At 32.3% G+C, this 72089-nt stretch overlaps 2 protein-coding genes across 2 annotated transcripts; one reads left to right on the plus strand and one right to left on the minus strand.

Moving 5' to 3' along the window:
• Window positions 1–34183: 34183 nt before the first annotated feature.
• Window positions 34184–34788, minus strand: LOC149539826 (ethylene-response factor C3-like). Its single transcript, XM_089802623.1, has one exon. The coding sequence runs from the start codon at window positions 34766–34768 to the stop codon at window positions 34184–34186; it is 585 nt and encodes a 194-aa protein (XP_089658749.1). The 5' UTR covers window positions 34769–34788.
• A 23817-nt stretch (window positions 34789–58605) lies between these two features.
• LOC149539827 (ethylene-response factor C3-like) lies at window positions 58606–59220 on the plus strand. The gene has a single exon (XM_089802625.1). It carries the CDS (start codon window positions 58606–58608, stop codon window positions 59218–59220), a length of 615 nt encoding a protein of 204 aa, XP_089658751.1.
• Window positions 59221–72089: the final 12869 nt, after the last annotated feature.

Genomic DNA, 72089 nt, shown 5'->3' on the forward strand with positions numbered 1-72089 from the left:
GGACTTTGAAAGAGAATTCTATTGGATTATAATTGTAGTTTCATTTTCTTGGATATAAAAGCATTGAAGAAAGGATTAAGTGTCATGGTAGACATTAGAAAGATGAATAGGAGATTATCATTTTGTTATTCTTATTTCCTCAAGTCTCATATGAAGAATTTAGATGCATTTGTGTTCAATCTTGAATCATAGTGTAGATTATGTTTCTAAATGATAATGAATTTGTAGTCATGATGGAGACATCAACAATAAAATTGGATTATTTTAAGTTCTTAAAATACATGCAAAAGATTGCATTGTGTCTCATATAAGAGTATTTTTCAATTTAAGTTTGATAGTAATAGGGTAGTTGTCATGTACCAACTATAGATATCATTATATGGAATAAGCATTGAAATACATAATGCAATGTAAAAATTATATTAGCTCTAATATAAGTATCCATAGAGAAAATTATGAAGAAAACAAGGCAATAAGCTCAACTTAGAAACAAAGCGCCTATAGATGCATATTCATTATGTAGAAAATGTATGAGAAAAATCAAATAATGTCTCTTGCCAACATAGTTCAGTAAAATAATTTACCATGAATAAGATATTAATATCTTCAAAATTATAAGTTAGAAATAAATAATTTTTACAACCACTCCCCATCAATAATGTGTCAGCCTTGAGATATGATGTCCTTAAATCATGAGAGGACCTTGTACCAAAAAGATTAATAAACTAAATATGTCAAAACCTTTTTATCCTAAGAAGTCAGCTAGGAAAATGACTAGTCAATAACTCATGAGGTAATGGACTGCATTCCTTGTCAGGGCCTACTTGAGGCAACCATGCTGACTAGGTGTCAATTTCTTTTTCTTTTTTAATTAAATCTTAAATTACAAGGAAGTGTGGAGGGCGACCCCACCCAGTCCACCTTACCACCTCCTCTCTCCCCTTTGTATTGTCCAACATCAAGTCTACGCACAATTAAAGGAGTAGGTATGCCTTGAATAGGTTGCCCCACATGTTGCACATCTCCTTGTCCTTGTTCATGTGAAGTAAGGAGGGCTAGTAGCTTAGCATAGGGAAAGGTGTTAGTCTAAGGGAAAGCTAAAGACAATTAGTTGAGTATTAAATTTTTCTTGTATTGATGCATTGTTATAAAGTAAAAGGGGTTATATGGGGATTAGAGGGTTAGGAAAATTATAATGGAAAGAATTGGAATTTAAAAGTTTAAATGTTTATTTTATTAGGAGAGGGGTAGTCTAGATAGGATTTACTTTTAGGAATTCTTTTTTTTATGGAAAGTATATGTATAAGGTTAGTGCCAATTTGCATCTATATTATAAGGAAAATTAGTTAGGAAATTAGTGTTTATATGTGGGATATTAAGGTGTTAAAGGTTGGAGGTAAATTAAGTAGATTTAATATCCATACTTAGGGGATAAGTATAGGTGATTTTTAGAGTGTTGATTCAGTTGTTGTGATGTTGGTTCAGATAGGAGAATATTGTATTTGTTTGTTCCAAGGAGGGAAAATAAAAATATAGTTATATTTAAATTTGAAATCAAAAATTAGGAGTAGGAATAGTATAGAATTGAAAATTTATTTTGACGGCAGTAAGGGTTAACTTAGGAAGTAATGTATCCCTTAGAGTAATGGTGCAACTGTGGTGTTGATAAGAAAATTGTAAATTGCTAACTTTTATGGGATTCAAATTTAATCTTTAGTTAGTATATAATTAAGTAAGAACAGTTGACCGATCAAGAAACATTCACTAAAGGAATTCACGAATCCAACCTTCCATATTGGAAATTGATATATCATTAACATCAGCCAAGCACTAGACCATCTTCTAATAGACATAAATACCAATAGTTATAAGTGAAATTTGGAAGTAGTTGACACATAACATATGCTAGGTTAAGAATGACATAACTATATTTTCATAATTTGGAAATGACTTATGAAGGAGTTAATTTGGCTAATGAAGTTAAGAATATGTATCTCAGTAATCTAATCAAAACTTAGAACATCTGAGCAATGTCTGAATCTTCGTCATAACCTGTAAACTTAGAATGCAACTTTTACACATTTAGTTATGACAATTACCATTTATGAATAACCCTATCTTAATGCAAACGTTAACTTTATAAAATTAAACTTCAAATCATTCGACTAAACTGTAAAACATAAAAGTTTCCTAAGAAAAAAAAATTTACTTGTGTTTTACCTTGTAGAATATTGGGCATGACACCTAGCATTTGCTTTCTTTTCTAATGTTGAGTGAGACACACTTATCCGATGACACCATTATAAAAAGTAGAAAAAAAAGGCTAATGTTTTCTCATATAGGAGTGGACTGCAATTAATTTTTACTGATCTATGCCATTTTTACAATAACCATTATCTACAATTCTATTTTTCACATGCTCATGAATTCGTTGGTTTCAGCAAAGAGAATAAATTCCTCCTAATAATCCAATTCAAATGAATCCAAAATATCATCATCAAAGCTGTCAAAAGTAAAAATTTACAGTTGGATTTCAAATCTTTTCATCTATGGCTACTCCTCCAAAAATCCTCCTTTTCTATACAAAATATTGTGGAAATTTGCAAAATGTGTGAGAAATGGTGTTTCCTTAATCTAGGAGGTCATTTTGAGAGTAGCTCTATTGTACATCATGGTTGTCGCTTCTGTTGTAGAGAATGCTCCCAACCAAACCCTCATCCCCTGCCTTGTTGAATCCCTTATATCTACCATAAATTTCCCCCATGGACACCTCTAAACCCCTCTCCTCTGTAATGTTGCTTCTCTTTTTCTATTTGTATTTCACCTCATTTTGGCAAAATCAAAACTTTATTTTTTAGAATGTCAGAATTCACATTTAAGTGTTTAGATTGTTCAAGTAAACAATCGGTCTTTAACTTTTCCAACATAGGAACAACCATTAATTGTTCCAGATTGTTGGGTGTATGTGTAAAGCCTAACATCCACTCATTTTATTCTTTGTTTTTATTATTATTTCCTAAAAATTGTAATGACTCTTCATTCTATTTGAGTCTCTATTTATTCATATTATTAGAGGCCTATTGGAATATTTTATTCAATGAGTTGAAGCTACAATTGTGATGTGAAAACTAGATTTAAGCATTAATCAAAGATACAATGTGAGCGAAGCCATGATTTATGGTGAACCATAACAAATTTGTGTTTTTTTTTTCTCTTTTCATTTTTCTATTCTATTTATTTTCACTTCACACTTTAGCATTCTTCACAATTGATATGAGATCAATTTTGGTGCTTAAAATTCTAGAGCCGTGGAGGATTTGTGAATGTAGAAATTCTCAGGATAGAATTTTAGTTTGTGGAAAGTTCATATGTGTTCATTGTTGGTTAAGAAAGTCCGGTCACTTGTAATCGAGAGAAAAACCAAGAAATTGATTGCAATGTTAAACAAATATTGGGATAAGCTCGATGAAAAGGTGACAGTGCGAATCTTTCTTTCATTATCACAAAATATTTTGTTCAATGTATCAAATGAAGTGCAAATACAAAGGAAGTTTGGGATAAAATATAAAGAATGTATGAAATGACATATGTTGCAAATAAAAAATTTATTATGAAGAAGATCTACAAGATGGAAATGAAGGAAGGAACTGTGATAATGGAAATGAAGGGACTTTGATATCAAATCATATAAATGAGTTGAACATGTTCTTATATGGTAATCTATTACTATTCAGGGTGCATCTATTTGGTCAATCAACACAACAAGCACGGCTACATCCTGGGCAGTGTTATTGGATTCTGGTAATTTCTTAATGTTAACTAGTGCAGGCAATGAATTTAATATTGTTTGGCAGAGGTTTGACAATCTTGCAAATACCTTGTTGCCCGAAATGAGGTTTGTTGGACATCAAAAGGTAATCTCCTGGAAAATCTCAATGGATCTTGGTCCCAGACTCTTTTTCCTACAAATGGATTTGTCAGGGGCCAAACAATTTGTGCTCAAGAGGAAGAATTTTGAATAGTGTTGGACGACCAGAACTTGGGATGGCACAATTTTCAATGGAATGCAAAAAATTGCAGACAAACATATGTTCAATATTAGTGTTGAGAGAAATGGCTCTAGTTTGTATATCAGTTACATGTTGGTTCCTAACTTCAATGTTGAGTTTTAAATATCTTTGACAAGTGTCCTGTATCAAACTATTAGCAAGTTTTTGTGCATTTGTTTCAAGATATCTTCCATAATCATCCTACAAACCACTGTTATGTTGTTCTAGAAATCATAAATCATGAAATAAATACTTCAAAAATAGAGTTTAGAATAGAAACAACAATGTCAAAATGCAAAAAATGTAAAATTTAGTTATTTTGTTATCATGTCTCATGTGAGGCTTTGCATAGAGCCGCACGAATATATGTGTTGTGACGTGCAAGTATATGCATTGTTTCACGCGAGAGAATGTTCTCTCCATGCAAGAATATGCAATTCTTGTGTGAGCAAGTACACAGAATGTTGCAAGTAATCAAAATTTTCACATGAGAAAAGAACTTTTTGCGTGAGGTTTTACTGTATTGTACAAAATAAAATGTAGAATGACAAAAATGAAGATAAATGAGCCCAAAAAATTAGTTTTCTAGCCCCAAAGTGGGCGCCAAAAATGTGAGTGTTAAATATGGACCTTCAAATTAATTGCACACTTCAACATGATCATTGTTTGTTAGGTACATCTTAGAATGAACATGAGATTAATCATCTAGCATATCTGCACAAAGCAATCTATTTTCTTCTCTCTAGACAAGGTTCTACTATGCACTCTTAGAATTGAGAGTTCATTAACTAGACCAACTAGAATGAAGGATTTAATCTAGATGAATGCAAGATTAGACAAGATTAGGCCAAGATGTATGAAAATTAATCTAAGAATAAGATACACAAATTAATGTAAATGGATACATTGTAATCTATATGAGAAAGTGTGTGAAAGCAATGGAGTTGTGAATGCAAAATGCTTCAATTCTCAATCCAATAGTGATTTGATACCATCAATTGCATCCTCTGGTGGGTTGGTGGAAAAAAATTTTAGACCATCAAGCATTTGTCCCTCCCCTATTTTTGTATATTCAAAGGACGTGAAATATAGTTCACAAAAGGAGGGGATGGGAGGAAAAATGTTGAAACTAGTGAAGAAGAGGAGGGAGAAAAACATGTGGAGACTGGTGAAGAAGAGGAGGATTATGATAAAGAGGTCTCATGCTTTAATCTTTTGAGGACAATGTGAATTATGATGTGTATATTGAGCTAAACAATTCTTCTCTCAATGAGGCCCCTAAAGATTCTAAGGATAACCATCATGAAATCATAGATAGGTAGTTTCCTATTGCCAATACCATATATGTTGATAAGGTCCATGTTAGATTGTTGGAGGAAGATCTGAAAGGCATTGATATTCAACCTCCATTGGGTGTGCTCTAAATGATGAAAGCTATCTCTATGTATTCTTTTAGAATGGACAAATGGACCTTTAATTCCATTAGAAATCTCAACATCAACTATAGAGCCCTGAATTGTTCTTGGGATTAAGACCATGGAAGGAGCTATTGTTGCACATGAAACGTTGCATTCTATTAACTCTCATCAACTTCTATCATTCATTATCAAGTTGGATATGGTTAAAGCATATGACAAGGTTAATTGGAGTTTCCTGTTTAAGGTTCTTCCCAAGTTTGGTTTCTCTCCTAAGTGGTGTAAATGGGTTAAGGCCTGTATTTCTAGAGCATTTTTTTCATTAATGATTAAGGGGGTTCCTTTGAGTTCTTTTTACTCTTCCCAAGGTGTAAGATAGGATGACCCACTGTCTCCCTCAATTTTTATTATTATGCCAGAGGCCTTTAGTAGATTGGTTACCTCTAGACACATAAATGGAAGTTGGAAAGGAATTCAGTTGCCTAGATCTACTATATCCATCACACACTCTTTATTTGCAAATGATACCCTGTTATCTGGGTTTGCTTCTCTTTAGGAAGCCAGATCAATTAAGAAATTCCTTGACCTTTATACTACCATTTTAGGTCAGCAAATTACTACTCCAAAATCAAAAGTTTACATCTTCTTCACCAATGCTATCCTTTCAGACAAGATTGTTAACATTTTGGGCTTCCAGCAAGAATTGTTACCATCAACATATTTAGGAATCCCCTTTTTTATGGGAGCTAACAAGGTTGTATACTGGAAATCAATCATTGATAGAATCAAAAGAAAGGTATTAGCATGGAAAGTTAGATGGCTTTCCCTCTTGGGTAAAATTTTACTCATTAGATCTGTCCTCTCTACTATACCAAACTATTTCATCTCTGTGTTGCATGCTCCCTCTTCAATGATTAAACAAATCAAACAAATAATTACTAAATTCTTGTAGTATGGAAATATGTTTGGACATAGAAAAATCCTGTTAATTTCATTGGAGGATATGATGCATGACAAAAATTGTGGTGGAGTGGGTCTCCATAACTTGGCACTTAGAAATAAAGCTTATGGTGGAAAGCTGATTTGGTAAATGTTCCACAAACCAAATAGTTTAAGGTGCCAGATTATGAAATCAAAATATCTTGACTCCATAGATCCTCTTCGAATCTTAACTACATCAAACTTACCTTGAGGCTCTAAAATATGGATGTTTGTGACTGCATCTAAGCATGTGATACTTGACTATGTTTCTTGGGAAATTAATAATGCATGTCAAGCATTTTTTGGGAGGATTCATGGAATGGCCTACCTCCTCTGGCTACAAGACAAGAGTTTTTAGATTTCATTCAGATATTTAAAGACAATTAGGGAGACAGGATTGTGGATTATGTGTCTCAAGTGGATCCCAACTATTTAAATGCCTTCTATGTGGGCAGTTTTTTGAAGATGTTGATCATGTTTTTCTTCAATGTGCTTTTGCTCAAGATCATTGTTTGTTTCTTCTTGGAAAACTTAGTTTTTCAATGCCACTATCAAACTCCTTGTGGCATTTGTTTGAAGCCTAGCCAATGTTACATGCAAAATTTCTCCTAGCACCTATCTAGAAACGTTCCCCATCCTTGGTTGTTTGGACATTTTGGTGGGAAAGGAACAAACATATCTTCAGGCAGGAACAATCTACAATTAGTGTTTTCACTAGCATAATTGAAAAATCAATTTCTAAATTGGTTATAAATAATATTAGGAAGAGGACTTCGAAAATTGGCTTCTCTAATTGGGATAATCAAATTCTCAAAAATTGGAAGCTTATATCTATTCCAAATCTTTTAAGCCTCACAAATACATTGAAGAAAGATAGATTGAGTGTGAAATGACAACCTCCAGACCAATGTGTCATAAAGCTAAGGATGTCTGGTATAGGTTTTTGTTTACAAAATCACTTGGGCATACCTCTAATTATAAAATCTTCACCTATTCCGTGGGGCACCAAGAGTAATGTTGAGGTTTCAGCTTTGCTCCTCGGCCTTGTCACAACATCATCTATGAAGATACCTCATCTCCAAGTGGAAGGGGACTCTCTTATTATTATTCAGGCTTGTATTAATAGACAAATTCAATACAAAAGTCTAGCATAGAAGCTAAAATAGGCTTGGCACCTAATTCATGCTTTTGAAAATTGCCTCCTCACTCATACTTATCGAGAAGGTAACCAATTGGCTGAATACCTTTCAAACTTACGATGTGATGAAAAGAAACTAGATAGTTGGGATCTAACTACACTAGCAGAGCTATATCCAAGTTTATTGGATATCATTAAAAATGAAACAAGGTTGTCATGATTTATCATTTGGCACTCTCCATGTCGTCATTTAGTACCTTGCAAGAAATGATTAATTCAGGTGGATATACTAGCACTTTTGGAAATGATTACCCTTTAGATTTTTATCTGCTCGATATCTTCATTTTTTATCTGGTTATATTTGAGTTACCTTATCATGTACTTGTGGCATGTGTCTAAGGATGATGTGGCTTAATGACCTCGTGCATCCTACTTTCTTGGATTACAAATTTTGCTAGATGGTTTTTTAAGGATTAAAGTTCTCATTAACCTTACATGCTCCAACTCTACTCACCATATGGTCAAATAAATTTGTGTCTACTTTCAAAAATCATTATTACTATGAGCAATCATTCTGTAAATTTTCTTGACACTTTGTATGGAATCTCCTGGCATCTTTGTGTTGGGTGACGATTTTAGGTTTTCTTTCAAGTTCTTTCCCAAATGAACCCTTGAACTTGTTTTTAGTTTTTAATTTTAAACAATATATATAGTGGTTCCATCCCTTTCAAAAAAAAAAAACTACAAAGCCCTAAATGAAAAAATGGGGGTAGTTCAGGGTAAGCTTAATGAGAATGTAGGGAGGGGTAATGCTAGGAATGATTTAGAGGTAAGGATTCAAGGGTTCGTTGACAAATTTAAGAATTTGGAAGGAAACACCTCTACTTTGGTCAACAATTACCAAAAGTTGTTGGAGGCCGTGGTGGAAAGTATAGATAAAATTAATGGTAGTGTGTATATGCATGCAAGCAACATCATAGTGTTAGACTTGGATGATCCAAAGGGCATGAAACAGTCTCCAAGCAAGAAAAGAACTAGATCTTAAACCAAGAAGATGAAGGCTAAGACTAAAGAATAGATCAAAGAGGACATCAAAGTGGTCATAGATAAAATTAAGGAAAATAAGGAGTTTGTGTTGGAGCTAGTCTAATGTTGGGTTGGTTATTTTGTCTCCTAGTTTATATCCTTTTTATATTTTTAGCATAGTTATGTCATTTGGTTTTGGTGTTCATCCTAGTTTTTTGTTAGTCTTCTGGTCTTTTGTGGGTTGTTGGTTCTCTCTTCTAGTAAATTTTTATCTATAGAAAAAATTATTATTATTTTGTAATGACAAATGGGGTTTTAGGTTAGAAAACATGTTTTAACCCTTAATCTAAAACATTAACTTAAGATTATACATAACCCAATCAGGTTATGTAGATGTAATATTTGTAATTTAGTCAAAAATAACTTGGTAAAAGTACAAAGTTGTGTCACCTTTTAAGCTAACTTATCAGAACGAGTGAATTTTAGTATTTATATCTAAAATTTAGTTTTGTTCAAACATATGATTGTTGGTAAATAGATTTTGTCCTCTCTTGTTTCTTGTGAAGATATGACTCTTAATGCTTGAATGATGAACAATATCTATTTACAACAGTTGAAAAGCCATTCTCTGATTACTGGCTTCTCTCTAAATTGGTAGGTATAGCTCCCTGTGTGAATGATGTTCAAGGAATTATGTTTTATTCCTAAAACTAATGTGGGGTGTGCATGCTCTTAACTCGAGAGTAGAAGAGGCAAACCAAATTAAGCCTAACTAGAACTTAATTCAGGCAAGAAAGACTTCTAAATATTGAAACAGATTCACGTATCCACACCTATTATGAATCCATAAATCTATTCACATAAGACTAGAATAAGTTGAAATTCAGATCTAAACTACAACTAATGAATCGGGAAAAACTAACAGGAATCCTTTTGTCAAATGAATTATAACAATACTTATTACATTCATTTGTATTCTGGAAAATAGGGGAGATGAAACTTTGTTCTTCCTTAGTTCTATGTAAAATAGAAAGGAAATACTAACTAATCACATTACGTACTGGAATAGAAAATGATTGAAATAAAATACCATTTAATTGTCTCTATAAAAAATGGTACTTCACACCAAAATTTTGCCAACCTTTCATTAATCATTCAACTTCACACATATAGAGTTGAGAGATGACCATTACAATAAGAATTTTAATCGATTCATCTTCTGAGGATGACAAATGGCAAGATGCCAGTTTTTCGTATTACAAAATTTAAAAAATTTGCAAAATTTACATCAGAGAACAAAAAGGGAGTGTCAAATGAATTACTTAGACTTCTTTCCCTTTTCGTTTTTTGCCCTATATGTTTTGGCAGCCACTATAATTGGGATCATTTCTTCGTGACTAGGAACATGTACATTAGTGAAACTTTAGAGCCACTTTGAATGCCCCCGAGCCAAATCCTTTACTGCATTTAGCTGACTTGTCAATTTTCTAGCTGCCACATGTACGTATCCACCAAGCGTCTGCAACTCTACCACTCTATTTTGACTGCTTGAAGTCATTCCAGATAGATTACTCAAGTATGTGGAGAAGTTATTTTTCATTACTTCTACCCCAATGAGAGCTTTTCCTTGCCCACTATTTTGTGGGTTAGTGTGTAATCCTTGCATAAGTTCAAATGCTTTGTCTTTGATCTTCTTCACCTTTTCCTTTATTACTTTGAGTCCTTCTTTAGCCTCTTGAATCATCTCCTGCTTGAATTGCATGTTTTGAAGCCATTCGAATAGAGGCTTAGTCCCCTTCTTCAAAATATTCGCTTCAACTACCTCTTTTGCCTTCATTTGGATGACCATATTTAGGAGAGAAATACATTCGTCATACCTTGCCTTTTTTGCAGCCAAAGTGTTGTGATTAGAAGTGTTATTATCCTTCTCAATTTCCAATCGAAGGATAACATTTCCAATTTGATCAATCAAAACAGCTCCATCTGCATTGAGTTTCTCAATCCATTCTTTTCTAATCTGGCCAAAATGCCTATCCTTTTGAAGTTGTGAGATGAAGGCTTGGACTTCTTCTGCAATAGGGTTCTCGGTAGTAGGCACACCAGTAATGGTTTCCAATGGAACAACTAATTGCTTGATAAATCTTTTCAATTGTTCAATCTCAGCTTTCATTCTAATTTTTGACTATTTGAGGTTCTCCAACTGTTCTTCTATCACCTCGTTACTTGATCTCCATAGGCCCACCTTTGTATCATGCCTAGCCTCTTCGAGATCAATCAAATGCGGAGTGAAATCTTCAGGTGTCATGTCCTTAATTCTCCCTACTTTATTTGGATGTGCTACCTCCATTGTTAAGTGTCCTATTTCTGGATCTTGCCCAAGTATTGATAAAGTCTTCTACTTCTTAGCTTTCACTACTGTAGATCCAGGGTGAACTGCTTGAGACATAGTATCCTTTGCAGGGATACTCTTCTCTTTCCTCTTTCTCTTCCTTTCTAGAGTATCTTCTAGCTAGGATTGTGTGCTGATTATTTTAGAAGCAGCCCTAAGTGATTCTATACTGAACATCATCTTCCTCACCGGAGTCACTAGCGCTAAAGTAGCAAAAAATGGATTCTTAGGATCCTAAAATAGAAGCCTAGAAGAACTTGGGACTTTCTCTTGCTTTTGAGTTTTCCTTGCAGCTTCATTAAATTCAGTGGATTCGCTGCTACTACTCTGTTCATCCTTGATCTCTACTATCTGAATGGGGGAACCAATCGGCTTTAAAATGGGAGCGCTTGTAGATGGACTAGGGCTATGATGAGGAGACGGAGTAGTAGCCACATAAGGAGGTGAAACTGGAGCAGCCACATGAGGAGGTGAAACTAGGGCAGTAACACCATCTTTTAGCTCTTCAGTCCTTTTTTCTTCAGTGTTGGCTTGGGATCCAATAACTGGTAGAGAACCACCTTGGCAAGTTGGAGCTATTGAAATTTTTTTCTCCAAGGATTGGTCACCTCCTCTGCAGATTGAGCAGATCCTAGAGCAGCTGAAGTTGTAGCACTAGGTGTGGCACTTTGAGAAGAAGTGGGAGTAGCAGTGGCTGGTGAAGCTTGAGTAGTCTTCCTCCTACTCTGGCCCTTTTTTGTTGTCCACTCGACCCATTTCTTGGTTCTTTTGATAATTTGAGCCATCATAACATCAAGGTCTTCCTCCACATCGACATATAGCTTAAAATTGATTGGAGTATTTCTCAATTTGGTCAAATATGTATTACTATACATATTTTTCCCATCATCCTCTAGCCCTTCCACCTCTAAGTTAATGCCATATGTCTTTATTTGTTCTATTGTGAGTCTAGCAAAGGCACGATCTCGGCTCTCTAGCTCATCTTTGTAATCTGCCCAGTAATCTTCTATACTAGTTACATGTTTGATGATGCTTCCAATTTGAAGCACATCTCTAGCATACCCATTTGGATCAAACATGGGCCTTATCACTTCATACTCCTCCAGTCTGTATTTGTTCTCAAATGCTTTGAGTATGTTCTTCACATCTGATCGAGACTCACAACTATATGCTCCAACTTTTATGGGAATTCATATCCTGTTTTCTTCAAACTAGTGCTCAGCACATTTACTTGAATTGCTTGCCTGAAAACCTTGATGAGCATGATCATATCATCCAGATATCTGGGCAGCTTCAGGGGAAATCCATCAAATGTTGCAAGATGCAAATAAGAAAAATATGAGAATCGAATAAAATAACAGCCAAACTAGCTAATAACTGCCATTGCTTATGGGTTGAATCTCTGCTCCAGACACCCTTAAAGTTCCCTGCAGATTCTCATAATAAATGCATCATTAACCCAGATATACTCCACATAGCTATTTTGTAACTGCAAGCATGGATAAAACTCATAACTTTTTACATTTTCAAGAAAATTCTCTATTCTGGGGAGTCCCAGCCGCAATTGTAGGGAAGCCAACATATATATCAAGAAAGATGACATATAAAATGAATTGTAAAACTTAGTTGCACTAAGAGCCCTAGAAAGATGTTCACTAACTTCATACGCCCAGTCAACATACTGTGTGTCTGAGCAGATAATTTGCACCATAAAGAAGTATTGCTCTATAAAATTGAATGCTTCTACCTCACCTTTTAGTTGATGCAAGAGGACCAAAATATCCACAATTTTGGGCTTAAGATCCATGCCAAATAGGGTTTTAGGGACCTTACTCTTTGCCCCTCTAGGCTTTTGGAACCAGGAATTCATCTCCTTTCGCCACACCATCTTCTTCAAGGAGAATTTGGACATGGCTCCTCTAATTGTTAGCTCAGAGAACTCCTCTCATTCCAGAATCCGTAGACAATTCACCACCACTTGCCTATCAATTGAAATCAATACTGTTTGATCAAGCAATAGGATCTTCTTGGTGTCCGGGTTGTAATGATTGATACATTCCACAATTAGTTCTAGAGCTTATACTGTGACAGGAAACCCAGCTGCTTCCACCAGTCCACTTCCTTTGAGCTTCTCTGTTATAGGGTGAGTCGGCTCAGTTCTCAGCCTTCACTAAAAATCTTACATATCAAAGAAATGTAGTGAAGTATCAGAGATACTCTGCCATGTTGACTTGATTCCACCGAGCCCATCAAAATCGGAGAATCTTGATGCCATCTTTCCTGATATAGAATGATAGAAATTCAACAATTGTGATAATGTAAGAAAATGAACCCTAAACTTTGAAATTTCTTGGAAGCACTATTCAATATAACAGTATAACAGTAAAGTGGTGATTTGAAATTCTGTTATGTTCTTCTTTATATGAAAACCCTTGATCTGCCCGTTAAATTTCATAATTTGCACCACACGGGCGACTTTAAGGATAAATTTGTTGGGTTAGTAAATTTAAGGTTTCTAATAGATTTCTCCTTTTCATTTCACTATTTTCGTTGGCCCAACGGTAACTCTCCTTTATTACTGACTTACCTTTATGTTTTCACCCAGTTTCAAAAAATCAAGAACGGAGTACCCCCTAAAGAAAAATCAGCTTGGCTAGATTCTGCTCAAAATATCCTTACAAATTTCACTAATTTTCTTCCATTTTTGTCCTAGACACATCCTGTGATCTATTCAAACACTTACCATGCTTGCAGTAGCGCTTTTTCATTAGATGCAGAATATTGGTTTCGAGGGTAGAAAACCCACAATGGAGAAGGCAATTTCCATTTTTTCGTTTAAGCTTTCGCTTTACCTTTTCTGCCTTAAGCACTTTACTATAAGCCTTTGAAAAACATAAAGAAGGCTTTGCCAACAAAAAATGGGGACCACTAATAACTTTACCCTTCTATTTAGGCCTTTTTGGAAAACTTATTGGTTCGAAACCTGCCAAAGGAGAAGTTATTTCTGAGTTTTTCGACGATGCTTATTTTGATCATCCTGGTGAGTTCTAAGTGATTCCCACTATGAAAACATGATAATACTTGAATGATCCATCCCTATTATGATTCACCTTTCCTTGTTTGAGCCTTCCAATAGTATTTATGGATCTCTATGGAGTTTCACCTTCGGGGTGCAAAAACCCGCTAAGGAAAAGAAGAAACTCGATTTTCTACCAATGCCCATTGTTTTACTTTCTCTACCCTAATCACTTTACTTTAAGCCTTTGGAAAATATAAAACCGACTTTGCAAGTGAAAGGTGGGACCCACTAGCTCACTCAATTCTTTTACAAACACCTTTTCAAAAAATTGACTTCTTGGTTCGAAACCCGCAGAGGAGAAGCCATTTATGAGTTTTTCGTTGTTCCCCTTTTTAATCATCTTAGTGAATTTTGAAAGGTTTTCGTAGCAGAAACATGGCAACAATTGAACGATCTATCCATAACATAATTTTTTTCTCTTCATTTAAACTCAAGAATCGCATTTAGGAATCTCGGCGGAGTTTCACCTTCAGGGTGTGAAAACCACCAAGGAGAAGATGAAACTGGATTTTTTGCCAATCCAACTTTCTATAAGTTCAGAGCAAAATGACTTGTGAGTAAGTTCATCTGGAGTAAAATAATTTAAGAATCTCCATCGAGCAAGGTTCTAAACTACCCCAATGACTCATGATGATAAACAAAACCCACCCCGCCATACAATGTGAGAGAAGGGAAAGATGGAAACCTGATGGAGATACTTATTACTTTGAGGAAGGAAGAAACAACTGACTCGATCGATCCATACACAATACGAGTTAAATCATCCACTTTGCAAAATTGGGCTATGGTAAAAAGTGGGGCAACAATGATCTCGATAAATTCATTCTAGATAAGCTATATATCATCGCACACTTTTCTAATTGGAAATATTTATTAAATGTATGTTTTATACTAGTTTGTATCCAATTACTAAAGAAATATAATTATTTCAAAAAATTGACATTTCAATAACTCATACTATTTTTTATGATATATTTTTAAAAAATTAATAAACACCATTTTATAGATCTCAAAGTCAAGAATATTCTTATATAGAGTTTATAGAGTTTTAATTAAATATAGTATATTATAATTTAAAAATTCTACAAGCACATATTTTAACACTAAAAAAGATTTCAATTTTGAGAAAGAAAAAAATATTAAATCATATCAAAAAAAATTGACACTTATATTACATTCTAGAGGAGAGAGTTCTCTTCTAGAATGTATATTTTTTATTCTCTTGAAAATAGATTTGTTTTGAAAAATGTGGCAGAAGATGAAAACTATCATTTTTAAGTGAGTTGAAATTCAAATCATTATAAAAGAGAAAATATAGGTCTAAAGCCAATTTTTATTTTTGAATGTTCTAGATATATATGTTATCGATAACATAGTTTGAGATCAAAGGAAAAAAAGTTTATTTCTATATAGTTTTGTGGTGGGAACTAGACCCCTAATTTTTAGCATTTTTTAGGAACTAAAAATTGTCTATAAAAATTATGAAAATATATCAATTCTTATTCCAAATTATTGTTAAAAATTATAATCCTAAATTTGATCAACTTCTAGACATTTCATAGTTTGCTTTATTTTCAAACTCTAAATAGCAATACCTTTTTTATATCATTGAAAGTGAATAGTTATACTTTTTTTAGCCTTTTCTTTTACAAAAGGGTGACACCGATTGAGTTTTTTCTAGCATAAAAACCCGATCAAGCTGTGTAAACATAGAAATACAAGTTTATGCCTTAGAAACCTAATCAGGTTATTTGATAAGCTAAAACCTAATTGGGCTATGGCTTGGTAATAGCCTTGGGAATTGATCCAAAGGCTTGGAAGCTCATTTTCCCTACAATCTTTTTTCCTTTACAAGTTTTTTCATCTTCTAAGACAAATTCTCATATTTTCCCTCATTAGGTTTCCAAATGCTAAAGTGGGTATATTTAAAATCACCACCATAATCTCACATGTCTTCTTAGCTTTCTACTTTAGAATTTGACTTATATGTGCTTATGCATGGGCATTCCATTATATTAGAAATACAACTAGAGTTAATTCAATATAAAATATACAATTCTTCCAATATTTTTACAACTTAGATACACCTTGACATTATCATGATTATTCAATATACTAGAGTTTTTGCCACTGATTATTATTTTTATTTTTGCTATCATTAGAATTTTTCTATTTTTTGATAGCAAATCATATGGCTTGAAACAAAATTTATAAAGAAAATATTATTTTAAAGTATAGGGAAGTGAATCCAACATATAATAATATTCTTGTGGACGTTCTCATGAAATTCTATGTGGAAGTCCATGCATTTGATTTTCAATATATATCACTCACAAATCAACAATTTATTGTATATTTGTTATAGGCAACATACTATTGCATTCACTTTTCAAAAATTAGTACAATTATTGTACTTTTCGTAGGCTAGTACTATTCCATTTAGTTTGCACAAGTAATGTATTAGTTTATCATCTATCATCCAATCACAAGTACTTATTTTTGAATAATTCAAATACTTATAAAATTTCATTATTCATTTATAATTTTTATATTTTATACAAATTATATGATTGGCTAAATTGGTTTTGTGTTAGAGAAGCCCTTTTTTGGAGGTTTTCCATATTGCAATCTTTTCAGTGAAATTCCCATAGTTATATAGCACTTATATTGATATATCATTAATAATGAAATTATGTAAGAGGAAAATAAACACATTTTTATGTATATAAAAAGACATACAAATAAAATATAAAAGAAAAGCTTAATTTAAAAATATATATAACAAAAGTGATAAAATTAAACTACCCAAAATGCAATAAAATTAAGTTACTTAGATTTCTAGGTACATGTAGAAAATAGTGTCATCTTAGACTTTTTTGGGAAGAAGTGAAAGTCCATTAAAAAATAAATTTAAATTTAATATAAAAACATGAAATTATAATTGAAGCGTATAATATATTTTTAAAAGATTAACTATAAATAAAATATAAGAAATATATAAGAAATGGATAACATATATTAATTTTAATATTGATTACATTGTAGATTCATGGTAAAAAGAGTTGACTACATTAAAATTAAAATTAATGTAATTTTTTTTTCATTTTTTCAACAATTCTATTAATTTATTTATAACTATACATCAAAATTTATTAATTATGAATTATTTTTCACTTTTTACATAATTTTCCTAACTATAATATAAGTCTTGAGTAAAAGACCATTTGAATTAGACTAAATTAATTTTATTTAAAATATAAAAAATAACAAGTTATATTCTATAAACTTATTATAAATACAATTAAATTATTTATAAGGCAAGTACACTTGTTATATTTTGTTGTCACAACTATTTTATCACAAATTCAACATTTCTAAAGTTTTATATTTATTTATTGATTCTTTATATGATAAAATTTATTTATATCGACTGCTATTGACGAAATTGGTTTTGTGTTATAGGAGCCCCTTTTTTTGGAGGCTCCTCCATATTGCATTTTTTTTTTGCCTAAATTTGTGCTAACCATTATATGTGAATTTTTAATAGTAATATGTTTTTACTATGAAAATACAATATATAGATATATTAAATAAAATTATGTGATGATATAAATAAATCTATAAGAAATTCATATATCATAAATAAATTATATTATTATATAATTTTATATAATATAATATAATTAAATGTACATTATAATATATATTTTATTATTTAATACAATCTTATCATTTACAATACATTTTGTTTTTCTACAATATAATTTTAAACTACTAGATACTAGGTGGCAACAATATAGTTAGTATATGTGTTATTTTTTTTACTAATAATTTGACTATTATATCAACATAAAAGAAAATTATTTATGTTATGATTTTCTTAAAATGTCATAAACTAAAAGCATTATTCATCTAATACATTTGAGTATTTTCTAATCACTTTACTTTCAAAATTTAAATATATAATATAATTATTTTTAAATGTTATAATATAAAATAGTCTAATTACATTTAGACATACTTTCCATTAAATTTAATATTTCATAACATTTATTTATTTTGAAAGGCATCATGTTGGTATGAAATATAATAATTGTTTAAAATTAAAATTATATATTTAAGTAAAATTATATCTTTAAGTAAATAAAATAATTAAAATTTAAAACATTTGTACAATTTCTATTTTATTTTTTATATTAGAAAATTACTATTTATCATAAAATTTAATGAAATAAACATTACATTATAAAATTAAATAATATAAAAGGAATAAAAAAACGGAATATAGAACCAAAAAATAGGATTCAAATGATCTTCCAAAATTTGGCAACTCCAACAAAACATGACGAAAATAAATAAATAATGAGTGCAATGATTAGCCAACAAAATTTTGAGACTAATCTCAAATTAATCAACCATTTAATTTTTATTCTCATAAGATATAAGATTAGTAGTTTATGTGCATGTAATTGAATTGAATGAAAGACAATAAAGGAAAAAAAAATAGCGGAGAGGCTCTTCAGTCGAGGGAGACCTTGAATTTGTGCAACAATTTAAAATCTATGTAATTTTATATTATTTTATATTATTTTAAATTAAAAATATAACAAACTGTTTATGAAATTTTGATACGATATTTATGATTCTCATTAAGCTAAAATATTTTTTATATTGTCCATCCCATAACCATCCCCTATTCTAATTAATTGAGATCATTCAAAATTTTGTGGTATTCTTTGCTTTGGTTAGAGCCATTCAATTTCTGATTTGGGTATGAAATTTCTTTGAGTTGAGTGGAAACTCTATTTCATTTTAATCATTTTTATTTGCAACATTTTTTATTTTCCTTGTCTCTCAATGTATTTTTTTCCAGGTTATAACAGTCTAATTAGATTCCAGTTGGATGAAATCTTGTGTTGAGAATTGTGTCTCAACCTTACAAGATTTTTTTGAAAAACTCTAGTAAATTTTATCTAGAAAACTCTAGAAAAAATTTTTAAAAATTTAGAATTTGTTTGTGGTAGTTTTCCACATGTTTATGAGTTGGAAAAAGGTGTATGAGTTGTTAAAAATGTGTCTAGTGTCTAGAAAAATATAGAAGGGCTATTTTTAGAGTGTAAACAACTTATTATATGACTTTTATGGGGGTCTAAACTAGAGGACAAAATTATGGATGAAAATGGTATTCTTGGAGTTACAAATTACAAGTGGGTAACATGTGGCATGGTTGTTTTGCCCATGGTTTTATAAAACTACAAATGGTTTCCAAGTGGAAAATCACTATAAAAGGAGGGCTTGAGGAGATGTTTGAATCATTGAGTTCAATTTGCAGACTAGTGCTAGAAGGAGTCTCTCTGAGTCCAAGTCTAAGTTCAAGTTGTGGTGATGTGCTCCTATATGAAATTGCATTGCAAGTGTATTGTAATCTTCCAGATTTGAGAATACATTGTGCTGATTTTGGAGGGTGGAATTTTTCTCCCAAAAGGGTTTCCCCATGGTAATCAATGTGTTATGTGTAGACACCTAAAAACCTTTAGAAAATACAGTATTTTTATTTTCTGAAAAATTTCTGATGATATCATCATTTATTAATTAATTAATTATTTAATTTATTTATTTATTTTTATGCCATTAAATCCCTTTATCTTAATTAAAAATATTTAATTAAGGAATCCCTCCCAAAAATGTTTAAATCTTATTTAAACATTATTTCCTTATTTATTAATTATTTAATTAATAAATTGACCAAAAAAACAAAAATAAATTAAAAAAATATTTTTTGCCCAAAACTTGGCCAATTTCTTTAAGACCACTAACCTCTTCCAAAATCTTCTAATCCTTCTTTAATTTTGATTAAAGGCTAATCTCGTCATTTGCTACCCCTAATCCCATCTCAAAATATTTAATTAAGATTAAATATTAATCCTCATGTTTATTAAAAAAGTTTTAATAAATATCTCCTCAACCCAAACCCTTGAAATAAATAAAACTTTATTTATTTCCTAAAAATCTAATTTATCCTCATCCTAAGAAGTTCTAGACTCTTCTAGAAAGTCTTCATCCTCGTCCTAGGAAATTCTAGACTCTTCTAGAAAGTCTTCATCCTCATCCAAAGTCTAGACTCTTCTAGAAGATGTCTTTAAACCTAATCCTAATCCCCTCCTAACCTTGTCACATTCCCTAAACATGAGTTAAAACTTCCTAACCCAAGCCAAAGTTAAAAAATATCTCCTCCTTCACCCACCCTCATTAAATGTCATCCACTTGCCTATCCCTAAGATAATCCTAAACCATCCTAATCCATCCTCTAATCATTTGCACAATCCTAAGCAAGCTTAAAACCTTCCTAATCAAGCCCAAGTCGAAATTGCTCTCATCTCCCTCAAAATATCTCAACCATAAAACTTTATGAAGTCCACTAGGCCATAAATGACTCTTCCAAGTCCTTTTATTGCTCTTACAAGCCATTATGAGGGTCTTTATGAAGATTTTATCCCTTGAGCCTCCTTTGTTGACTCATCCTTCCCCTTTCCTCCATCCTCACCATGTGACATGTGTCACTCCTTGATTGGCTATAAGCAAGCACAATCCATGTGCTCTCCTCTCATGCAATCTGAGCCTTCCATAAGCTTTTTCCCATCCTTGCATCTTAGCCCTCAATCCCTCAAGCCTCTTGCCTATAAATTCGATCCTCTCCCAAGCCATTTTAACACAATCCATGAAGTAAAGTCATAATGCCATTTTGAGAAGCCATTTTACATCAAAACCATACACTCACACCCAAATTCCAACTCCATTTGAAGCTCTTTTTGAAGCATAAAGCTTGAGCATACATCCTATCTATTTAGACAAAGCTACTCAACAAGAGAGCTTCTCATTGAGAGAGCCCATTAATGGCTCATATTCTCAATTAAGAGCTCATCTTAGTCTATCTTGAAGTTTATGAATTTTGTTTAGTTTGTAGAAGCTTTATTTAAATTTGGTTTCTATTAGCATACTAACATTGCTCATATACATTTTGGCACGCCCGGTGGGACCCCGCATAGGTCATCTTCATTAGCTTTTTTAGTCAAGTTTTGTATGTCATTTGCTAATTTGGCTAATTTTGTTTGTTTTTGTGATTTGTAGGATTGTATAAATTGGTTTTGTAGGTCCACATGAGCATGAAAAAGACAAAGGAACTCATAGTCTATCTCATAGTATTTGCATATTTTTCAAGCTTATAGGTGGACAAAGCACTTGGAATTCTTCTTCCTCTTCTTGTCTATATTCTTCTTATTTCATCTACTTCTTCTTCTTCTTCTTGTGGGAGATCTTGGCCATTTTTTTTTAAGGAAGCAAAATCATACACACTTCTTTTTAGTGCTTAAAATGAACCCCCAAATCATACTTAAATCCATTAAAAAATTAAAAATTTGCAAAAAAGAAAAAATCTTTTAACAAGTGAAACTAAACCAATCCAATCATTTGCATCCTTGCAACATCAAAGTTTTAGATGCATTCATGCAAAGTTAGGAACACTTCATTTTTTGGAATTTAAAAAGAACTTCAAGTTTCCATTTCAAAAGGTTCAAAATCAACACTAAGTGCACACTAAAATCTAAATCAAACTCAAAGCATCAATCAAGGATAAAATGAACCTCATTTGCAAATATTTTAAAGTTCATTTAAGAATCTCATGAAAACTAAGAGTCCTAAATGGTTGCCAAAATTGTCCTAAAAAGCTTTGTTATTTGTTCCAAACAAATATCTTGTTGCAAAATCTTGAATGTTGTTTAGGTTTTTCATGCATCAAAACAACTTAGGATATCATTTTTGGGCTTAAAACATGCAAACTAGAACACAAAATCTTGAATAAAAACCAAAGTCCAAAGAGTCATTTTCACTTTTGAGTCCAAAACAATCTTGAATGATCTAAGGTTAAAACAAAGCACTTCAAAGTTCTTAAAACAACATACAAAATCTCAATCTTGAATGCTCAAAGGAAAAAACTTAAATGTTTAATCACTTGTCTTTGAATGCATGTTGCTAAAATCACTCTTGAGTGCCATGGATTAAAATCAAGTTTGTATTTTTTATGAATGCATGATTAAAACAACAAATCCAATCTTGAATGCCATAGATCAAATAATCATCTTTTGGGGCATAAAAAGAATCCACATTTTTGAAATCTTCTAATTTATAAAAACTAATAAAGACGCTTTGAGTAAATTTGTAGTTGGACTCACCCTCTTTAATCACCCATCAATTTAACCATTGGTTGCAATCTCAGCACCATCTATGGGGATGGGTCTACCTAAGAGGGTGTTAAGTGCTCCACAAAGATCAAACTCCACTCACTTGGGTCTTTAGTGGTTTTTCTAAGTTAGAAAATTCCTTGAATGCACATTAATCTTGCTCACACTTCATTTGGGCATAAAAATTGGACAAATCTTGATGTGGAGGGCCTCCGGGCGCGCGCTTGGCAATCGAGTTTCACACATCTTTGTTTTGGGCTTAAAACAAACTCACACTCAATCTTGAATGCCTAACAATCAATGAACATTGCATGGTTTGGATGCATTTTCAATGACGCTCGCATTTCTTATGTTGATGACCTCTCAACTTTCATTATGCTGATGATGCTGTCAAATTGGAATGAACATTGTATGCCATAATCACAAGTGTCTTCAATCATAGCTTACAAAATCTAAATCATCAATTGGAATAAACGCGTGTCTTTTAAAGCCCAAGATCATGTATGTGGTCTTGTTTTACACTTTTTAGGAGGCCTGGTTGGGGATTTCAACACCCCTTGGGACGACCTCAACTCCAGCGTTCCGATGGAGTATAAAAATTGAGAGGTGAATCCATAGACACCTCTCTTGGAATCAAAATTTTGTCACTCGGGCTAAGCCTCAAGAAACTTTATACCCTTGAGAAGTGAAAGAGGAGAAGTGGGTTACCGCTCCTCTTGGCTGTGTGACATCTTTTTGGTTTCATCTACGAATTTGGGCCTCACGTACCTTGTGTATATTGAGGACTCCCTAGCTATAACAAATTTCATCCTTGTAGAAAGCTTCCTAAGATGTTGGTGTGTTTGACGTGCTTGCTCCAAAATTTTGTCTGCTTGTTTGTTCATAGCTTTTGAATGAATGTTTGCCAACTTTGGTCAAAATCCCAAAAAAGTAGAAATCTCCTAGCTCAAGGCATACTTAGCATAGTCACTGCCTCATCAGAAAATCATCCAAGCTCCCCCACTGCAACTGAATCTATCTACTTCCTTGCTTTAGAACAATCTCAAATCCAAAGTCTCTCCAAATCATCCCCCCCAGCCAGCTAGCAACCCAATCCAAAATCACACCCAAGCCTTTAGAGAGTTGTTTTCATTCTGCTAGAATTTGCTATCCAATCAATCCGACCAATCCACTAGCCTCACCAAGGTTATCCCTTTGACAGAGCTTTTTCTAGGGTAATCTAGCTTTGTCACTTGTTATCCCTCATCACCTTGAGCTAAAGGTTGGGATCCACAAGTGATCAATCTTGTGTCATGCCCATAGGATCATTAGTCTATCCTTAAGTTGACACAATCTCCACCAATCCAGCACATAGGAAAGAAAAAGTATCACTTTTTAATAGCATGCCCTTGAAGTCTTCCATCCACAGGAAAGCCAAAAATCTCCATCCAATCCTCCTTAGGTCTGTCATACATCTTTGACTCTCCCTAGGAAATCCTTCATCAGCCAATCCAAAATTTGTGCTTAATCCAAATCCAACCATGAGCTTTTGTGTTCATCCATATGCAAGACCCCATCCCCATCCGACTCATCATCAAAATATGAAATCCCAAACCTATCATGATGTGTTCGGTCGTATTGTCCTTGCTCCCACCACCTCCTATTCCAATGATGATGAAAATCTTGTTGACTATGACGAGTATATTGAAAGCCTTAGAGGCCTTCCACCAACCATCCCCATAAATCCAAAAGTTATTCCAAACTATCTAGTCATGCCATCTGATATCCCAGCTTCTCCTCCATCACCCAATCAACCCAGCTTCCAATCTTCCACCCTCATCACACCAGCTATTCCTATCAATCCACCACCTCCACCTCTGACACACGAGTCTCCAAGGAATCTCCTAGAGGAAATACAAGAAAAGCTGCCTCCAAAATTTGATAAGCCATGTCATCTAATCCAACCATGTGAAGTAGTTAGTGATGAAGCTTCCCCATCTATAATATCACCTCCATCTCCCATAGCTACCATCCCCATACCATCCATCAAGTTGTTTAAAATCCTTCCACTTCCCACAAGCATTAAAATCCCACCACCCATCGAATCGCTCCAAATCCCATCCACATCTCCTCCTCCAAGCATTATCCAAAACCCATATAATGAACCTCATGCATCCACTCCCATCCATTCCTATCAAGATCTTGTCCAAAAGCATGTTGAAATATCCTCCGACAGAACAGCAGATCTTGCCATCCCACTTATTGCCCTACATGATCCACTTTTACCATCCCCTCCATATCTAAATCCTACCATCTTACTTACTCCATCTCAAGATCCCTTTCCCTCAGCCCACCCAACTCAAGATTCTATCCTCCCATCTCCTCTGCTTCATGATCATACATCTCCCATAATCCATGATGATAGATCCATCAAAAAAGAACTAATTATCATATCCGAAGCTCCAACTCCTTCAGCTAGTAATGGACTCACATCTTGTGTTCCAAATAATGAACATCATAGTGAAAAAAGAAATGAAAATGTATTTCTAGATGTTGGTATCCCTGTTATTCCTGCATGGTCCCAAGTCCTTCCATCTCCACCCCAAAGTTCCCATCCATCTTATTCCGCATCTATTTTGGGCCCTCATCCTACTCCTTATCTCTAACCCTCCATTTTGGGTCCATATATCCCTTATCTAAATCCCACACCCTTTCCATCCAGTTTGGGTCCTTACATACCTAATATGAATCCTTTATCCCCTCCATCTATTTTGGGACCTACACCTTCCCCGTTTCCATCTATTTTGGGCCCATATCCTTCCTTCCCTCCATCCATTTTGGGCAATTATATCCATCCATATCCTATGTTCCAATCTATCCTTCCATCCCCTCAAATCCACCAGCTAGATCATCAAAGGCACTCACCCTTGAATCCCTTCCAACCTTTAAACCCTATCACTCCATCAATTATCCCTCCATCTCCTCCATGCTCTTGTTCCCATCTCATGGCTAATAGAAGCATATTGGATGCCAAAATACAAAAGCATAAATCCAAAAATCCACAAAAATCCAAGTCTCAACATGTCCCTTCTAAAATACATGTTCAAAACAAGAAACATTTAATCCCAATCAAAGAAAAAGTCAAGAGGCCACAAAAGCCCAAGCTAAAAAAGTCAAAAATCATGTGGATACCCAAGATTCTCATAAAAGAAATGCATCTCAAATAAAAATCTCAATTGGCATCCATTCATGCTACTCAAAAAGCCTCATCCATCCATCCTTCATCCAAATCCCCATATAAGCATCCTTCATCCCCCTAATCCACTTTTAGTCCATATGCTTCTTATCCTAAATTTCACATCCTCCATCTTCCAACTCTACTTTTAGTCCTTATCTTTCTCTTCCTCCATTTTCTCCTCAACCTCGCTCAAAACCATCTTTACCACTACTTTATCACCTCTCAAGGTGTGTGCCAATGATGATCTTTCCATTTTCCTCATCCATTTACCCACAAGCCTTATGTCTTCGCATCCATTATCTGTCAAACTCCCACCCACCATTCCACTTGTTCAATCCAATCCTTTTTCATCCATCCTACCAACATCTATGAGCCAAAAATAGCTGAAGAAAGCCAAAATCATTCTAGCTAAGTCCAAAGTCAAAAAGTCAAAAAAAAATTAAAAGAAAAATAAAGCGTCCACTGGTGAAAACTTGGCAATTCAAGCGCCTTAGACAAGTACCATGATGAAAACTTGGCAAACAAGCATCATGCGTAATCTAGCCATCCCCAGCTTAGCCTATCATCCTCATGCTTTTGGTCACATCTTGCCATCCAACTCCATCTTCCAATCTATACACCTATCCTCCATCCTCCAGCTTCCATCTCACACCATCCACTGATCTTTTGCAGCTTCAGCCAATCATCCCAGCTATCATCCATCTCCCTAGCGCCTTCCGCTTTTCCATCCTAGCTTGAATCCTATCACATCCATCATAAGACCTCCTTCCGCATGTTATCTTCTGATTGGGGGCACTATATTCCTTGGAGATCTTGTCTTGTCCATCCTCCCTTGTCATTGGTATCTAGCTCTAGGCTATCCTCATGCAAACCCAATGTCATCTCTTTATATCCATCATAATCCTAGCTATCTACCATCCTATCCAGCCATCTCATCCTACTCCTCTAGCTATCCTTGGTCACAAAATCTCTCATCATCATTGGATGCATCCTGCCAAATCCATATCTTTCACTATCACCCCACCCTTAGCTTTCGCATCTTGCACAACATCAAACCATCCCGCTATCCTATCATCCTGAGCTTTGGCCTGCTTGTAACTATCTTGGTTAGCTTCAGCTTGTAAATATCTTGGTCCGTCAGCTTGTACATCCTCTTTAGCTTAGTACCATTGTATCTATCCAGCTTTCGTGTCAGTTCCTCCTTGATCAGCATCTTGCACACATCGCACAACCCTTGGTTAGCTATTCCAATACATCCTTTAACTAGATCTCCTGTCACCAAAGTGTTATCCTTCTTAGTTCAGCTTGCCAGATGCATCACTCATCTAGATCCATCAGCTTAGGTGCTCTCCGATAGATTCTTGCAGGATATAGCTTTCCTCATGTCTGATCTTGGTCCATTAGTACCTCGTCCTACCCATCTCATTGGCAAATGGTTCTCTTTTGGATTTTCACTTTCTTTTGATTTGGAATCTTCCCTTTTGGGTCTTGAAATATCTTTTCCAAGCAATCTCCTTGTTCCCTCCTCAAGGTTTCCATGATCTTCCATATCATGGTATACTGCGAATGGGGCAATCAGAGCGTAAGGTCTTGATCAAGTCTTTCGTTTGTTTTTCTTTTTTGCTTGTGGGTTACCCAGTGTCGGTTCCAAACTGCTTCCTCTGGGATTCATGTGTGATGCTCAGGCAACCCTTGCGTGTTTGTTTCAAGTCAGTTTGTCAGTCCTCTGGACAGTTGGCGAACAGGCCTTGATGTTCTTGGTAACCTTGGCAATTAACCAACAGTCCTATAGCAAATCTAGTGCTCAACTACATGGTGGTACTTCTCTTTGAAGTATCCCCCCGCTCAAAAAGCTTCAATGGATTCCCTTCATCTCCATTATCCCCCATCCATATCCAGCACCTATCACATCTTATGCATCAGTATCTCTTTGGATCACTCCTCATGCTTAGCTTTAGGGATCCACAATCCTAGTCTTAGGGATCCACCAATCAAATCAATCCACCAAGCCTCATCTTTCGAGATCCACAATCCTAGTCCTAGGGATCTCCGAAAACCCATCTTCCGCCAATCTGACTCTTTGAAATCCTGTTGCATTAGCTTTTTAATCCCCTCATCCATCTCCCCATCCTGAATTCCTTTTATAGTGCTCTGCTCCTTCATCCTCCCCCCAATCCCAAAAGTCTTAAGCTTGTTTCCTCTTGTGCCCCTGATTTCCCTTTATCATCCTCTCGTAGTGAGATTTTGAGCTAATTCAGCCCCTTCTCTTTGCCAAACCTGTGTCTTAGCTCATCTCAATTTCTTGTACTTTTCAAAAAATCGTCGAGCCTCGCTTTCTCTCCCCGCCACCTTCTTGAGGGGGCATCTTGCAGTCCATTCTCTCCTTTTCTGCTCTAGCCTTGGGCATCTTATTTTCTTATCTTTAATGCCATGCCACTTGCGGCATCACATCAAAGAGGGGCAAAATGTAGACAACTAAAAACCTTTAGAAAATAAAGTATTTTTATTTTCTGAAAAAAATTTGATGACATCATCATTTATTAATTAATTAATTATTTAATTAATTTATTTATTTTTATGCCATTAAATCCCTTTATCTTAATTAAAAATATTTAATTAAGGAATCCCTCCCAAAAATGTTTAAATCTTATTTAAACATTATTTCCTTATTTATTAATTATTTAATTAATAAATTGACCAAAAAACCCAAAATAAATAAAAAATTTATTTTTTGCCCAAAACTTGGCCAATTTCCTTAAGATTGCTAACCTCTTCCAAAATCTTCTAATCCTTCTTTAATTTTGATTAAAGGCTAATCCCGTCATTTGCTACCCCTAATCCCATCTCAAAATATTTAATTAAGATTAAATATTAATCCTCATGTTTATTAAAAAAGTTTTAATAAATATCTCCTCAACCCAAACCCTTGAAATAAATAAAACTTTATTTATTTCCTAAAAATCTAATTTATCCTCATCCTAAGAAGTTCTAGACTCTTCTAGAAAGTCTTCATCCTCGTCCTAGGAAATTCTAGACTCTTCTAGAAAGTCTTCATCCTCATCCAAAGTCTAGACTCTTCTAGAAGATGTCTTTAAACCTAATCCTAATCCCCTCCTAACCTTGTCACATTCCCTAAACATGAGTTAAAACTTCCTAACCCAAGCCAAAGTTAACAAATATCTCCTCCTTCACCCACCCTCATTAAATGCCATCCACTTGCCTATCCCTAAGCTAATCCTAAACCATCCTAATCCATCCTCTAATCATTTGGACAATCCTAAGCAAGCTTAAAACCTTCCTAATCAAGCCCAAGTCAAAATTGCTCTCATCTCCCTCAAAATATCTCAACAATAAAACTTTATGAAGTTTACTAGGCCATAAATGACTCTTCCAAGCCCTTTTATTGCTCTTACAAGCCATTATGAGGGTCTTTATGAAGATTTTATCCCTTGAGCCTCCTTTTTTGATTCATCCTTCCCCTTTCCTCCATCCTCTCAACATGTGACATGTGTCACTCCTTGATTGGCTATAAGGAAGCACAATTCATGTGCTCTCCTCTCATGCAATCTGAGCCCTCCATAAGCTTTTTCCCATCCTTGCATCTTAGCCCTCAATCCCTCAAGCCTCTTGCCTATAAATTTGATCCTCTCCCAAGCCATTTTAACACAATCCATGAAGTAAAGTCATAACGCCATTTTGAGAAGCCATTTTACATCAAAACCATACACTCACACCCAAATTCCAACTCCATTTGAAGCTCTTTTTGAAGCATAAAGCTTGAGCATACATCCTATCTATTTAGACAAAGCTACTCAACAAGAGAGCTTCTCATTGAGAGAGCCCATTAATGGCTCATATTCTCAATTGAGAGCTCATCTTAGTCTATCTTGAAGTTTATGAATTTTGTTTAGTTTGTAGAAGCTTTATTTAAATTTGGTTTCTATTAGCATACTAACATTGCTCATATACATTATGCATTCATTGTTATTTTTATTATGTTATTATGCATTTCTTGAGATCTCTACAATAGTTAGTTGAATTTTCATAATCGTCCCCTCAAAGATTGGTGTAGGAAGAAATTTCATGCACCTTGGCTTCCTTCCAAGTGGTATAAGAGCCTAGCTAATTTTCTTTCTATTTGTTGGGTATAGGGTTCTTTGAGCTAATCAAGGTTTGAGTGCTTGTGTAGAAGTTTTTATTTCTATGTTGTACGATTGCAAAGATGGCAAGTACATCAGGGAGGATTGATGTAGAGAATTTTTCTAGCATAAACTTTGAAATGTGGAAGCTGAAGATGGATGATGTATTGATTAATCAGGATCTATGGGATGCAGTTGATGAAAAGAAGTTGAGGCCCGTAGACCCAACTTCAGCCATAGAGTATGATGTGATAGATAGTAACGCTAAAAGTCTCATTAAATTGTGTCTTGCAGAATCTAGGAGCAAATCCCTGGCTCATGTTGTGAATGCTTTTGACGAGACAAGGAGCTCTAATTTTTCCTCAGACATGGAGGAAATCCAGACCTTAAGCTTAGAGGAGGAGGAAGAACATCATTCATCAGGGAAGAAAACTAGAGGAAGAGACAAGGATACTCATACTACAAATAAAGTTCCCTTTAGGAAAATCCCTAGGGATCATGTGCCCATTGAAATAGCTAGTTAGGGGGAAGAAGAATACAATTAGGAAGGAGAAGATATGGACACAGATGAGGAGAATAAGGGGGTGGATGTCAAGAATAGAGAGGAGTCAGCTAGTAACCCCAAAAAGAAGTAGAAGAGGAATAAAGAGAAGGACATGCCTCTAGACGGGAAAAATGATATGGCTCTAGAGATCTCTGTGCTCTCTCTCCTTCCCATTTCCCCACAAGAGAAAGAAAAGGAGAAAATGGAGGAGAGAAGTGGTGAGGTTGTTATAAAGGATAGGCATATGGCTTAGAAAAAATTTACTACCAGAACCTCAAATGGGGATTGTGAGAGAAGTTATGAATCCCCAAATCCTTGAAGAAAAAGAGGGAAAGATCCAATTGGAGGAAATAATAGAACCGTCGTTGGTGTTCATCACAGAAAATGTGAGGGAGGTGAGTATGAATTTTCTCAACAATGCAAAAAATAGCATGATTGATAACTTTCGATATATTAAATGGCTTTTTCATGAGTTGAAGGAGGTAAAAGATAGAATGGGATAGATGGAAAGCCATGGGAAGAACAATGAGCAAGGGATCCCGACAGACCAAGGGGATCGATTAAGGTTGGTTGAAAAAAGGATGCAAAATCTTGAGACTTTCAACCACAACATCGCTAATCAGATGCTTACTATCCTGAATTCTCTCAATGAAAACATTGGCAGTCTTGGTGGTATGCTGAAAGCTAGGGGGTTTGTCATGGAGAAGGATGAGAAGGACAATGATGAAGGCAGGATGGAAGAAGAAACCATAACGAACATAACCCAAAGCCACTTGGATTGGACCTGTGAGAAAAACTAGGAGCTCATGGCAGAGGAGAATTAGAGAACCTATGAAGTGGCAAAGACTATCCAGGACCTTGAAAGGAAGGCAAGGGAGTAAGTGAAGAATTTTCAAGTTCTATCTTTGGTTTCTTGAGTCTCTGTAGGTCTTTTTCATTTTGAATTTTTGCCTATTTTTTGTTTTGGTCTTTCTATTGGTCGTTGTTTTCTTGCTATGATTGTTTGTTAATTTGCAACCCTTTGTTATGTAAGAAGTTTTGGATTTCAGGATCGCTATAAAACTTGTTTTTCTTAATCAAAAACATAGGGAAATAATACTCAAGAAGATGAAGCATAACTCTTGCTAGTTGTTACATAGGATTTTATGCACTTAGGACAATGATCCAAGATATGTTCTCAATATGAAGCTAAGCCTACAAAATCTAGAAATAAAAAACAAGATTTTTCCAATACAATGTATTAGACAAATAACTATAAAAATAAAAAATAACAATTTTTTTTTTGGGTGATGTGAAATTGCCAATAGTGCAAGAATGCTCCTACATCATAAAGAAACTTACTTATGTCTACAATATGAGAGAAGATGACATTTTCCATATAAATAAAAGAAAATTTAACTCTAGGGTAAGCTCCCCATGCTCTACCTAGAGAAATTAATCCACCTCCAAAAGAACTTGTAATTTAAGAAAACATACCATGTTTCTTCCACTACAGAGAGCATTTTATGCCCTGTAATGACTCCATTTAACAAATAAATTGTATGCAGATGACATTGATTCAACCCAAGAAATTGCATCATCACCGATGATGGAAAGAAATTTTACACCAAGTTTTACTCACCAACACACTTGTTTTTGTTGAGGGATATAGTGATTTGACCTATGTTCTAGTGTTAAGACCATCTTTTCTTAATGAATGAGAAAGCACACATGAAGATTCATGGTGGAAGGGAAATAAAGGGTAGAGCACATGTAACTTAGAAACTATTTGTACACCACAATGTAAGGTTGGGAGACTCTAATACCATCACTTTTAACATTGATTGTATTAAATATTTTATAGAAATAGTGGAAAATTTAGAAATATAAAATTTGGGAAGTTTCTAATTATTAATTTTTTATCATGGAAAAGGGTATTGTAGAATCTATTTCACAAATGACATGCTTACAACCCAATTCAATAACTTTCTCCAAAATAACAAGAATTGAATGAGCTTCCATTTCATTAATGTCATCAAATCTAGAAGTTCTATAAAAAGGAACTAAGCAACAATCTAACATCTAGGAATCAACACCTTAAGGATTTTTTTTTGTTGGGTTTGGAAGTTTTAGGATTTTGTTAATTTTTACACTTGTTAAGGTCTCATCTAAATCTTTAATTAATTTGACCATTAGATACAAAAATAATCTATTATATTAATATTAAAAAAAAATTAATGAAGTAGGGTGTGCAACAAGGGGAGACCCATAGAGACTACTAAAGTACAATTTTAATAGGAAAAAAAACTCATTTACTCAACTTACACATCATAATAATATGTTTTCCCATTAGTTACCTTAGCCTATATAATCAATGAATTCTTATTATAACCAATCCTTTAATATTTATGCATACATCCTATGCATTTGCATTCTTTCATAGAATAAAAATATCATCCCATATTTGATTTGTCTTGTGGTTTGATTGGAGCTTTTAAGTCTTGAATACTTATAATTTGAAATTATATGCTAATTTCAAAGATGTTCATACAAAATGATACTAAATATTCCATTTAAATTATTTAAATTATACAAATCGAATGTCTAATTTATCATTCAAATTTTTATATAAATTAATCACTAAATTATTATTTAAAAATAACTTATATTCAATTATCTACTATCATTATACACACTAATAATTTTTTTATTAATAATTTTATTAATTTTATATTAAGTCGGTATTCTTTAACAATTGGAGTTCCAATTTTGTCATTTATGTTCTATGTTAATAGAATCCAAAGAAGGAGCAATCACTTGCAATTCATCCATGAACTACCATCAAAAGCCCAAGGCCGAGGGCTTCACCATCTTCAATTTAGCAAAACTTGATTTGATCTAGGAACTTTACAATAAGATTTGGCTAGAGGAGGTGAATTCAGCAAATTCCAGGTATGTTAAATTTTGAGAGCATGGAGCAGTGGAAGATACTGCAACACAGAGCATCGGGTGGTGTATAAAGGCTAGATGTAACTATTTTTAGTGCCATATTTTGATTGATTTCTAGGATATAAAGAAATTGAAGCTCTAGGACGATGAAAACATTGATGTTAAAGATGTTTATTGTTATCAGATTTTGAGAAGGGTTACATGAATTGCATAAAGTTGAAACAGGAAAATCTAATGGATAGATTAAATTGTCAATCTAGAAAATCTAATGACAGATTAAACTATTAATCTTTTGTTTTGCTAAATGTAAACTAATATTTTCCTACACAAGAATATCTCTTATCATCTTCCTATGTTGTGAGAGATATATTTATAAATGATTTATTGTGCTACTTACATGGTGGAGACTAATCTTTTTAAATGAACCTTTTTCATATTAGTTTGTGTTGATATATATTTAAATGATTTATTGTGCCACTTACATGGTCGAGACTAATTTTTTCGAATGAATCTTTTTTTCATATTAGCTTGCGTTAAAAAAATATTAACCAAATTTCCTAAAGTCTGCAGTTTCTATGATCTTTGTAAAAACATGATTTTATTCTTCCTTAGAAAGAAAAGTGAAATGAAAGTATATATATTGTAAAGTTCTTAATTAAAAGTACATATATAAAAAAACTAAATTTACTATCACAATGTTTTCTACTAACTTTTTCTAGATATGATACTAAATTTCATAGGTGAAAATCAAATCGCTAGGAGTTCCTCATTACATGCACAAAAGTAATTCTGCTATGAACATTTATGAAAAAAGTATGAAGATTGAATGTCTAGCTTTCTCTTAGCCATGATAAAGTGGATCGCCCTAACATCTGATTTCTTTTCCAATGCCGAGTGAGACACAGTTATCCATGTGACACCATTAGCAAAAGTTAAAGAAGGCTGATCTTTTCTCGTATACAAAAATATAGGATTTAACTGAAGTTAATTTTCACTTATCTATAGCGATTTACAATAACCATTCTCTACTATCGTGTGTTTTTATGCGCTCATGAATTCGTTGGTGTCAGAAGAGAGAAGCAATTCGTCCCAATAATCCAATTCAAACGAACCCAAAATATCATCGCCAACGCCATCAAAAGTCGAAATTTGCGGCTCGATTTTTAATCTTTTCATCTGCGGCGGCTGCTCCTCCTCCAAAAATCCTCTTTTTCTGCACAAAATATCGTGGAAATTTGCAGAATTTGTGTGAGCGACGGTGTTTCCTGAAGAGAGGTCATTTGCCAATGCCGTGGACACAATTTCAAGTGGAAAATTGAGGAAAGTGCGAGCTCCTCTCATTTTAAGAGCAGCTTTGTCGTACGCCATGGCTGCCGCCTCTGCGGTGGAGAATGTCCCCAGCCAAACCCTCGTCCCCTGCCTCGTCGAATCCCTTATTTCCGCCACGAATTTCCCCCATGGACGCCTCCGAACCCCTCTGTAATGCTTCTCTGTTTCTGCTTTTATTCCACTCCGATTCGGCAAAATCGCAGCTTTCTTTTCGAGAATGGCGGAATTTGCTTTTAAATTCTCGGATTCTTCAAGTGAAGAATTGTTCTTTACCTTTTCCACCATAGGAACAGCCATCAATTGTTCCAGATTTCCTCCTGACGGTCCTTCAAGGTAAGGGAAACTTTCACCATATTCCTCTAGTGATGACAATCCACCATAATTGAACTCCGATTGCTGCTTTAATGGGAATTCGATCTTATTTCCTTTGTTTCTTTCCATAGGGACTTCATTTTCTTTAAAATAATTGTTGATTACTTCCTCCTCTGCAACGTCTGAAGCTATGCAGGATCTTTCAGAGCCTCCGGCGAAAAACCGGATCCAAATGTTCTCCAGAAGCTCGTCTTTTGCTCCAGCTTCACAAGACGCTGATTGCATGCCTCCTAAGGCAACGCCGTCCATTGTTATCTGCTAATCTTTCTTTCTACTTTTTCCCAAACCCTAAAACTCCGATCTTGAGCCGTTTTTGAGCTAACATTTCTTGAATGAAATCAGGAAAGCACTGAAAACACAAATAACGAGCTGCTGCCATGTGAGTCCGGGCATTTTAAGGAGATGAGGAGAAGATTGGTTGCTTGTAGAACACATAAGCCTCTGACGCGGAGGAATTCCAACCGAGCGCTTGCGAGAATATATTGTGATTAAATATGATCGTTGAAGTTTGTAGAAACCCTAATTTATTATTATTATTGTGAGGATTACGATGGAAGTCGTTACTTGGAACTCTGAAGAGCCAGCTTTCCTGCATAACCTCGATTGGATGTCAAGTCAAAACCCCACTCTCCTGCAAACTTATTTTATGATCTTATTTTCACATTGTGAAAGTACAGAACCTTAAAATCTGGAACAACCCACATGCTGTTCGACATGTAACTGTCCAGACGTCACAGCTTACGTCTGTGCATAATCCTTGCAAGCCCAAACCCTTTGCATTTCCAAATTTAATAATGTGTATATGTAATCAATGTTCGTCAATATATAATATAGGTTTGAATTTCGAAGTATAGTTTCTCGGAATACGATTTGCTAAGTTTCATATTGGATTACTTAATTAATCATATAATCAACTCTGTTTATCAGATATATTAATTTCTAATGAGAATTGATTATTTATGAATTAGTTTTACCTGAATTTTATAAGACAGAAACAGAACTTTCAAATTTATTGTCATATCAGTGCTGTTTTTTATTAAGAAAGTTCTAGTTTTGTGATGCAGGGGCATCTGGTACGGCTTAAACATCACACACTACGCTTAATTCCTAGATCAAAAGTGTTAAATAGTCAAAGTTGACTTTTTTTTCACAAGCTTAATTCTTCCCTTAGTGTGTGATGTTTAAGGGTGGCCGGGCATCCCGAGACTCCGATCATTTCAATGATCCAGAATTCTACATGCATAATGAATGGTTACTTTAATCATTTGTTGGGTCTTAGTTTTAAATAGTTATTTTATTAATGTAATGGTCTGATAGAAGTAAGTATTTTAATATAATAAATGTTTTTATCATCAGCTAGAAGTAAGTATTTCCTAGTTTGTTTACTCTAATTGGTGATGACAACCGTTAGAGAAGCTGCGATATTGTAGTTTTTCGGTTATGGGAAGTTATTGGGTTTTAAGATCTTTATATATGCAATGTAGAACCCAAGAACAGAGGGGAGAGTATGGGATGGAAACATAGAGAAACAAGAACGAAACAATGTAATAGAGAAAGGAATAATGGAAAGAAAGAATCAAATTTTCTATTAAAGAACTGTATGGGACTGTTTGTGTTTGGAATCCATGATGTTTGCCGATCAAGGTATCATGTTTTAATAATATTTTGTGCTTATTCACCCTTCTGCTATGCACTCTGCATCAGATTGGTATCAGAGCATAGCAAAAGGTCTAGGAGGAAGATCTAGGATTTGGTAGGTTGAAGGTCCCTTGTTGATGTTGATGCTTGGAGTAGAACTATCCTCTGAGAGTGTTCCAAGGTGGTGGTTGGATATCTAACAAACCTTAGATTGGTTTGAGAAGATGACTTTGACAAGAAGTGAAAGAGAAATGGTTAAGGCATTGAAGGAGTATTTGTATGGCGATAAAAAGGAGAGAGAAGAAAGAGAAAGAAAGAAGAAGGAAGAGGAAGCTAGTAAGCAAGAAGAAGAAAGGTACAAGAATCTTAAAAAAGAGTTAGATAAGAGTATTGCAAAGTGGGAGAGGATAGCATTGCTTTTGGAGCAAGCAACAGATGAAGATGAAGCTATTGATGAAGACAAGGATCAAGAAGTGGTACACATTTCATTGGAAGGGCATGGACAATAGAAGAATGCTAGTGTAGAGAGTGAGAGTGAACAACAGGATGTTGTTGTTGAACCTTGTGAGGAAAAGGTTCTTGCAGATGAGGGAGAGTTGGTGACAGGTATGGTTGAAGTAATGATTTTCTTGGGAGATGGAGATGTTGAAAAAATTGCTCAAGATGAAATAGACATAGTACAAGATTCATATGTGGACAAGATGACTGTTGGCGTAGAGGATGAAGTGTTTACTGATCACTGTGATGCTCTAGAGATATATAAACAACAAGAAGATCAGATTGTGTATCAAGTAGATTGGTATTTTTATGCAAGTGATATGCGGTTGGCAAATGTATTTGTTCCAAGATTCAACAAAGATACCATGAAGGGTATTCTTTATAAAGTTTGGAATCAGCATGTTGTGGGGAGTGACATCAATTCAATCTTTCTTATGGTGACAACATTGACTTCATACAATTGGAAGACTCAGAAGAAGATCACAACAATTCAATGGGACTTGAATTTTTATGTCCCTAGGAGTATGATGCAGGGGCATCTCGAGACTCTAATCATTTCAATGATCTAGGATTCTACATGCATTATGAATGGTTACTTTAATCATTTGTTGAGTCTTAGTTTTAAATAGTTATTTTATTAATGTAATGGTCTGATAGAAGTAAGTATTTTAATATATTAAATTTTTTTATCATCAAGTAGAAGTAAGTATTTCCTAGTTTGTTTACTCTAATCGGTGATGACAACCATTAGAGAAGCTACGATATTGTAGTTTTTGGTTATGGGAAGTTATTGGGTTTTAAGATCTTTATATATGCAATGTAGAACCCAAGAATAGAGGGGAGAGTATGGGATGGAAACATAGAGAAACAAGAATGAAACAATGTAATAGAGAAAGGAATAATAGAAATAAAGAATTGTACGGGACTGTTTGTGTTTGGAATCTGATGAGGAGCAATCACAATAATGACAATCAAATAATAAATGATGCAATTTAAAAAGGAACCATATGGCAGACTCCTCCTAGCACTTCTTACTCTTGAACTAGGGCTTTCTCAATCACTTGATTACACACACTTCCAATCCCAACTAACAATGAATTCACCTTCACATGTACATTGTTTAATGTCTCCAATCAGCAAATAAACTGCTTGTTTGGGTAGAATCCCTATCTTGTTTAATTCTGCACATGCTTGGTTAGTAATATATGGGTGATCCCACAATAATGGGTTCCACTTTTTGACCAATTTTGACACTAAAATCAATATTTTTGCAACAAACTTCACGTTCAAATGACTATATCTCCAAAACTGTAAATAATTTCAAGATGACATAAACTAGTGATTTTGAGTACTTTGTTCCTACTTTGTAACCATATTTTTTAATCTTAAAAAAAAAAAAAAATTTATGTTTATTTTTTTAATCTCCTCCAAAAAGTGGTACATAATAAAATTCAATATTTTAAAAAGTGACAGTCCGTTTGACACACATAACTTTTTTTCTAGAAATGATAATGAAGTAATTCTTTCGACATTAGATTTGTAACATCAATATCCAGAGGATGCATTTGGTTTGATTTATTTTGGTTGAATATTGTATAGTTTATGAAGTTTTGAAGTGACATGAACCGTAATTCAGACATATGTTCCGTTTGACACAGATAATTTGAAGTCAATTTATCATAAACCATTTTTTTTTTTTTTGAATAGAAAGGTATCTCAATAAGCCAATTCCTCCATATTTTTCAAAAAAAAATTGACCTAATTTACTAATTTTTCCGAAGTGTCAAATTCGGTTGATGTTCAATCGGTAATAAACCTATAATGAGTTAAACTCATATTTGAAAGTCTTAATGATTAAATTATGTATTAAAATTATAGTTGTTGGAAATCTTGCTCCGAGCAGTACATTTTGACATTTTTTATTTTACAGTAGGAGATTATTCTCCTACAATTATGGCAGTCAAAAGAGCAAAAAAAAAATGAAAAAAAGGTTAAATTTTTTGTGATTTTGCATGTTCATGTGAACATGGCATTCACGCGAACACGTTTACCATGTTTGAGTGAACGTATGTTCGCACGAACATGAAAATTCATGTTTGCGCGAACATATTTATCACATATGTTTGTGTGAACATATTTATCACATATGTTCGTGCGAACATACGAAATATATTCGCGCAAACATGATTAAAAAAAAGTTCACGCAAACACAATAAGTGTGTTCGCACGAACATATGGTAAACTCAATTTCTCATTTTGCAATTTTTTTCATTTTTGTTCGTCCCACTAAAGTGGAACCCGTTATTGTGGGTTCACCCATATCATACATGTTAGAATAACTCTTTCCATGAGTATCAAGCCTTCATCCTCATGGAAAGATCTTCATTTCCTTTAAAACCTACTACAACAAATAAATAATTAAGAGAAATCTACTAGTTCTACAATAGGCATAACAACAAACCTATAATAACATGAAACTTATCAACAAAGTACTTGAAATGATGAAGGAAACCTTATTAATGCATTTGTAGAGCCAACCAATCAGTTTACGGACCACAATATGCAATTTGAGTTGCAGAATATCTAAGTTTTAATATTGTTGTTCACAAGCCGTACATACCAGTCTTCCGATATTTTCTCTTCTCTTTACATCAAAGACTCTTTCCAATTTATAAGATACCCTATAATAACTGACTCCAACCAACTATCATCTTTGAGTTGGGTATTTTAAAATTATTACAACCTAAACTTCCCTCTAAACCAGTCGTTACCTTTTTTTATTTAATGTTTGAACTTCAAAAGCCATACAATGGTTTTATTAAACATTAAACTATTTCCTATACCTAAACCTATCTTGAAGACCTAATATTATTTTAGCATCATTATAGGTTCCAAGACTGCCCAATTGATTTGATGACCTTGTTTATACATTCCTTCCTTCTGATTTGTTTTGAGGATCTTTGTGGTCTTTATAATCTTTAACTGTGGCTTGAACATTTGAGGTGCTCCTGCACTAGAATCCATGGTGTTTGTCGATCAAGGTATCATGTTTTAATAATATTTTGTCCTTATTCACCCTTCTGATGTACGCTTCGCATCATTTTTTGAAGTTGTAACTTATTCAAATTAATTTTCAAATTGTTTGTAGTCAATAATAAATTGTTCGTCCATTTCATCTGTCACCTCTAATACAAATGATTCAAGTTTTTTCTTTTTCCATCCTTTAACTGAATTCAAAATTGTACAAGTATCAAATTAGAAAGAGGAACTCCTGACTTCATTCTTGTATTATAAACTTGGAGAGTTTGAATCTCTATAGATTTGTCAATTGAAATAAAATCTATATATAAAACACAAAAAAGGCCCCCATACATACTAAAAAATTAATTGAATTTTTTAACCAAATAAAGAACATGATATGAAGATTTCATTTATCACTTAGAAATAAGATCACTTTCAACTGTAGGCATCAAATGATTTCTTTTTTATCCAAAGAATCAAATAACTGATCTAATCCCATTAAATAATGAGAAGCACACTTGACTTTTATAAAGGTTCAATAACTGAAATGCCCTTCAAGTTGAAACAATAAGGTCACTTTGTTCTCCATTACGAAGCTTTCCACATATCTCAGTAATCTGACACGTTTCGGCGTGAAGTGTTTTCACATAATTTATTTTGAAATTTGTGAAAATGTAGAAAGACGCCGACCAGGAGGATCAAAACATGATTTTTTCTGTTGCAATTTTAATTAATTTGGTCATCTTAATTGAAGGTTTAAAACACACCTTCAGTTAGACTTGGGTCTTTAAAGAACCTTTCACTTTTATCAGTAGATCAAGGGTCTATTGATTCTATCACAATTTTGATCATTTTGATCGATTTAAATAACTCTTACTAGATCAACCTCGCCAAACTTGATCAATTTAAAAAAAGACTTTAACGTTGGGGCAAATGATTAAGTAAAACAACAATAGACAAGAGATAATGGCACGTAACCGATTAAAGAAAGATCATCCAACGAAAACCCTTCCATTTTTGCTTGAAAAATCGGTATTATCTGTGCTTACGGAAGGTCATTCATGTAAGTCTAGTCATGGAAGATTTTATGTTAGAAATACAAGAGCTAATTCAATATTATATGTATTTCACAACTTAAATGCACCCCGGCATTATCACGGTTCTTTAAAGTGGTCGATTTTCTCTGTGAAGTGAGCGGAAATAATCTGAGCAGAAAATATATTGTTTTTGTTAAATGAGAGTTCTAATTTGCTGTTATGTGACAGCAGAAGACTATTTGGCGGTTGCTTTCGTAGGAAGTATGCATCATAATAATATTGTAGATGGAAGGTCGTGCCTTTGATCCTCACCACAACCTGACCGCCTCCCAAAATGGAGGACCCAAAGAAAATGGTGGACTTCAGACCTATAACTTTATTATGCACTTCACCATGTATAAGATCTTATTCATCCTGCGGTGACAATCTTACTAAACAATAAACTAGCTATATATACCTCTATATATATTACGCCAAGAGTAATCGTTCTCGACGCTCCTATTTTTATTTAATCCCAAAGTTATTTTAATCGAAGTTGGAATTAATGAAAATAAAAATAGGCGTCTCGAGAACGATTACTCTTGGCGTAATATATATAGAGGTATATATAGCTAGTGGTTGTCGCGGCGCAATAGGAAAAATATTTACTTTTTATTTTTTATTTTGATAAGGTTACTATAAAATTGTTAATTAATTTTTAATTAGAGTTGTATGAAGTTAGTATAAAATTATGCTTCAAAATATTTTTAAAAATTTAATATAAGAAGTTTAATATAGATTAAAAATATATTTTTTATTTTTGGGATATTGTAATGTAAAATGTTATAGTCATACATAGATATATGGTTAGGGACAAAGTTACCATTATAGTTAATGTTAACCTTAGGGATAGAATTAGGGTTAGGGTTAGTATTAGAGTTAGGGTTGGAGTTAGGGTTAGGGTTTGAGCTATGGTTAAGGTTAGGGATAGAGTTATGGTTATGGTTATTGTTAGAGTTATGGTTATGGTTTAGATTAGAGTTATGTTTATGGTTAAGGTTAGGGTTAATGTTATGGTCATGGTTAAGGTTAGGGTTAGAGTTATGGTTATGGTTATGATTAGGGTTAGTGTTAGGGTTATAGTAAGGCTAACGTTAGGGTTAGGTTTAAGGTTTGAGTCAAGGTTAAGGTTAGATTTTAAAGGGTTAGGGTTTGAGTTAGGATCAAAATTAAGGTTAGGGTTAAGGTTAGAGTCCAATTATGGTAGAGTCAAACCCAAAGTTAGAGTTATGCTCATGGTTAAGGCTAGGGTTAGACTTATGCTTATAGTTAGGGTTAGGGATAGGGTTAGAATCCAATTATGGTAGAGTTAGAATTAGGGTTAGAGTTAGGGGTAGAGTTATGCTTATGGTTAATGTTAGGTTTAGAGTAATGCTCATGGTTAAGGTTAGGGTTAGAGTCATCATTATGGTTATGGTTAGGGTTATAGTGGGGATAGGGTTAGGGTTAAGGTTTGAGTCAAATATATCTTTTAATTTAATATAAGGAATTTAATTTAGATAATTTTTAATTTTTTTTGGAATATTGTAATGTAAAATGTTATAGTCATACGTAGATATATGGTTAGGGACAAAGTTAACATTACAGTTAATGTTAACCTTAGGGATAGAATTAGGGTTAGGGTTAGCATTAGGGTTAGGGTTGGAGTTAGGGTTAGGGTTTGAGCTATGGTTAAGGTCAAGGATAGAATTATGGTTATGGTTATCATTAGAGTTATGGTTAAGGTTCAGATTAGAGTTATGTTTATGGTTAAGGTTAGGGTTAGAGTTATGGTCATGGTTAAGGTTAGGGTTAGAGTTATGGTTATGGTTATGATTAGGGTTAGGGTTATAGTAAGGCTAGGGTTAGGGTTAGGGTTAAGGTTTGAATCAAGGTTAAGGTTAGAGTTAGGGTTAGGGTTTGAGTTAGGATCAAAATTAAGGTTAGGGTTAGGGTTAGTGTCCAATTATGGTAGAGTCAGATCTAGAGTTAGAGTTATGCTCATGGTTAAGGCTAGGGTTAGAGTTATGCTTATAGTTAGGGTTAGGGATAGGATTAGAGTCCAATTATGGTAGAGTTAGAATTAGGGTTAGAGTTAGGTGTAGAGTTATGTTTATGGTTAAGGTTAGGGTTAGAGTAATGCTCATGGTTAAGGTTAGGGTTACGGTTAAGGTTTGAGTCAAATATTATTTTAAATTTAATATAAGGAGTTTAATTTAGATAAAAATATTTATTTTATTTTTGGGATATTGTAATGTAAAATGTTATAGTCATACGTAGATATATGGTTAGGGACAAAGTTAGGGTAAGGGTTTGAGCTAGGGTTAAGGTTAGGGTTAGGGTTAGATTCTAATTATGGTAGAGTTAGATTTATGGTTAGAGTTAGGGGTAGGGTTAAGGTTAGTGTTAGGATTAGAATTAGGGTTAAGATTAGGATTAGAGTTAGGGTTAGGATTAGGGTTATAGATAGGGTTAGGGTTAGGGTTAGGGTAAGGTTCTGGGTTAGGGTTAGGGCTAGGGTCAGGTTTAGGGTTAGAGTATGAGTTAGGGTTAGAGTTTGAGTTAGGGTTAGGGTTATAGTTTGAGTTAGGGGTAGAATATGAGTTAGGGTTAGAATATGAGTTAGGGTTAGAGTTTGAGTTATAGTTAGGGCTATAGTTTGAGTTAGGGGTAGACAGAGTATTAGAATCCTAGCTACGATTAGGGTTAGGTTTTGGGTTACGGTTAAGGTTAGAGTTAGGTTTAGGGTTACAGTTATAGTTAGGGTTAAAGTCCAATTATGGTAGAGTTAGATTCAGGGTTACAGTTAGTGGTAGGGATAGGGTTACAATTATAGTTAGGGTTAGGGTTAGGGTTAGAGTTAGAGGAAGGGTTATATTTAGAAGTTTTCTTATGGTCACAGTTATAGTTAGGAGGGGAGTAAGGGTTTGGATTTTAGATTATATTTATTATTATATAAGGTGCCCTATATAATAATATGTATATTCCCACGCTCATGGATAAGGTTAGGGAAAGAAGTAGGACCATGGTTATTAGTGTTACATTTAGAATTTCATTTAGGAGGGCATTGTGTGCTATTTTTTCCCCCTATTCAACCCATCATTGATGTCTGATCTGAGAGACATTAAATGGGATAGGTTCTTTACAGAGGGTTAACATCGCTAAAGTTGGCAGCTAACATTTTGTGTTGGCTCGGTTTCTTCATTGACCATGCTAGATCATTTTTTCTTGGTCGGGTTGATTCATGCTGTGAGATTCGATAACTCTTATTTCTTCACGAGCTATCTTCCCATCTTCCCAAAAGTGCAAGATGTTACCATGCATTCCCATTCTAACGTTTCTTTATACGCTAGTGTCTTCGAAACACTCTAAAGCCTAGAATTGCACAAGATGCTGCCATGCATCTCCATTCTGATGCATCGTCATGCTACATTGTTTCTTCAATTCTCTGAAGCCCAAAATTGCATCATGCTACCACGCATTGCCTTTCCAATATTTCCTCACTCCACAATGCTTTCATGAGTCTTTGAGACCCAAAATTGTGCCACATGGAGGAGGTTCACACCTTTTGTGCTATCTACTTCGTTTGTTGGGAGGAATCTCTTCACTACATCTTAGTCATCCATTGGAAATAAAGCCAATCTTGATAGATGAATGTGACTTAATCCTTCATTGGGAGGAGTTTCCTCGTTGCATCTCAGTCATCCTTTTTGAGGGGAGAATCTACATCGACAGTTGCGACTTAATCCTTCATTGGTGAGAATTCACGATGCATCTATGCCATCTATTTCGAGAGGAAGACCTTCATCGATGACCATCATTCATTTTTGGGGAAACCAAATTCCCCCTTGGGATCAACCTTGCATTTTTTGTGGGAGGTTAAGACATCATGTTATCTCTTTTCATAGTTTTTTGCCAGCGACATGAATTTCTTTCCTCTTCTTTCCATGAGTTTCCATTCTAGCGCCTCCTTACGCTGCATTGTTTCTGCAATGCTCTAAAGCCCAAAATTGCGTCATGCTACTACATGTCACCTTTCTGACATTTCCTCACTCTGTAGTGCTTTCGCGAGGCTCCAAGACCCAGAATTGTGCCATGTAGCGGGGGTCCCCACCTTTTGTGCTATGGTTACAATTTAGATTTTAGGGTTATGGTTAGAATCAAGATCAATTCTAGAGTTTATAGAATATTTAGAGTTAAGATTAGGGATTAAATATACGTGAGAGTTAGCATTGGGTTGTATGATAATTAAAGTTAGGATTATAGTTAGATATATCATTTAGATTAGGTTTTAGTCATGGTTTAATTAGACTTAAGATTAGGGTGAGGATCAAGGTGAAGTCTGTATTAGGGTTCATATCATGGTAGGATTGAAACTAATGTTAGGGTTAACATTGAAATTATGATTAGGGGTAAGGTGAAGATTTATATTTGGTCATGATTGTGGTTTGTGCTAGGATTAGGGTCTAAGCTATGATTAATTTTATGATTGTACCTTTAGGGTTAGGGTTTTGTTTAAGTTTATGATTATGGTTACAACTATGGTTTATGGTTCAAGTTTAAAGTTGGGAATGTGATTAGGATCAGGGATTAGTAAATTTTTTAAGAGTTCGATTATACATTTACACCATGGTTAGGACCTTGGGACTGGATTTAGAGTTTAATATCATGGTTATCCATATAGGTAGGTTTAGGATTTTGATCAATATTTTGGAGTTTGTTTTTACATTATGGTTAAGGGTTAGATTTTAGGGTTAGGACTATAACCAATATTAGTGTGTAGGTTTTTGGTTTAGATTATGGTTTGGACTGAGATTTTCGTTATGATTAGAGTTTAGAATATCAATAGGGATATGTTTTAGTGCTATAATTATAGTTTAATGTTGGATTATAGTTATATTGTACATCATTGTTGGGGCTAGGGCTAAGGTAGGGGTTGTTGTTAGGGTTAACTAAGGATGACAATTAGGATGGTTTATCTTTTCAAGTAGAAAAAAAAAACTCATATTGATTCAAAAACAAAGAAATTATACTTTGAAAATATTTTTCTATGTCATAATAGATTCATTTATTTTAATTATTGTATTAGTTAATTAGTTGTTTGATGTTTCAAAGTAAACATGGCTTATTTTATTTAAATTTAAATAATATTATTGTTTTGAATTGAATTTAGCTTAATTGTTAATGATCATATTTATATTTCTAATATTAACTCCAATTTGATCAAAGACCAAATATTTTTTTGGTATTTTTGTAAACGAACTTGCTTAACACTTCCCTATTTCAAAGTTAATAAAATATCATTTCTATTGTCTTAGATTTGAGAGTAAGTATATTAAATAAGTAATAATAAATGAACATTATGATTAATATATTTCTAAAATAAAAATATATTACTTAAAAACTTGTTTACTTTAAATGAATAAAGTACTCATTTACTTGTAAATTTTAAAAATAGAAATTAATCTACATATATATAAAATATTTATTCTTTTTCCTATTTGAATACAAATTAATTAAAATCTAAACTTTAAACTACATAAATATTTTTAAAATATATATCCATCAATAATTAGTTTAGAATAAAGTAAAATCTAAAAATTAGACACATATAGAATCTTTTTAATTTCTAGATACATGTTTTTCTAATTTATTTCTACAAACATGCAACTGATATTTCTATTATCCATTTTTTTCCATTCTAAAAAAATCTAGATGTAAATAGAATTTTTTTAGATGCATGCAATCTTTCTAATTTTTTCTACATACATATATTAACATTTCTATTTTATATTTTGTTTTTACATTATGGTTATTTCAATCAAAATATGTAGATGTAAATAGAATTCTTTTCAAAAAAAATTATTTAAATTTAAATAATATTATTGTTTTGAACTGAATTTAGCTTAATTGTTAATGATCATATTTATATTTCTAATATTAACTCCAATTTGATCAAAGACCAAATATATTTTTGGTATTTTTGTAAACGAACTTGCTTAACACTTCCCTATTTCAAAGTTAATAAAATATCATTTCTATTGTCTTAGATTTGAGAGTAAGTATATTAAATAAGTAATAATAAATGAACATTATGATTAATATATTTCTAAAATAAAAATATATTACTTAAAAACTTGTTTACTTTAAATGAATAAAGTACTCATTTACTTGTAAATTTTAAAAATAGAAATTAATCTACATATATATAAAATATTTATTCTTTTTCCTATTTGCATACAAATTAATTAAAATCTAAACTTTAAACTACATAAATATTTTAAAAATATATATCCATCAATAATTAGTTTAGAATAAAGTAAAATCTAAAAATTAGACACATATAGAATCTTTTTAATTTCTAGATACATGTTTTTCTAATTTATTTCTACAAACATGCAACTGATATTTCTATTATCCATTTTTTTCCATTCTAAAAAAATCTAGATGTAAATAGAATTTTTTTAGATGCATGCAATCTTTCTAATTTTTTCTACATACATATATTAACATTTCTATTTTATATTTTTTTTTTACATTATGGTTATTTCAATCAAAATATCTAGATGTAAATAGAATTCTTTTCAAAAAATCTAGATGTATATTGAATTCTTTTAATTTTTTACATACATAAAATCTTTCTAATTTTTTTCTACATACATAAAAGAATAATTTCTATTTTCTATTTTTTATTTTCTATTTTAAAAAAAAAGCTATCATAAAGATTGATAAAAAAAATTTGTGCACTAAATGCACAAAATAAACTGTATAGATTAAAACTTCTCGTTCTGGGCACGGGAATATACAATAGAAATATCAGTTACCAAGAATAGTCGGCCATAAGCAATCAAATCTGCCTTGCCACTGGAAATAGCTTCGTTACCATCATCCCGATCATAACCCCCTGTAGCCAAAAATGTTCCCTTGAATGTTGTTCTTATGGGAATCAGGCTCTTTTCACTCGCTATTGTCATCTGTGAATTATCAATCCTGGGCTCAAAGAAATGAGCATACAATATCTTATATTTATTCAGAGCCTCCGCCATGTGAAGTCCCAGTGCCTCTGGATTTGAGTCATACGCTTCTGCATGATCCGAAAATGGAGAAAGCCGAATTCCCACATGCTCTGCTCTGATTTCCTCCACCACTGCTTCCACAACTTCAAGTGCAAATCTGCAATGATTCTCCAATGTTTCGCCATAGCCATCTGTTCGATCATTCACGCTGTCCTTCATGAACTAGTCTACAAGGTACCCATGCGCCCCATGGATCTCAACACTGTCAGACCCTGTTTGTAAAAGGACTGATTATGTCAACAAAAGGAACATTCTCTTCTTCAAACCAAGATAGATCAGAATAAAAAAACATACCTGCATCTATTGCATTCCTGGTAGAATTTCGAAAATCAGCAACTATATTGGGAATTTCCTCTGTTTTTAGAGGTCGGGGAGGAGAGAAATCTGCCACATCCTTTCGATTTAGAAGAGGGATCTTTCCAGAGATTGGTTTCCTTGTGGAGGAAACTGGAGATTGGCCATTAGGCTGATAATCTGCATTCCAATGCACCCATTAAATACACAATACACTGTTTGTTGTGGAGGAGAGCGAACCAAATTGAAATTAATTAAAATTGAAATCTAAATCAAAGTAGAATATTATAACTAATTTTGAATTTCAATTTACATCTACATCTAAATCTAAATGAAAATGTAAATAAAAAATAGAAATCTCACCTGCAAAAATGTTACTCCAAAACTTCAATTTACTCCTATTCAAAAACTTCAATCTAATCCTCCAATAACCTCCACCTCTTCCTTCCTGCAAAAACATAAAATGAAAATGAAATGAGGAGCCTTGGTTTTATAACTTCTGAGAGGCTCCTCATATCCCCCAACAGACGTCTCTTCACATTCCACGAATTTGTTTCAAATTTCCCCACTCTCCACAAAAAATAAGCATGAATGTGCATGCAAAATTATATTTAACAAAAAAAAAATACATATTGAAATTATTTCTCTCCTATTTTTTTGGGTCCTACTTTTTCGGGCCCTACTTTTTCGGGTCTATTATTTCGGCCTCCATTTGGCTTCCTATTATTTCGGCCAGCTATTATTTCGAGAATTCTTTTTTAATATTTAATTTGGAAGTTTGTAACTGCTCCCAATTCTTTTTTATTGACAAAGAATCTTGGCATATTCCCGTGCTAGGCATTTGTGCTGCCATTGTATAGAACGCCTCTCGGCGTAATTATCCATTCTATGGACAAATGTAAAGTTCTAGTGTGGCCTTTAAGCTTGATATTCTCAAGGTTTATGAGAAATTCAAAGCAATGTATTATTGCATTCGCTTGATAATTCAATTAATATGTACCAATCGTAGATTATTATTTTTAGTTAAGTTACATATTTCTGAAGTTTTATAATTTATTTATAATTTTTTATATTATAATAATTATACATTTCAAATTTGATTGGCTCAATTGATTTTGTGTTATAGAATCTTTTTTCGGAAGGTTCTCCATATTTCATATTTCTCACCTAAAATTTTACATTATTGTTATATTTGAACAATAATATACAACTAAAATTTTGTACATAAATAATCTATTTTTATTAAGATATATAATTATATGTAATAAAACTATATAATTATAGATATCTCTATTAACAATTTGCATATAATAATTAATTCTATAAATTTATAATATATTGTAAGAGTTGAATAATATATTATTGTTATATTTGAACAATAATATAATATACAACTATTATACATTCTAAAATATTACTAGCACCATAGGAGGTATAAAGGAATAATCAATAGGCACTTTTAATATTTTAACTTAACTACCTATATGTCCAACTATGTAAAATTCAAAATATTATCTACTAAATTTTTATTACGTGCATCATTTGCACCAATCAAAGAGCTTTCTTCACTCCTCTAGTCATACTATAAAAAATAAAGTAGTCTAATAGACAGGTTACTCTTCCATAAATTCTTGTCATGACAAATTGACCCAATAACTCAAGGAATAAGAAAAGGAAAGGTATCTCAACCTTCTCAATTGGTGAAAAACCACCATGCATTATTATGCTTCTCAAATTTATAGGGAGCATCAAGTTCATTCTCCTATATTGTGACATTGAAGGATGCCTCTAAGACAATCTTCTTGTCTCCCTTGCCATTTGTCATGGTTGTATTGAGGCAAGAGTGATTTTCTTTTTAAAGCTTCAACACTCTTTACTTTTTTCATAAGCAACCTGATGATTGGAAGTGACAAACTATTGGGTGTTAAAAAAAAATTGAGCATAGCCCCAAGCATCCTTTCATGTTTTGTAGTTTCCCACTTGATGGTTTAATATTTTGAGAACTATCAATTGAACCCTTCCCATATGTTGTTATCCAATCTTGGACATAGAAATCCCCTTTATCTCAAAGGAGGTATGAAAAATATTTTGATGACCAACAACCAAAATCTTTCCATATGATTGCAATCCTACAGATGTAATAAGAGGAGAAAATCAAAGTAACACTACTTAAAGGCTCTCATTTGCAAGAAAATAATTCTTTTCAAAGTTGGCTAAAATAAACCAAGTGTCTATCACAATCTACTTTTGATATCAATTATAGAGGTTCTAATGAAACATTTTGCATGCAAAGCCATTAAATCTTGATCAAAAGGTTAAAAAAGAAAGGATTATAAAGGTTAGTACACCCAAAAAAAATCCATCTATGTAATAATTACTTACTAAAATAGAATTCAAAACAATTGCAAGATTATTTAGAGGAATAATTTGAACCTAAGATTATACCACACATTAAACTCAAAAATTATTACAATATAAAACTCAGGTAGATATTACTAGGTAACAAGTTGTCTCTGGAAAAATATTTTGAATCTATTCAAAAGGCCTTGAAACACAAACTCACAAATCTTGAATATCAGTGCTTCTAGCATTTGTTCCATTGCAAAAGTAATCAGTATATTAAATGGACAATTGATGCTTAACACTATACAAAATACACAACTAACAAAATACTAATAATTGAAAATCCAATTTGAGCAAATACCTTTTAGTATGTGAGTCATCAAATGTGTGGTTATTTGAAATATGTTATATTTATAGACAAAAGTTCAACACAAGACAAGATTTATGCAAAAAAAACTAAAATTAAAATTTTAAAACGATAAAAATAGGTAATTTTTAATTTTTATTTATTATTTTAGAAATTTAGGAGACTTATATTATGTATTCTAATTTTGTATTTTATTTGATAAAATAGATAATTTATATTGATTATTTTATTTATTGAAAATTTGATAAATTTCTTTTTAGTTTTATTAACAAAACTAAAATTAGAAATGTATTTTTTCAATTAATATAAATTTTTATTATTTAATTAAAATTTATTTTATTTAGTATTCTAGATATTTAAATATATTGTTATTATTTATTTTAATTTTGATATTTGTATTTAATAAAAAAAGATACTTTATTTTGATTATTTTATTTATTATCTAATATAGGAAAAAAATGTATATTAAAGAAAATACATATTAAGAAAATATTTATTGAATTTTTAATATATAAAATCTTATAAATAAGATAGTTAACTTTAATTAAATGGATGATAGTTATTTTTTAATGAAAAAAAATATTGATAAACTATTTATTTAATTTTTCATATACAAAATAATCTTTAATTTAGTATATAAAGTTTTTTAAATATTAATTTATTTATTTTTAAGTGAAGATATTATAATTGCAATAATTTTTTTTCTATTTTATTCAAAGATATTATTTTAATTAGAATTAGATTTTTTTGTAATTATAATATTTTACAATTTTAATACTTTATATGATTAATACATATCTATTTTACCCAAAAATATAATTTTTAAGTTTTATACAATTAATTTTATCAAGTTCGCTATTATTTCATACAATATTATTGTTTATTTTAATTTTCAAAATGATTGATAAAAATGATAAAGCTAAAAAAAATAGCATACCTTTTTTATTTTTGAATTTTTTATGGAGTTTTATAATTAATTAAATAAATGTTATTTATTTTTAATGATAACTAAAATATTGAAAAAATACTCATTTAAATATGTTAAAATTTTAATCTTAGTTTTAGAATACTAAGTTTGTTTAAATAATTAAATAGAATAAAAATTTAAAGAAAGTATTAATTTAATTCTTAATATAAAAACTAATCTTAAATTTACTATTTAAATTTTTGAAGATATTATTAATTTTCTTTTCGGTAAATGTTATCATTGCATTTATTTATTTTTTGTATTCAGTCAAGAATATTATTATTATTAGTTAATTAAAAGAAGATTTTTTAATATTTATTTTAATTAATTATTTAAAAATAAGTTCTTTTTAGAACAATTAAATTAAAGAGGAAATAAATTTTTTATATTATAATTTATTAAAAAATATACCTATCTTTTTTATCCTACAAACATAATTTATATTTTGTATACAATTAATTTGATCAATTATGCTATTCATTGTTTATTTCAATTTGCAAATTGATTGATTAAAAAGACAATTAGTATTATTTATTTTACTCATTAAAAATAGATAAGAAAGCTTTTTCAAAAAAAATTAAAAATATATAATGTTGGACATCATTTTCTTAACATGAACAAATTTTTTGATTTTCGTAAAATGGTTTTACAAGTTTCTAAAGGTTATTTTATGGGTTTTAAAGTAGTTTTGCGATGTGACACAAATTTTTTGGGCAAAAAGTACAAAGACAATCTCATATTAAAAGCCTATTAGCTAATTATACACTATATCTAGTACTAATCATTGTATAATCCACCAAATAAAATGAGCTATTTTTTCATTCATCAAATATTTGTTAAGTTATTATATTAATTTATTATTCTAATATATTATCTATACTATTTATCTGAATGATAATTTGTTCTTTTGATTTCATGTTATAGGACCCTTTTTTCCCTCTAGTCAACATGATCATTAATATACTTTTTGAAATGATTATTGCTATAATTGAAAAATATTTTAAGCATCTTAAAATATTTCCTAGCAGTATGGGTAGTGTTTCCTATGGGTAGTGTTTCGTAGAAAACCCAAACTATATTAGCCAATGAGGTTGAATTAAAATAATTTTTCCAAATTTATGAATTAACAAATGCACATTTATACTTCAGAAAAATTGAGAACAAAGTATAGACAACGCTTAAATCTAATTGATTAAAATAAAGAATAGTAATCACCATAGGTGATTGCAATAGTATAGCCTAGGATTTTATTTATTTAACCCATAATTTATACAATGTTAAATCTAGAGGAGCATCAGTTAGAACCTTCTTCTCTAAGTTAACATTTTTTTGGTTTAATATCAAATTTCAACCATGTACATGCCACTCCATACTAATTTTAATTTTTTAATTTATATATAATATCTATTTTTAAATTTATTATTTAAATTCTAATTATAAAACCATAACAGTAAGTAAATGCCATTATATGACAAATTATTGTATTTTTATATTTTATGAAAAAACATTTGACAATGCTTCAAACTCGTGGTCTTCAATCTAGAATATTATGCTACATACTTTCAATAAAAGAAACCGTCAAATAATCTTCTAGTATCATATAATAGAAAATAATTCACTTAAAGAAAACAATATAGTTTTTTCTTCAAGTGAGCTCAGATTTTTCGTTGTCAATAAAGAACCTACCGTAATGCTGGGTGCATTTAAGTTCTAAAAATATTGTGAAAATTGTATGTGGATCAATGAGTTTGACTCAAAAGCTATAGTTAAATCTTGATAGTAATATCACAATTTGACTTTTCTAATGAATGGTTCATAAGGCACAACACTTGGTGAATGTTTTGAAAATGGGGTTGCAAACAGAGTGAGTTTAATCATGGAGGGAACTCTATTGTTAAGCGCACTCGAACTAGAGTAGTACTGAGTGGGTGGCCTCCCAAGAAGTTTCAGTGCTTCACCTCTATGAGCATCACCTAGATCCAATGAGTACCAAGTGTTCTATTTATTCTCATGAGAGATAGATTCATGTTTGAATCACTACTCATCATATGTCAATAAGTTAATTCTTTTATTTGCGTAAGCATAGAAAATGGAAGGGTTCTCGTTGGGTTATCTTTCTTTAATGGATTACCTGCCATTATATCTTGTCTATTGTTGTTTTAGATAATAATCATTGCCCACCATTAAAGTCTTTTTTTTTCATTTGATCAAGGTTGCAGGTGAGGTTAACGTAGTGCGACTTCTTTAACAAAATTAAGGTATCAAACCGATCAGACTTGCGACAAGAAAAATCATGTTTTGATCCGCTCGCTCCATATATTTCTCGTTTCCACACAAATTGCAAGTTAAATAATATTAAATCACGTAATAGAATTGTACACCTTCAATTAAGTTGGTCAAATTAAACAAAATGCGACATAAAAAATGACGTTTTGATCCTCCTGGTTCGTATCTTTCTCGTTTTCACAAACTCCAAGTTAAACTATGAAAAACTACTTCATGTCAAACTTGCCATTTTACTGAGATATCTGCAAAGCTTCGTTATGGACAAAAAAATTAGCTTTTAACCAGTTTGAAGGGCATTCGCGTTAGTGAAATTTAATGAAAAAGTGTCAGATGCATTCCCATTATTTAATCGAATAAGATCAGTAAATCAGTTATTTGAATCTTTCAACAAAGGAAACCGTTTGATCCATGCCTGGAATTTGACGGTCAATTTTTTTATAATGATTTGATCATTTTAGTTAACTTTATCGTACATGGTCAATATTTTTAAATTTATGAATAAATTAATATATTTTTTAATTGAATTAATTTTACCAATATCCTTTTGTACTATATATTTTTTTTTTAAATGCAAATGATCTAAATTACACGCTATGCTCCCTATAAATTGCACCATTAACTAAATTTCAAAAAAATAAAAACACAATAAATTTTTTTGAAATTTGCATCATTTGATCTTCATGATCTGTATATTTTGCGATCGGAAACAACAAGATTTTTGAGAAAATTTCAGTGTGTTTTCGTGAATCTGAAAAAGAATCATGTTTGACTTTTTTTGGGTATTTGATACATTTTGTGTGGAGATTAACCAACACCCTATTTTTTTAATCAAACATGTGATATTTTTAAAAACCACTCAAAATATAACAACAAGATGTCTAAGAATCTAATTTATAAGTTTATTATATTCATTTGAAATTGTGATATAAAACATAAAATAATATAAACAAGTAGTATCAAAGATCAAAATCTCTTCTTGATTATTTGTTCTTCCATATCTATGTGCTTTATTTAAATTTTTATCATTTATTTCAAATCAATTTAAAATACATTCATTAATACATCTAGTGTATCAAAACCTATCTTTGACTTGTTGACATCTTTGATGATAATTTGTTTTAAAATCCTACTTCATAATCAACATTACTTGTTGGAATAGTAAGAAAAACCTTCCATAACCTCATCATATGAGGATGACTTCTATGTCATTATTCTGTATTACAAAAGTTTACATGCATTTTCAATTTTTTACTCCTTACATCTCTCCAATAGTTGTTTGTGTTATTCCTAATTACAAAAGACTATTCTATTAAATCATTGAAGAAATTCGTAAAATAATTTATAATGTAATTGTATTATGAATAAGTCACTATAAGTCTATTTTTATGATTCACTATGTTCTAAATAAAAAGATTGAAGCTTCTATATAAGTGAGATGCAATTGTCTCTTCATATGAAATGATAGTTATTGTTGATATAATTTTTTGATATAGATGTAAAAAATATAAAATTAGAAAATAAGTGGGGTTCACCCTACAATGTGACAGTTATTTCACGAGCCTCAATGGATTGAGGTCTTGAGTTCAAAATTTGTTGTTTCAATTGCATCCCATGTGAGAGTTGTTGCTTGTCATGCATGTTTCATGTGGTGTTCTGGCCTCCCCTATCGCCACTGCTGACTTCCATCACCAACTTGTTCTGTCGTTCATGTCACTTCGTCGAGTTTCTTTGTTCTATTCACTTTCGCACCTTGCTGAGGTGGAGTACTGGTCATTGGCATTGGGAGATATAAGGTGGTGGCAGTTAAGGAAGGAGTTATTGAGTGATAAGGGATCGCTGACTAATTACAGGAAATCTCTCGACATGATGTGACCTATTCTACGGTATTTACAATGTGATGAGGTGTTAATAGCTAGTCACTAGATTCTAGAATTGTAATGTAATGTTCTACCAAGGGAATGGGGTCCCTCAAATGTGACCCCAACATTTCAATAAATAATAATGTTACCAATCAAAAAAATAAAATTAGAAAATAAGTAAAAGTTAGTAACATGAAAAATTAAATTAAATTATAGAAGAAAGTTTTTAAACTTATAGATTTGAATTTAAAAATCTTATTATGATTTTTTTTTTAATATATCGAGAATATATTAATAAGTCAAATTAATTAAGCATGTTTCTAATCAAAATATACAATAAAATTGATATCATAGAATATTTTAAGGTTAGTATATTAATAAAATAAATGTATTGTTACAAATATATTTTATTTAGGAAGTATAAAATAATATATTTATATTACTAAATAAAATATTAGATTTGATGGTTTATTATAAATTTTAAATGTAAAACTTACAATTTTACAAAAATTTAGTCTCTCAATATGTACGGTCTACTAATTTTCTAGCCTGTCATATACAGTTTGAAAATGGAAAAGCAACCAATACAACCATCAAATTCTAAGCCTAGTTTGATCTCTACCGTAAAGCGATCCCATTTCTAAGTCATATATGAAATCTTTATAACATGTTCTTTTTAAATTAAATGTTCTTTTAATATTTTAACAGTTATAAGGTCAAATATTTGTTTTTTACAATAAGTTCTATTTGAATTGGTTGAATATAACAAAATGAGGGTGAAAATATGTATTTTACAAATCTATGGAGATTTAAGAATGAAGTCAAGGGTTCAAATTGATACTTTAAAATTTTTAATTCAGTTAAAGGGTGGGAGAAAAAAATGAATTCGCATGATTTGTATTAAAGTTGACACCTGAAATGGAAAGACAGTTCACTATGGATTGCAATTGAAAGATATATATTGTAAGCACTTTAACAACAATTTATACACACAAGTTATTCAAAAAAGGAGACTCACAAAATTATAACTTTCTCAAGTAAAATTTATAACAAAAGTACGAACATCGAAAAAATTTGGCTCACTTTCAGTCTTGGTTTTTCTGTTTGGAATCACCATTTTGAATGCTTTTTAATATAAAAAACAAAAGCATGAATATGACAATAAATCTGAATACATTGTTTCTATCTCATTATAAAATGTATTAAAATCCTTACATTCATTTACGTTTATCATATATTAAATAATAAAATTAGTTTATAAATAATTAATTTTCATTAGAAAATAGTAAACATTTGATTATATGATTAATTAAATAATCCAATATGAAACTTAGTACACAATATCTTTAACTTCTATACCCTCGAGTCTCTTATCAGATATCTCTCACGAAGTGTTCGTGAACTTCAGAATTTATCCTACGAAATTCAAACCAAAAATTGTATGTTGGCAAACATTGATAATATATACTATATAAAATTGGAAATACCAATGGTTTGGGCTTTGCAAAAATTATGCACAGACGTAAACACAGTTAAATAAAATACGTTACAGTCTTTTTATCTACTTTAATGTCAAACAGCACGTGGGTTGTTCCAGATTTTCAGGTTCTGGACTTTGAGAATGTGAAAATGAGATCATAAAATAAGTTTGGAGGAGAGAGGGATTTTGACTTGACATCCAATCGAGGTTATGCAGCAAAGTTGGCTCTTCAGAGTTCCATCGTAATCTCCACAATAATAAATTAAAAATGTTTCTACAAACTTCAACCATCATATTTAATCACAATGTATTCTTACAAGCGCTCGGTTGGAATTCCTACGCGTCAGCGTTATTTTCTCTACGCGCAACCAATTTCTTTGCATTACCAATCTCCTCCTCGTCTCCTTAAAATGCCTGGACTCAAATGCCATCTGCTCATTAATTGTATTTTCAGCGCTTTCCTAATTTCATTCAAGAAATGCTAGCTCGAAAACGGCTCAAGACCGGAGTTTTAGGGTTTGGAACGAAGTAGAAGAAAAGATTAGCAGATAACAATGGACGGCGTTGCCTTTGGAGGCATGCAATCGGCGTCTTGTGAACCTGGAGCAAAAGATGAGCTTCTAGAGAACATATGGATCCGGTTTTTCGCCGGAGGCTCTGAAAGATCTTGCATAACTTCAGACGCTGCAGAGGAGGAAGTAATCAACAATTATTTTAAAGAAAATGAAGTCCCTATGGAAAGAAACAAAGGAAATAAGATCGAGTTCCCATTAAAGCAGCAATCGGAATTCAATTATGGTGGATTGTCATCAGTAGAGGAATATGTTGAAAGTTTCCCTTGCTTTGAAGAACCGTCAGGAGGAAATCTGGAACAATTCATGGCTGTTCCTATAGCAGCAAAGGAGAAGAACAATTCTTTACTTGAAGAATTCGAGAATTTAAATGCAAATTCCGCCATTCTCGAAAAGAAAGCTGCAACGTTGCCGAATCGTAGTGGAATAAAAGCAGAAAAAGAGAAGCATTACAGGCGGGTTCGGAGGCGTTCATGGGGAAAATTTGCGGCGGAAATAAGGGATTCGACGAGACAGGAGGCTAGGGTTTGGTTGGGGACATTCTCCACCGCAGAAGCGGCAGCCATGGCGTACGACAAAGCTGCTCTGAAAATGAGAGGATCTCGCACTTTCCTCAATTTTCCACTTGAAATTGTGTCCACGGCATTGGCAAATGACCTCTATTCAGGAAACACTGTCTCTCACACAAGTTCTGCAAATTTCCACTATATTTTGTGCAGAAAAAGAGGATTCATGGAAGAGGAGCAGCCGCCGCAAATGAAAAGATTCAAAATCCAGCCACAAATTTCAACATTTGATGGCGTTGGCGATGATATTTTGGGTTCATTTGAATTGAATTATTGGGAGGAATTGCTTCTCTCTTCTGACACCAACGAATTCATGAACACAAAAAAACACGATTCTAGAGAATGGTTGTTGTAAATCCGTTGATTTCGGTTGACTCCTATATTTTTATATTTCAGTCTAACTTTTGGTAATGGTGTCATTGGATAAGTGTGTCTCACTCGGCACTGGAAAAGAAATCAGATGTTGGGGTAATCCACTCTCTCACGACGAGTATTTAAAACAAGAGAAAGTAAGACAAATCTTCATAAATGCTCAGAGTAGAATTATGTACATAACCTATAATTTAAAAAATTAAATAAAAATAAAATTATTAATAAAAATGTATTAGCTATATAATGAAAATAGATAATGGACTACACATACTGTGGTTAGTTTATATAAAAATTTGTAATCACTAGCACTTGCACCTTTGGTGGTGCAAGGGATTATGCCGATAGACTTATGTACTTTTAAGTATTTTCTTGAGTATGTATTTTATCTAACATAGTTGGTTCAATTGTGTCATTTTGATTTTTTGTCACACTCATAATACAAATGCTTTGTTTGAAGAGTCATATGATATAGGCAATCCTCCTCCTTTTTGCATATAATGGTAAATGGATTGCTTTTCATTTTTGAATATCTTTCAAAAGTGAAAGTGGGTCGAATATAGAGACCATCTATTGTTTTTACTCTAGATATAGCTGTAAAAGTGAGTCCTTCTCTTTCAATTCCACTGATATCAACTGTTTCTTTCTGTAACGTGAGTCCTTGGGATTTGTATATTGTGATAGCCCATGACATGGTGAGTGGTAGTTGTCTTTGGCTTCCTAATGTGATTAGCACTATTGGAACACATTTTGGTTCATCTTGATTCCATGGTGGTCCATTGTAGTTTTCAAAGTGTATAACAACATATATGGGCATATCTGGTGGCTTGGTGCCCATTCTATAGACAATATCTGTGATTTCACCAATTGCTCCATTGACGAGTCCTGCTTCTATCCAAATGTTTGTTGTAAGCATGTGGCATGTTGTCCTATACAAAGGAGTACATGTTTTTCCAATTGTTCGTCATACACCTCGCTCTTATCTTTGCATCCAAAATTTATTGTTGTGCTTGTGGCGATCGGACGATTTAATAATTTTAGCATTTTATTATTATGTAGCTTCACTGCATCATTTGTCACGTGTAGATGTATCGACCTATTAAATTCTTCATTTTCATCTATGCGTAAGTGGATGTCCGTACAACTCATTAGGAGCTCCCAATCATGTTGTGTAGGGTTTGCTTCTCGTATATTGTGTAAAAGCTAATGAAATTATGCTTCCCTATCTACTTTTATGTCCCATCCTTTTGTCTCTATCTTATCTTACACCTCTTTACATTTTACTCCTATATATTGATACTTTATTTCTTCTATACATTATCTATCCCTACGTTTCAATATCCTTTTTCACCTATCTATCTCTCTTTTTTTCTTATATTGTTCATCTTAATCACTTCCCTTGCCTCCTCACTCTCTTTCTCCTTCATTATAATTATCTCTCCCTCTAATTATTATTTCCTATATGAAATGGACAACATAGGTATTTGGAATCAATAATTCAAGATTGTTTTTCTCACATCATCTCTATCTCTACTCTCCATCATAGTTTATATTTCCATATCTTTTTTTTTATTCATATGTCTCTCTTTACTACACACACTTTCCTTAAGTACCTCCATATACTTTCCTTTATATCTTTCTTCTACAAACATACACTCATTTCTCCCTCCCTATCCCTATTTATCTTACCCCTCTTTATTAATCACCTTTCATTATCTATACCATATTTTCTTTGTTTCTCCTTGATCCTCTCTATGCACATATCTATAGACTATCTATCACCTTATTATCTTTCTATCTCTTATTCTCCTCACTCCCCTCTCTCCTCTTCCCATTTCTTTACTAAAAATGATATTAATCCAAATTCAAACCTTAATTTTAATCTTATCCCTAACCCTAATCTTAATTCTAACTCTATAAATGATATTAATTCTAATTCTAAACCCTACTACTAATATTAATATAATATTATTAATTTATTATGTATTTAATAGTTATAAAGTATTATGGTAAACTAAAAATAATTAAAATATAACATTATTTTATTAACATGTTATAATTAAAATAATAAATTACACCAAGAAATTATTACAAATAAAAATAACTCCATAAAATATAAAATAAAAAAATCATTGAGGATGACTAGCACTTGCACTTTTGGAGAAGCAAGGATTAAGTGGATAGTTTCATATATTTAAAATAATATTGTCAAGGGTTAGGTCAATTAAAAGGCTTTACATTTATATGAACATATGTATTTCAAGACACCCCATCACAATTCTCAATAGACTTTATTATGAAGTAGTGATTTTATATGCAATTATTTTTTAGTGTGTTTAAAGAAACCATTTAAAATTAACTCTACTATTCTAAAGGGTGTAGGATGTAATATATAAATGAGTTCAACCCCACTTGTGATCAACTCGAAAAAGTGTACATAGGAGCCAACATTTCTTGGAGAGCTAAAATTCTTATTGCTCAGCTGAGAACCAACTCTCACCAACTTCGTTGTGAGACCGGGCGTTGGAAGAGGCCAAAGGAGGCTTGGGAAGAGAGAATTTGCAGATTTTGCAATTCTGGGAAAGTGGAAACTGAACAGCACTTTATTCTAGAATGTGAGGCCTACAAGGATAGCAGGGATAAGTTTGCGGATACTATATGTGATAGTTCTTGGCATAACCTGTTCAACGAAGAGTACATTGAGCAATTGGGGGGGCTCATCATTAGTCTACACAAGAGGTGAACAGCGCTACTTAAGTCTGCTTGAGTTGTCTTGCTATCCCATAGGCTATTTTTGGCCTCGTGGACGTTAAAATTTTATCTATCTATCTATCTATATAGATTATCTCTCTTGTGAACTATAATTCTCCCCTACCCAACCCTCTATTTATTTTTTATATGATCTACTCCTATAGTAGCTATCACCTTGCATTGCCTAAATTTTGATGATAAGAAAATCTATTACACTTTTATTAGGAAATAGTATTCTAAGACTTTATTATTTTTATCTTAAATGCATTCTTTGTTAAAATCCAATTGTAGAGAATCTCTCCAAAAAAATTTACCTTGCTTTATTTCACCTCAATCAATTTACTATCTTATTTTATTTTCTTTCATATCATATATATGCGTACACATTTATATCATATTGCACCTTTATTATTATTGTTATTATTATTTTTATGGATATATTACACTTTTATTATTATTATAAATACTCTTATCTTAAAAGAATTAAATGATTTCACATATCTTTATTCATATTTAAAAATAATAATATTAAAATATAATAACTCTTCGAATACTTGTAAATTATGATTAAATTTTAAAATCAAAACTACAAATTTTTTTTATTGATTATTCAAATTGATCTACAAAATGTAAATATAAAATCATATATAATTTTAATATTAATTAACTAATAGATTTACTTTACTATAAAATAATAATTCTACATCTAATATATTTTTAAAATTAAAATATTTAAATAAGGATTAAACATTATAAAAAATATATTTACTGAACAATTAAATTTTTTATTATTAAATATAATATATAAGATATATCAAATAATTTTTAGCTTGGGGAAGTATCTTATCTTGGGACATGTTTCTACAGTTATAATTTCACAGCTTTGGGGGAAAATATTGGAAAGTTGTGGTTTTAGACAGCGTAGACATCACGGACCAGTGGTATCAGAAGATGCAACTTTGGAGAATCATGAAGTGAAAAAATTGAAGTCACTCCTCAGTTGGTCCTTTTTCCTTACCTCAAATGGGTTATATTTTGAAATCAGGTTTAGTTGTTCCTTCTCTTCAGAGGACAGAAATTGAGCAATATTTTGGGAAGAAAACATCACATTCATACATTTTGTCACAAAATTGAATAGACTGATTGAAACCTTTCATTGGTTTCTTGCTTGAACTCGAGATTCTTATGTTTGTCACCTTTAATTTGTTTTCATTATCCTATTTCCATATATCAGATCTAAAGCTTATAAGATTGATAGAATGCACAGGTGTTTGCTCGTCACTCTTAATACTGTTTTCATTTCGCAACCCTAATCCTCAACTTGATTGATAATAAGCCTAATTCTTATTTCAGGATGTCCAGAAGGAAATTAAATATTAAGTTGTATCTCGTATCATTATCTATATTGATATGATTCAATGCTGGTAGGAGAGAAGCAGAGAGATTTGGTGACAACAATCACTCAGATATGCCATAATAGACTCCTTCCAACTATACTATCTATGGGAATACCTCCTATGATATTTTGATATTTCAAAGCTCCTATTCTATTAAATACTCCAATTTCGTTTCCTTGGAAGGATGATGGCTATTAAATATAGGAGGGAATAGATAAAATGTATGGTCAGAAAGATTGAAAGGAGAGATACAATGTTACGAAGGGAAGATTGAAAGGGAGAGATACAATGTTACGAAGGGAAGATTGAAAGGGAGAGTGTAATAGTTGTGATCTTATGAAAATCGTAACAGAAAGAATTTGAAATGAAATTGACTAATTTTTATAGTTTGAAATTTTTTAATTTTTCAACCATTAAAAAAACCCTGCTCGTGGCTAAGGGCCTAATTTTTCAAGTGTACACCAGGGGCACCATTTTTATCCAAAATATGGAGTTCAATCTATTTTCCTCTCTTTACACATAAAATCTTCATTTACCTGATAAAATATAAAAATTACTTATATAAAGTGTTTAGACATCATATACTTATTTTAAAGTAAGAAAAACTAATAATTTCATGTTTGTTTTCATTTTCTAGAGAAATAACATGTTCATTCATAATAACATTAAAAATAATAAATTAATCTTTATATTTATATTTCTTTTGAATGTGTAACAATTATTTATGATATAGAACGCATAAAATATTAAGATATCTCATATTTATTTATTTTTTAACAGTAATTTGATTTTTTTTTCTAAATTAAAGAACATATTTTCTGATTTATTTCTTTATAAAAAGTAGAGATTCCTTATCAACTTTGAAGTGGAAAGCAGCTACCAAATTTAGTAATTTCTTTTTTAATATAAGAACATTCGTGGGGAATGTATTTTTAAAAATGAATGGGTTGATTTACTGATGATTAATCTTGCTTTTGATCCTCTTTAGCATCTTTTAATCCTTTCCCATTTTCACAAGTGTGATTGGCTGAAGGTTTAAATGTGGGGCCCTTAAAGAAACACTTCTATGTTTAAAAAAAATCTCGGTCCCAAGGTTTTTTACTCTTTGGTTTGGTATTCGAAGCTCATCTCAAAATTAACATATATACTATTTCTAACTTATATAAACTCTCTCAATGTGGGATATACTTTCCAAATAAATATTTTGATGCCTCAATGATTTTGATTTTGAAGATGCTTTTCATATTTTTCGTGACTTGCATCTTTTCAAGGGTCTGATCATTTTTTCTTAACCTATGGCATTCATATTGTATCTTTCCTAATTTCTTTGTTGTGTATGAGTGTCAATGGTGTTCTCCCTTCTTTAACTGTGTACTGAGGTGACTTTAAAATCGTATGGAGGAAATTGGGCAAGCTTTTTAATGTTTCATGCGGGGTTTGTCAATGCATCTTTAGTGTTATAATTGGGATTTGCAATCATCACTCCTACGTTTTCTCTATCCAAAAGCATTAGACAATCCCAAACTTGTCATTCCTAGCTCTATATTTATAGATTGTCACTCTTAAACATGAAAAATATGTAGTACATAGAAATCAATAATAGAAACACTCGAGTTAAAAAAAGATTTATATAAATTACATATATGTATATATAATTTCTTGCAATAATATTTATATTTATTTTTTTTGCACGAATAATACTAAACTAAGTTTTGTTAGTAATATCGTAAGTCTATAATAATTGGTGTTATTATACCAATTCTCATTTAATAAAATTATTCATCATTGTTAGATATGTTTTTATTAATAATTTTAATTCAAATAATAACATCATAATTATATTACCATATTTAAATGTAACAATCATTGTAATCATATTAATTTAAACAAATTATTTAGACAGAGCTAGGAAAAACCTATTAAGGGAAAAACCACATAGAGCCAACAACCCAAAAATTTCACTATTTTGAAGTGATCTCTACTAGGAGAAAACCTTGTTAAAGGTTACATACACTTTGTTAAAGTGGCCTAATTAAAGGAGTTCACCAAAAGATCATCTAGACCTTATCACTCCTTGCCCTTCACTAAAAATAGTGGCCTAATTTAAAGGACTTACAAACACCACTAACTGATGTTACCATATAGGATTTCATAGACTTGTTAGGTCAACTCGGTACTTGTGAAATTTTTTACTACAATGGTTAAAGAGTAATAGTATAAAGTGATATGTTAAGAATAGAAACTACTTTTTCTTGTTTAGAGCTCTATTCTTTCGCATTCATTGTATGATCTCTCTCTTGGATCTTCCTTCACTCTATACTTTGACTTGGCTAGATAAATCCTTCTCTTTCTCCTTTCACTTCTCAGTTCACCTAGTTCAACAATCTCACTTTTCCATCTTCTCCTTCACACTTTAAATTTTTCTTGACAATATAATCAGTAGAAAACTAAATAGCATTAGCCAGCAACTTTAAAATGTCTCCAACATCTCCTTAAATAGTCTCTCAATTGTTCGAGATCCTTCCTTCTTCTGTCACTTAATTATCATTTTTGATCTTAGATTTACACTAGAATTCCTTCATACAATGAATTTAGACACATAGAAAATATAACTTGCATACATATTTGTGTCCATCCTTATCCTTCTTCAATTTCCTTCATCAAATCCTTCTTGAATTTTCTTAGTCGTAGATATTGCAACAAACATTGATTTTCTCTTTAAACCTTCTCAAACTTTCCAAATTTCCATCAAAAGTTAGACTCAGATTACAATTTTTCAAACTTGTTCATCCAATTGTCACTCAATAAATATTATATTTACTTGAGCAACATATATTACAGTTAATACTGACTCACTCTGGTTACACTATGTTCTTCTTCCTTCACAATCACTTGAGCAATATTGTAATCACTAGGTGAATGCAATCTCCCTTCATTAACCTTGTGACTCGCTTAAGCTTGTGTTCTTCAATACTTCTCAACAATACATAATTGTAAAAAAATCAAACCAATAATACATTATCATCGTATAGATCATTCAAATATGGATTTAATACCTTACATATCACTTGTGTATTCATCATACTTTCTTCAAATCCTCTTAATCAATCTAATGATATGGCACTTTCCTAAGTTAGCATAATGTCAAGCCAACTAAGACTTTGACATCAATGATAATATAATAGCTAATATGACTCTCTTAAATACATTCACAGTTCATCATCTAATAATCTCCCACTATCAATTACAATATCAGTTGGGGCTAACACCTTGGTTGTGGTGGATTCTCTTAAATCGCTTGAGATCCTTTTGTGTCATATCCCCCCAACTCATGATGTTCCTAATGTCCTATCTCTAAGTGTTATGGAAGAAGGGAAGATTGGTATTGAGATGGTTTAGGATCCCCTTGTAGTGAAAATCAATGTAGTTTTCAAGTCTTGGATCCAACGTGATTGTGATCATGTGGGTTTCTCAAATTTGTTGGATCTTGGAAAAAGTATTCATGTGGTGCTTCCAGGACTAAAGGGCTCTAGCCCAAAGGTGGTAGTGAAATTTGTCGAAAAGAAGGATTTGGTAGATGAGTCTTTGGGACCCCTTTTGTCAAAAGAAGTGTCTTTTGTTTGCATAAATAGATTTCTTCCAAATCTCTAAAGTGTGAAGATTCAAAGAGGTTGAATGTTTCTTTTCTAAGTTCCTCTGAACACTTGTAATAGAAATTTATGAATCATAGAAAGAAAAATAAATAACGAGTGATAACCTTTATTAATAAAGTTACTTGCAACATTCTTAAGCCTGACATAGCATGTAAGAAGCTTGGACCTAGTAAGGAATAAAAAAAGGAGACAAGGGAGTTTTCTAACAAACACAACATTGCAGATGGAAAACAAAAAACCATCTAGGAGATCTTCTCATCAAAGTCTAAAGGAAGATTATGTCATGGAACACAAGGGGTTTGAGTTCCCATCACAAACAAGATTTATTGAGGAATGTTATTTGGGAACACAAAATGGATGTTGTTATGATTCAAGAAACTAAAAGGAAGATTTTATATCCTTGTTCGAAAATAGGAAAGTCGGTGGTTGTGACTTGGAGGGAGCTTCAAGTGGTGTTGTTCTTGTTCACTGGTAAAATGGAAGCACTTTAATAGGATGTGGGGCTCCACTTTACAAGGCACCAAACCATTCAAATATGTGTGAGGGAAAAAGGAGGATTTCCAAGTAGGACTCCACTTATGATCCGAATTAGATTAGGTAAGACCCAAAGGAAGAAGGGTGCTAATACTAAATCTAGGAATGCAATACCAAGAAATACACTCTCTTAGGCCCTTGATAGGATAATGTGAATGTGGAAATTATAGGATAATGTAAATGTGAAATTGAAGAAATTTCTTTAAAAATATAAATCTAGATGTTATGTGAACACAATTAGCCCAATTAAGATGCAAATCTATGGTAAAAATATGAAATTAAATTAAATGTAAAAGACTTACCTTGAAATACATAGAGGAAGATGTGTTTATGCTCAATAACTTTTGGAACTAAAACTTTTCTGAACTTTCCTCTACAAATCTTAGAATGAAATGACAAAAGGAACAAAATCTAGAAATATCACCAGAATCTAAAATTGAAAGACTAGGTTGACATGGAAGGATGTCCTACAACCAATTTAACATAGTTTGCAGCTCCGAAACTAATGAATCCAAAAATCTTGCAAACTTTAGATTCTAGATCAGTAATTCTTTTCTCTCCCAACCTTCAAATCAACACAGAAAGAAAGGTTTGGGGGTTGGAGTTTGATGAAGTCTTGCCTTGGTCAAGCCCTAGGTTAAGGAATTAAGGATAAATGAGAATTGTAAATGTAAATGACTGTAAAGAACAAGATAAATTTTAGAATTCATCTTTCTCAAGTGTATGTAATGTAGATCTTGAATTAGGAATATAGGATATCTCCACACTCAATTTGTAATGGGTCTATCATAACTCGGTCAAAGTGCCATGGATATGGATATACATCAATAAAGAGGATGAATGCTTTAATACAGATATCCTCTCTTGATGGCCAATAATACACTAGATCTTGAAGAGGAAATGCTCACAAAGATTCTCCAATGCTAGATAAAAGTCTCCTTGCTTGAATGTTTGAAAAATGCTTGAATGCAAAAGGCACAAATCTTTACTAGAAAGCAAGAGCTTGAGTGCATGAATAATTATTAAGATGATATATGAAAATGAAGCCTCCAAGTCTCCTTATATATGAGTTTCTAGGCAAGAAAACAATATAGGCCAACTAGATAATAGCTAAATACTAATTAAACACCTAAGGACGTTTGGGCACTGAGATCCAGAACTGTTTAGGACAAGGTTGACCTGAGTCAACCTAATCCAAGATTGTGTCAACATGGGTTGACCTAGTCTAGATTGGGTCAACCTAGTCTAGGAGGAGAGGTCCAAGGTTTCATAGAGAGTAAGGAAAGATACAAGAGAGATAATGTGGAAAGATGGGAATAGAAGAGTAAAAAAGAGAAACAAAGAGAGATCATGAACATATCCATGGCCCAAAGAGGGAATCATGAAGGGGAGGTAGCTCAAGGGTCTTAAAAGGCTAGTGCATCCATTTTAAGATAGTATATTAAGCCTCTACTTTTGTGGGAGTATAAGTTTCCTCAAACTCATGGTAAAGTAGATCAAAAGAAAAAGAGTAGATTGTATTATGACTAAAGAGGAAAGAAATTATCAATCCCCCAATAGACTTGAGTCTTATCACATCTAGAGTCAATATAAGATAAGAGCTTTAGAAAAAAAGGATGTAGTTGCTTGCCTAATAAGGTTTGTGCTCCTTATTGTAAACCACACAAGGAAAAAGAGCAAGGGAAGAACCAAGGGAAAAGGTCTCTACAAAAGAGGATGGTGTTGAATAGTCTAGCAAGTGTGTGTGGCATGCTAGTCAACCCATCGAAGATGAGCCAAATGTTCTAGCAAATGTGTGTGGCATCCTAGTTAGTCCATCAAGAGATTCAACTTCAAGGGAACTTCATGTCCCAAAAAGAAGAATTAAAAGGTGATCCAGGCATAAAGGTGTGTGTCCTTATGAGATAAAGACCAAGCTTCCTAGACTGTTAGTAGTCAAAAGAAAGGTCCAAAACAAGGATTGAGCCTCCCAAACTGTCAAAGTTTAGAGAGAGATACAAAAAGAGACCAAGCCCCAATGAATTGTCCAGAGTTTGTGGAAATTAAAAAGGGAAAATACAACGGAGAGGGGATAAAAGGTGTGAAATAACAATGCATAGATTTGGGTATACCTTAGAGATCATATCAATCGCTAAGGCTAAAGTACTCTAAGCTATACATAGAATATGTATTTGTATTCCATGGAAAAAGGATGAGCAAAGTGTATGCCCCCACATTAAAGTGATTCCAAATGCCTTAATGAGAGCTATAACTTTAACAAAAGTGTACATGCATCCATGAAATAACATTTCCACTATGAGATGTCCCCAAGAGAAGAAATATATCAAGGGAAATAAGCACAACAAAAGACAAGGCACAAAAGGGGGTCTACTAATTAAGAGATCAGTAAGATCGTATGATAATATGTAATATTATGTCAAGTATGAAAATATCATCATTCCCCAAAGGAAGTAGAACTACAACATGGAGGAAAAGACACAAAAGAGATATAAAGAAGAACCTTTTTGGGCCAATAACATGGAGACCAAAAAGATTTAGTGCTACCAAAGCATAAGCAACCAAGAAGACTAAACAAGGTCACTGATACTAATAATAGCACATGCACAACATAACATATAAGAATATATAGAAGAAGAGATACATATAGAAGAATGTAGATGATAGATAGATCATTTGATCTTCTTGTGCTCAATAAAGAAACAAGAATCGTCTAAAGAAATCATAACATGGGAGAAATGTAACCCAAGAACACTAAAAACTACCATTGTGGATGGAGTTCATGTCAAGCATTCTGCATGTTGTCCCCCATCTCAATCCAAAATGATATGGGTAGGATGGAAACTCATGAGAGGAACCATATCCATAATAGTAGGAATCATAATGAGGGTATGTGCAAGATCATGGTCAACCAAACTATGGCCTTAAGTGGTAGTGAAAAACTAGCAAATCAGGGTTATGTTAACTTGACACATAATTTTAAAGTAGTTATGGTATTTATATCAACAAGTTGTAAGAAAAGAATTTGTAAGAAATTGAATGTAGTTTCTAAACTACTAGGCCTTATCTGGAGAAAAAAATATTTGATTTGTCAAAATTTTGAATTTTAATATCTAGTACTAAAAAAAATTTAGGGCGAAAATAAAACATAGGTGTATGTCTAACCACCTTAATCAAAATCAAATGATACCATTTTTTAATATGATTATAGATATAAAAAATAGACTCATGCTCAGATGTGATGCATATTTTTGGGTATTTTTATTCCAAATAAATAATTAAATATAAATTTTATACTAAAACTTTTCTAGAATAAGAAAACTCTCGTGCCTAACTAGCTTAACTAATTGAAAACTTTACAAAATTGTTTTTTTTCCTTTTTTTTCTTATACTAGGTGAAACATGGAATGTTACGCAACTTTTGGATTTCAAAAATGTTATACTATTTGAAATTTATAGCTATTTTTCAATCAGTATGTTAATCAACAATTTATAGACATCTTCATAAAAAATTAACTAATAAATACCTATCAAACTCAAAATTTGACAACAATTATATCAATGGAATCTTGAGTGTTATTAAAAAACCCTTTTCATTTCATTGAATTTTGATGAAAAAAATATTGTTAGATGGCAATTCGAAGTTTGAGTGTCAGTGAAACCTATCTCAAACATGTTTTTTGAGCTGACAAAAGAGGTTTGGTAAAATACCAAGCCTAATTGGGCACCCAATTTCAAATCAAATACCGAATACTATATCGGGTACCTGATTTGAAATTGGGTACCCAAAATTTGGCAGCCAATTTTTTTTTCAAAAATTGATTGCCCAAATTTTGGAGGGAAATCAAAATTTAGGAACTGTGGGAAATCAATAATTATTATTATTATTGACTATTATTATTATATTTTTATTATTATTAAATATAATATAATAATATATGATAATTATTATTATTATTATTAAATATATATACAGTAATATTATATGATTATTATTGATGATTGGATAAATCTCTGCTCTGACATTATGACGAAAAAAATCATACTCCAAATTCAGTCGCCCCTTCATGAAATTGGTTGCGCACCAACAGAAGACTACTCTTCAACCCCCTTTGGCAACTAAAAATCAACTAAAGTCCTTTCGCAATCAAAACTAGGGAAAGGAGAAATCGGCAAAGCAATCAACAATAGCTTTGAATTATTTATGCAACTATACACCAACCGAATCACAAAAATCTACGAAAATCAATCTCACAGGAAAAAAGATGGTTGGAAAACAGTGCAGAGTTGAAAAAATCGAACCCGAATTCAGCAAAAATCAGATATCGGGGAAGGAAAACCTCCAACGCAAAAACCATTCTATTGTCAATCCAATTCTGCGGCAAAATTCAAGCCTAACCCTAGTTCTAAATCGAAGAAGAACTCCTACCAGATGGAGCTCCCAAAACAGCCCCAAGGGATATCAGAAGTTAATGCAATCCCTCTTGGAAAACGGTCAGAAAATTTTCCCATAAATTGGAAGG

This window comes from Cupressus sempervirens, chromosome 9, assembly GCF_028749045.1.
Source record: "Cupressus sempervirens isolate cs-2001-9-10 chromosome 9, ASM2874904v1, whole genome shotgun sequence".
Classification (NCBI taxonomy): Eukaryota; Viridiplantae; Streptophyta; class Pinopsida; order Cupressales; family Cupressaceae; genus Cupressus; species Cupressus sempervirens.

Bases quoted from the DNA above. Each gene is read 5' to 3' on its own strand.
- LOC149539826 (XM_089802623.1), bottom strand. From the start codon at position 34,768: ATGGCTGTTCCTATGGTGGAAAAGGTAAAGAACAATTCTTCACTTGAA.
- LOC149539827 (XM_089802625.1), top strand. From the start codon at position 58,606: ATGGCTGTTCCTATAGCAGCAAAGGAGAAGAACAATTCTTTACTTGAA.